General features: G+C 38.5%; 3 protein-coding genes and 2 pseudogenes across 3 annotated transcripts; 4 read left to right on the top strand and 1 right to left on the bottom strand.

Moving 5' to 3' along the window:
* The first annotated feature begins 17,044 nt into the window (after positions 1-17,044).
* On the top strand, positions 17,045-20,453 carry LOC122331672 (annotated as a pseudogene).
* A 2,659-nt stretch (positions 20,454-23,112) lies between these two features.
* Positions 23,113-40,776, top strand: LOC122331440 (annotated as a pseudogene).
* A 2,307-nt stretch (positions 40,777-43,083) lies between these two features.
* LOC122331438 (GTPase IMAP family member 2-like) lies at positions 43,084-44,819 on the top strand. The gene is made up of 4 exons (XM_043228901.1): positions 43,084-43,138; positions 43,717-43,814; positions 44,321-44,374; positions 44,446-44,819. Exons 2-4 carry the CDS (start codon positions 43,793-43,795, stop codon positions 44,817-44,819), a joined length of 450 nt encoding a protein of 149 aa, XP_043084836.1. The 5' UTR covers positions 43,084-43,138; positions 43,717-43,792.
* Positions 44,820-44,848: 29 nt separating this feature from the next.
* LOC122331437 (ankyrin repeat domain-containing protein 26-like) lies at positions 44,849-61,821 on the top strand. The gene is made up of 5 exons (XM_043228900.1): positions 44,849-45,006; positions 47,681-48,280; positions 56,738-58,167; positions 58,281-60,320; positions 61,789-61,821. Exons 1-5 carry the CDS (start codon positions 44,910-44,912, stop codon positions 61,819-61,821), a joined length of 4,200 nt encoding a protein of 1,399 aa, XP_043084835.1. The 5' UTR covers positions 44,849-44,909.
* LOC122331436 lies at positions 60,923-65,610 on the bottom strand. The gene is made up of 4 exons (XM_043228899.1): positions 65,526-65,610; positions 64,673-64,834; positions 63,747-63,855; positions 60,923-63,273 (listed from the first exon to the last, which is right to left on the bottom strand). The coding sequence occupies exons 1-4, from the start codon at positions 65,608-65,610 to the stop codon at positions 62,925-62,927; spliced, it is 705 nt and encodes a 234-aa protein (XP_043084834.1). The 3' UTR covers positions 60,923-62,924.
* Between the last annotated feature and the right edge of the window lie 6,479 nt (positions 65,611-72,089).

Genomic DNA, 72,089 nt, shown 5'->3' with positions numbered 1-72,089 from the left:
TCATAAATGAAGTAAAGACTAAAACTCATGCAGAACTGAATCAATGAATAGATCAGTACATTGAATCACAGCAATCTGTGTTCTTCAATCAATAAATACAAATCACTTCTTCTATAACATTCATAACTGAATACATTTCTGTCTGTGTCCTCTTTTACATGTAAAAAATGAATCTATCCTTTTAATAATAATCAGTGACGTACACTTTTCAATGAATGAGTCTAAATGCTTCATTAAATTTGAAACACTATTTCAACAATCCATTATCAAAGTTAAACTCAGTGAAGACAAATTATTGAAGACCATGGGTGAAGCGTGGTCTTCTTGGCAGTCTAAAGTGCTCTTTTGGGACCTAAAGCCTTGAACGGTTCACCCTGTTTCTTTCCTGCCTGATTGCTCCTGAGGTTAAGTGCTGCCCCTCTTGGAGTCCTGAGTGTGGGGTTTAGCCTTCTCCAGGTTCAACAGTGAAGAAGACAGGGATGTGGAGCATAAGAAGCTTCACCTGTCTCCATTGCTCCAAACCACTGCACTGATGTGAGGTTCATATATTCCAAGCTCCTCAGATATTGGAGAAGAAATCTCCATTGTTGCTCACCACCACCTGCAGTGAGGACAGAGGTTAGCTCTGAAATCAGGGTGCCTTATAAATGTCCCCTTTTATGTAGCTACACTACAAATGTGTGAATAACTAGGTCACTTCATCTTAAAAAAGAACCACACAGACCACAATAATAATTTTGCAAGCCATTTGATAGCTCAGCGTTTAAGCTTTCTCTAATCATCCTCTCAATTGTAGACCTTATTGCGTTCTTTTGTCATTCCTACCAGGTGTAAAAAGCCTCCATCAGTTGGTGATGGCATAAACCACAATACACTCTTTTAACACACGATTTAAAAAGAAAAATATGAGCAGCTTCAAATCTTTTTAGGTCAGCTTATGTCAAATTAATTACACATCAAAGTTGACTGTTAAGATTATGACATACTTGTAGAGCAATATGTGGATTAATGAAGAAGTGTGATGAGCCCACTCTCCTGATCAGGAGACCACTGTAGATCCCAGTCTCAAATCCCTCTCCTGATCTTGCTCTCTTTCAAATTCTGGAAGTGTATACTCCTGGTGATGATGCAATGACGTTTCTGGAGAGATTGTCGCACACACTAACTACACATTTAATTGAATGGTAGTTTTCACATATTATCTTCTTTGTAAATGCGGGGACACCTGACTTCCTGATTAGATATATTATACCACTTACTTAAGGAAAACCTGCTTACGAAACATAGAGAATTTGAATGAGTATCTTGTAGACGATTAAAACTGCCTAAGACCAGTTTCTAAAATCTGAATTTTTAGTACTAAAGCCTTTGTCTCTTTTTAGTAGACCACAGCTACTGAAAGAACTTGCTTACAGTTATTATAACTCTGCGGCCATGGAGTTTCTTATCACAATTTTCCTCAATATCCAGGGAATTTAAACTTCTGCGTGGGGAAAAAAAATATCATGCTACAGCATTTGGTTTAAGCCTATCCATTGTGTCCTCTAAGTCCTCTTTCATTTGCTCTGGTCATCATATCAATAATTTATTTTTTCAAGTTGTGTATTCTGAGCTGTCTAGCTCACAGAGTGCAACCATTTATGTCATTAGAACAACGGTGCCCCCATGGTCCAAAATATCTATAAAACTGAGTCAATTTTTTTAATAACATAAAACATTCATGGGGTTTTAAATGCGACATATTTTAGTAAGGCATATCATTTATATTATATTACGGAAGTACAAGTCTTAATACCCAATGTTACATTTAACAACAGAGAGAGCAATGCTATAGGTACAAATTTACAAAGTTATTGCAAGTTGACTCAAATTAAAACATCTAATGCAGCCACTTGCCTCACTTTTCTAGTTAGATCTAAGTATTACTTTTTACAGTGTATTTATAATTGCATAATTATGAGATTAATGTTATAAATACAAAACTCTTTGCCAGATCGGAACCTAAAACCCGTCAACTGGTGTTCATGAATAAGCGACTGAGTCATTCAAGTGATTCTTTCAAAATGACTGAATCCTTCAGGAGAGAATCAAATGACTGTTTTTTATGAATGGCTTAGATCTTTGTTTATTTTAGTAAAACAAACAAGAAAAAGCACAAATTATAATAATGGGGTAGAAAAGCTTATTTTCTAAAAAAATAAAACCATTTGTCTTTATTTTGCTTTAAACATCCCGGGTTAAGATCTAAAATAAGTAAGATATAAAACATACTTTTTCAAATAATTATGCTTCGCTTTTAATATATTTTAAGTTATAATTTCTTTCTTTCATTTGTAATTTTTTTATTGAAATACTTCACAATGTTTCTTTTTATACTGCTGTTTTTAATTAAATTAATTAATCCTTGTTAAGCACAACAACTTATTATTATGAATTATTATGTAGTGTCTATAAAGGTCTATACACACTTTTTAGTGACTGTGATTTAGTCCCCCTCTGATGGATGCGCCACCTTAACGGTGGAGGAGTTTGAGTGCCTGAATGACCCTAGGAGCTAGGTTGTCCGGGGCTATATGCTCCTGGTAGGGTCTCCCAAGGCAAACAGGTCCTGGGTGACAAGCCAGACAAGAGCGGTCCCACCTCACCCCTTATGGATAAAAACCGTAATGGAGTGCGCGACGTCGCCCGGTATGGCGCAGCCGGGGCCCGCCATGGAGCCAGGCCTGGGGCCGGGGCGGCATCACGGCGCCTGGTGGCGGGTCTTGCCCCAGGACCCGGCCGGGCTCAGCCCGAAACAGCGGCGTGGGGCCATCCTCCTTGGGCCCACCACCTGCAGAGGGACCGTGGGGGCCGGTGCCTTGTGGTTTGGGTGGCAGTTGAAGGCGGGACCTCGACAGCCCAACCCCTGGACTCAGAACCTAGTTCTAGGGACATGGAGCAACACCACCTCTCTGGGGGGAGGCCTGAGTTGTTGCGGGAGGTCGAGAGATACCGGCTAGAGATAGTCGGGCTCACCTCCACGCACTGCTTGGGCTCTGGAACCCATCTCCTCGAAAGGGGCTGGACTCTTCACTACTCTGGTGTTGCCCACAGTGAGAGGCGGCAGGCTGGTGTGGGCTTGCTCATAGCTCCCAGCTTAGCCGCCATGTGTTGGAGTTTAACCCGTGGACGGAGGGTCGCCTCCCTGCGACTCGGGTTGGGGGAGGACTCTCACTGTCATTTGTGCCTACGGCCGAATGGCAGTGTAAAGCACCCGGCCTTCTTGGAGTCCCTGGAAGGGGTGCTGGAAAGTGCTCCAACCGGGGACTCTATCGTCCCTGCTGGGGACTTCAACGCTCACGTTGGTGATGCTAGTGACACCTGGAGCGCGATTGGGAGAGAACGGCCCCCGATCTAAACCTGAGTGGTGTTCTGTTGTTGGAATTCTGTGCTAGTCACGGTCTGCCCATAACGAACACCATGTTCAAGCATAAGGGTGTCCACCAGTACACGTGGCATCAGGACACCCTGAGGCGGAGTCGATGATCGACTTTGTGGTTGTATCATCTGATCTCCGGCCGCATGTCTTGAACACTCAGGTGAAGAGAGAGAGGCGGAGCTGTCAACTGATCACCACCTGGTGGTGAGTTGGATTCGTTGGCGGGAGGAGGCCAGACAGACTTGGCAGACCTAAATGCACTGTGAGGGTCTGTTGGGAACGTTTGGCAGAGACCCTGTCAGGAAGATCTTCAACTCCGCCTCCGCAGAGCTTTTGACCGGATTCCGAGGAGGCTGGAGACATCGAGTCCGAGTGGACTATGTTCTCTACCTCTTTGGTCGACGCAGCCGTCCGGGCTGTGGCCGTAAAGTCTCCGGTGCATGTCGTGGCGGCAACCCCGAACCCGATGGTGGACATCGGAAGTAAGGGATGCCGTCAAGCTGAAGAAGGAGTCCTATCGGGCCTGGTTGGCTCATGGGACTCCTGAGGCAGCTGACAGGTACCGGTGGGCCAAGCGGACCGCTGCCGGGTGGTTGTGCAGGCAAAAACTTCGGGTCTGGGAGGAGTTCGGGAGGCCATGGAAAATGACTATCGGACGGCCTCAAAGAGGTTCTGGCAAACCGTCCGGCGCCTCAGAAAAGGAAGCAGTGCCCTGCCAACACCGTATACAGTGCTGGTGGGAACCTGCTAACCTCGACTGGGGATATTGTCGGGCGGTGGAAGAGAATACTTTGAGGACCTCCTCAATCCCGCCAACTCGTCTTCCACTGAGGGAGCAGAGGCCGGGGACCTGGGGGGGGACTCAACCATCACCCTGGCTGAGGTCACTGAGGTTGTTGAGAAGCTCCTCGGTGGCAAGGCACCAGGTGTGGACGAGATCCGCCGGAGTACCTCAGGTCTTTGGATGTTGTAGGGCTGTCTTGGCTGACACGCCTCTGCAGCATCGCGTGGACGCGAGGACAGTGCCTCTGGACTGGCAGACCGGGTGGTGGTTCCTCTTTTTAAGAAGGGGGACCGGAGGGTGTGCTACAACTATAGGGGGATCACACTTCTCAGCCTCCCTGGGAAAGTCTATGCCAGGGTACTGGAGAGGAGAATCCGTCCGATAGTTAAACATCAGCTTCAAGAGGAACAATGCGGGTTTCGTCCTGGGCGTGGAACACTGGACCAGCTCTATACTCTCTTCAGGATGCTGGAGGGTTCCTGGGAGTTTGCCCAACCAGTCCACACATGTGTTTTGTGGATTTGGAGAAGGCATTCGACCGGTTCCTCGAGGTGTACTGTGGGGGTGCTCTGGGAATATGGGGTAAGGGCCCTTTGCTAAGGGCTGTCCAATCCCTGTATGATCAGAGCAGGAGCTTGGTTCGCATTGCCAGCATTAAGTCAGACTTGTTCCCAGTGCATGTTGGACTCCGACAGGGCTGCCCTTTGTCACCGGTCCTGTTCATTATTTTTATGGACAGGATTTCTAGCGCAGCCGGGGGCGGAGGGGGTCTGGTTTGGTGACCACAGAATAGCTTCTCTGCTTTTTGCTGATGATGTTGTTCTGTTGGCTGCACATCTGGCCAAGACCTACAGTGTGCGCTGGGGCGGTTTGCTGCTGAGTGTGAAGCGGCTGGGATGAGAATCAGCACCTCCAAGTCTGAGGCCATGGTCCTCAGTCGGACAAGGGTGGCTTGCCCCTTCAGGTTGGTGGGGAGCTCCTGCCCCAGGTGGAGGAGTTTAAGTATCTTGGGGTCTTGTTCACGAGTGAGGAAGGATGGAACGAGAGATAGACAGACGGATCGGTGCAGCTTCTGCAGTTATGCGGTCGCTGTACTGGTCTGTCATGGTGAAGAAGGAGCTGAGCCGCAAGGCGAAGCTCTCGATTACCCGTCAATCTTCGTTCCTACTCTCACCTATGGTCATGAGCTTTGGGTCATGACCGAAAGGATGAGATCTCGGATACAAGCGGCGAAATGAGTTTCCTCGTAGGGTGGCTGGGCGCTCCCTTAGAGATAGGGTGAGGAGTTCAGTCACTCGAGAGGAGCTCGGAGTAGACCCGCTGCTCCTCCACATCGAGAGAGGCCAGCTGAGGTGGCTCGGGCATCTGTTCGGATGCCTCAGGACGCCTCCCAAGGGAGGTGTTCGGGCATGTCCCACCGGGAGGAGGCCCCGGGGAAGACCTAGGACACGCTGGAGAGACTATGTCTCTCGGCTGGCCTGGGAGCGCCTCGGTGTTCCCCCGGAAGAGCTGGAGGAAGTGTCTGGGGAGAGGGGAGTCTGGGCGTCCCTGCTTAGATTGTTGCCCCGCGACCCGGCCCGGATAAGCGGAAGAAGAAGAAGAAGAAGAAGAAGAAGATTTTATGCTTGTGCCAAAAATTTTATATATATATATATATGCCTAGATTCCTCATAGACAGTTTCTATGGACCATATTGTAGAGGTTGATTTGACGTCATTCACTATAGTAACCAATAAATATTCAAAAGATGCCACATCTGTGTGTCTATGTGCCAAAACACCTCTAAAACCAACCAAAACCAGTCTAACTGTAACATTGAGTATGAAGCATAACCTAATAAACACATAATAATAAATGTTTCATTAATGTCCAATCTGTCTTGTAAGTACACCTATAATTTATAATTGTTTATTAAAAGTGATTAGGGTGGTTTATTTTTCTATTATCTGTTAATGTTCAGGGACAGGAGGAGAGTTTGTATTTGTAAAGAGTCACTGTTTAATATGGTGCTTAACACTTAATAGTATTCACAGGTTCTCTGCTGAGTTTCGAGTTCTCAGGAGTCCGTCACTGTTGTGACATCATAATGGAGGCAGCACTAAACTGCTCTTCTGACTGATTGTCTTCTGTTGGTGTGTTAGGAGTGAAAGGATCGACAGCTACTTTCGTGACTTTCTGCAGAAATTGACTACAAATACTGAATTCACTTGCAGCGTTCAGTGTCCACAATGGTGCTGTTCAGCAGTGTTTTTAGAAGACTTTTTGAGTGTTTTGCTCCTCTCTTGCGCAGAAGGGAAACCCCTTTGAGAGCACAGCAGTGTGCAGCGCAAGAACGGGCGGCAATAGAGAAACTTCCTGAGGCTTCGTTGTCGAAGGCGGTCGAGAACGAGGCCTTCGACTTCACTGCTAAAAATAAGAAGCGCAGGAGGAGATGCCGCCAGGTAACTTACCTGAAAAAATGCTGTAAAATGATTTTTCTAGTAAATTTCACAATCAATTACAAAAAACAACAACACACTGAAATGGTATTGTCTTGTATATTGTACTCTGTATTCACATACTTTTTACAGCACGGAGAGAAAAAGAAGCAAAGAAAGGTAAAGAGAAAGATGAAGAAGGAGAAAGAGAGCAAGGCCGAAAAAGAAAGAGAGCTTAGCCTTGAAAAGATAACGGATGGAGGACATGTGCTGCAGAAAAAAGAGTCTGCCGCTGAGACAGCTCCACTTCTTGTGGAGGTCAAACCTCTGCAGATTCAGGTCAGGCCTCCAGAGAGATCTTCCTTCTTGAAGACACTAGAAGGAGATCTTCTGGTGCTCCCAATGATCTCTGAAAACCTTCCTCCACCTCCACCCATGTATCCTCAAATGCCAGGTCCTGCACCAGAGGAGGTGTCTCTGCCATGTTCTCCTCTTCTCGTGAGTTCTCCCAAACAGCTGGCGGTCGCTCCGAGCCCCACTCCGGCATCTGATGAAGATGTCGATCTGCGGTTTTCTTCAACTCAAGTGTGTCCTCCCAGCGCCGTGGACTCTCTCGCGCTCATCGACATTGAAGATGAGGAGAACGAGTATGTGGAGTACACAGGGAAGACCTATCAGGCCTGTGACTTCCCCAAGTCTGAAAGCCCCCGACTTCTGGAGGCTGAAATGAAACCGAGAACGAAGACTGCTTGGTTAGAGAGTGACAGCGAGGAGCTGGATCTAGCGTGGTCGTGTGAAGCGCTGGAGATCCTGGGGTGTGAGGAAGAGGACGATAACCCTGATCAAATGGGAGACGCCAAGGCCATGGAAGGGCCTCTGAATGATGCCTCTCAGAAAAAGAACAAGCTGTTCTGTGTAAGCTCTCCTGAAGGTCCTGAAAATAAGTCCCAGCATGATGTGAAGATCCAGGAAAAGCCAAAAGGCAAAATAAAAGTGGCACCTTTTCTGTTCACCTGGGCAGAATGGAAGGCCAAGAGAAAGGAAGAGAAGAAAATCAGGAAGGAGAAGGAGAGAAGAGAAAATGAGTTGCTCCTTGAACTCTACACAAACGATCCGAAGCTGGAGTACTTGTGGAGCAACATGCACAACCACCAACCGCTCCTCTGAATGAAGATCATTGTCCCTTCCCCAAACATCCTCTTCTCCTTTACCCTGATGCTCAATCCTGTGTACAAATAAAACTAATGATCAAACTAAAAGTTGAAAGATCTGTGCACGTTTCCTGACTTTTAAAACATAAAAACATGTTTAATGTTTAATAGGAAATCATGTTTGAAGTGATAAAAAAAATTACATTAAAAACGAGGGCAATATAAGCAATCAAAACCAACAAAAAGATCAATAGAATGCAAGAAACCATACCATATGCTATGATGTTTATTTTCTATGATGTATATTTTCCAGTGGCAGCGGCATGCCGTTAAAGTGTTCATAAAGTGTGTGCGTATGAAGGCATTTGAGAAGTCCTTCGGGTGGCGCTGTGATACAGGAGACATGTACCGCTCAATAAATCAGGATGAGGAAAGGATCAGCTTGGGGTTTGTCTCTTTTTTTCGAACATGAGAGGTTTTGAACTCGACCTGCTGTAAGTCTTTTCTGATTGTGCAAGTGGACTTTTTTAAGGGAAAATTGTGTCCTATGACTAAATTAATTTGCCAAAATGTTCAGATTTCAGGGGGAAAAATAAGATAAAGTGTAAATTAATAATATGAACATGATAATTTTATATGGATTTACAGCAGACGTTTATGAACATTAAGATTTAAGAAGTCTCTTCTGCTCACAAAACCTGCTTTTATTTGAATTAATTTGAAGTAATTTATTTGAAGTAGAGCAAACATTTCAATCTTATCAATTAAAAAGAACTCTTTTCTATTTGAATATATTCGATTCTTTATTGAATAAAACAATTAGAAAAACAACATTTATTAAGAAAGGTATTCATTTTGAATTAACCCTTCACTGATAATTCTATATTCTTGAATGTTGTAATGTTACAAAAGCTTTTTATATCGTTTTTTTTTTTTTTTAAACTGTACTACAATAGCTGTTTTAAATATTATTAATAATAAGAAGAAGAGTTTCATGAACAGCAAATCAAAATCATGTGACACTGAAGACTGGAGTAATGATGATGAAAACTGAGATTTGATCAGAGGAAAAAAATACACATTCAAATCATTTCAGCACTTAATATATAAGCAGTTATTTTAAATGGTAAAAATGTTGTAGAATATCACGGCCTCTACTTTGGATCAAATGAATGCAGGCTTCACTATTAATGACAGGGCTGTTTGACCTGATTCTATCAATCCAGGTTCATCTAGAGAGCTTGGCTTTGTCCTGTAGACCCGACACAGAAGATATTACATGAATAGGGAAAATTAAAGTATCAGAATTCAGGGAGGAAAAAAAACTAATAATGTGATTCCTAGAATGATTACATTTAGATTGAATGAATGTAATGAAATAAATGAAAAGTGCCAATCTTTTAAAACCTCAGTTCCTGGTTTGAAATTCAGTTCTTTGCGGTGTTGGTGTGTAAAAGGAGATGTCTCAGTCCTACCGCTCCGCTTGGAATGGTCTTCAGTTTATGAAAGATGAATTGAGTTAAGAACGGAAGAGTTGAAAGATGAAGATGAGATGAAGAGAAAACTACTCAAACTCAAATCATCATCATCATCATCATCATCCAGTGGATAGGTCAAGGTGGGAAAAAAAAAAGTTTACATCTCAAATTAATAACATCAACATCATGAGAACATTATTCCATTCCAGCTAAGTGAACTAAACTGTATTTTGTACATTTTGTATATAGTTTTATCCTACAAAAAATAACTCTCAATAACACTTTAAACTCTTTCCTTTCCACACATTGTGGCAACACTTAAATCAAAATAAATTTCAATTAAACAAAATGAATTACGTATGAATAATTAACAGGTTCCTGAAAGAAAACCTGATTGATCTGGAGCATCAGACACCTCGTGCTCACCTCACTTAGCAAAGCTAGCACCACAGAACTAGCTGCTCTCTTACCAACTTTACGTCGAAGTTACACACCTTTTAACTGCATTTCCTTCACTACAAATCACATTCTGACTGGCATTTTTTTCATAATACTGCAACGAAAAAGAGATTTAAAGGAAAAAAGATATATACATATATCTTTAACACAAACAAAATCGACTCTCTATCGTGAAAAGTAAAGAATCAAATGAGAAGTATTTCCTCAATCTCCGCAACTCTCGCTAAGTTCATGCAGCAAAAAACATATATTTATATGAACATTCTTCACAGAAATACACATTTTTATAAAAAAATAAATAAATAAGCCCCTCACATGCCGCGTATTCTCATTTTGTTTAATCTACTTCTTTCCGCGCATGCGTAACCCCGCCCTCTTAAAGGGGTGCTACCTAATTCTAGCAAAGTAGTCTTACCCAATGAAAAATGCTAAGGGTTACATGAGCAAAAGAGACTTTCTTTAGCTTAAAGAAGGTATTTTTAATTAAACTAGTTTGACTCGAGAATTTAACTGGGATTCAAAAGAAAAAAAGTTTGGAAAATTGTTTCAAAAGTTTCATTTATTACCAAAAAGCTACCATAATTTGAACCTAAAATAGTCATCCTCATATATAGCATGCATGTGCGTTTCTCATCCTTAAAAATCAGGTAAAGAGTTTCTGAAAGAGGCACATCTAAATGACTAATTAACTGATTAACAGCATTGTATTTTCTTTTTCCTTGTTTACAGACGCAGAAGTGTTTGTAGGCGGCTGCCCTGCATATGAATTGTGTCTTCATGTTACGGTATGAACTCAGACTCAGAAATGTAGGCCATGCTTTAGATGATTCATGCAAGATCTCTCGCTCTACCCACAGGATCTCTCCGATTCGGTAAAACAACATAAACATCTGCCCCAACAAACACATGCTGCTACATCCAGACAGTCATCATCCTCTGATACAATGCATAAATATAACCGATATTCACTGTTTGTTTTCATATCTGAGTTGAAAGTCTAAAGACGCATTCAATGCAAAAACTAAGTGTAAAAAATTATAAGTGTAAAAATGTGTGTGTGTTCCTGCAGTAAATGTCACCTTTATTTTTATACTGTTACTATTATACGCACCTCAGTATAAAACAGTATGCAATAATACCTTAAGTCTACATTTTAATTCAAATTATTAAATACATGGGACAATAAAGCCCTCTCTACGCCTCCAATAACACTGTATTCTAACTGCATTCAACGCGACAAAATACAAGTGAAATGACGAGTCAATCAAATATCGCAGCCAATCAAAAGCGTCTGTGGGCGGGCTCTCTCTGGAAGCGTGCAGCGATCATAGTTTTAACATATCTTTGCTTCAAATAGTTTTCAAGATCTGAGGTAAACTATGTTTTCAGTACATTATAAGGTGACTTTCAGATTCGCATTAGACACGTTTAACTTTGAATTATTGTCTACTGTCATAGTTTGTATGCTGTTTCTGAATTAGAAAATAAACTCAGATTAACACGGAAAATAAACATTTTATTGCGTGTCGCGGCATTGTGTTGCACGTCGTTAGGATGTAGTATTAACCCTACTTTTCATCTTTTCGATTATTTACATACATTTTAGACTTCCGTACATGATATGAGATTTAAAAATCATAAATACACACACACACACAAACACACACACATATGTGTGTGTGTGTGTAAATAGCCTCTGCCAGGTGGGCTGGCTGTTTGGCGGGCTGTTTGAACTTAGTGTAAACAGTAAGCTAAAATAAATGTGTTGCACTTTCCACAACAATGCTAAGCAGCACAACTGTTTTGATCATTTTTAATAATAAAAACTGTTTCTAGAACAGCAAACTTGAATAGTCACGTGACATCAGAGGAATAAATTCAGTTTGACATGTATTTAAACAGAAAACTCTTATTTACATTTCAAAAATAATATCCATCCATTCATCCATTCGCTACCGCTTATTCGGAGCCGGGTCGCGGGGGCAACAGTCTAAGCAGGGACGCCCAGACTTCCCTCTCCTCAGACACTTCCTCCAGCTCTTCCGGGGGAACACCGAGGCGCTCCCAGGCCAGCCGAGAGACATAGTCCCTCCAGTGTGTCCTAGGTCTTCCCCGGGGCCTCCTCCATTGGGAGGCGTCCGGGAGGCATCCGGAACAGATGCCCGAGCCACCTCAGCTGGCCTCTCTCGATGTGGAGGAGCAGCGGGTCTACTCAGAGCTCTTCCCGAGTGACTGAACTCCTCACCCTGTCTCTAAGGGAGCACCCAGCCACCCTACGGAGGGAACTAATTTCGGCCGCTTGTATCCGGGTTCTCATCCTTTCGGTCATGACCCAAAGCTTGTGACCATAGGTGAGAGTAGGAACGAAGGTCGACCGGTTTACCTTCTTCACCATGACAGACCAGTACAGTGAACGCATTACTGCAGAAGCTGCACCGATCCTTCTGTCGATCTCTCGTTCCATCCTCCCCTCACTCGTCCGATTGAGAACCATGGCCTCAGAGTTAGAGATGCTGATTCTCATCCCAGCAGCTTCACACTCAGTTGCAAACCTTCCCAACGTACACTGTAGGTCTTGGCCAGATGCAGCCAACAGGACAACATCATCCGCAAAAAGCAGAGACGATATCCTGTGGTCACCAAACCGGACCCCATCCAGCCCCGACTGCACCTAGAAATCCTGTCAATAAAAATAATGAACAGGACCGGTGACAAAGGGCAGCCCTGCCGAGTCAACATCCATTAAGTCGGACTTAATGCCGGCAATGTGAACCAAGCTCCTGCTCTGATCATAACTCTATTATTCTGATCAACTCTATCTTGAAAACCCTTATCATGTCAATAAAACCAGAGCTAAACCCAAACTCTTCTAGTCTGGAGACATCCAAAATATCCATAATTAATAATAATAATATCCAGAATTAGGTAAATATTATCAAAGAGACCTTTTGGTGACACAGTACGTTTGATCACAATGGATAACCTACCCAAATTCATCCCTTAGCGGTGGGGAAGAAACCTCATAAATGGTTCCTCATAGCGTTTTGCCTGTGAAACCTGTGTTGACCACATCGCCAAACAGGCCGGAAGGCAAGATGGGGCAACAAGGAGGAAAGTGCGATCTTTGTCCTTGATGCCTGTGAGCTTAAGCCACAAGTGCCACTCTGTGGAATCCATGGCAGCCATCGAACAACTAATAGCATGGGCCATCTGCTTGGTTGCATGGAGAGAGAGATCTCTGGCTTGGCATAGTTCTAAAAATGCCTCTTCGACGATGGACCCGCCAGTGCTCAAGTCCTTCAGCAGGTCAGCCTGGTATGCCTGCAGAACCACCATGGTGTGCAGGGCAGCACCAGCCTGACCCACTGCCTGAAATGCCTTACCCACCAGAGAGGATGTTAGTCTGCAGTCTGTAGGTCTGTAGGATTTTCCAGGCACAATGAAGTCCCGAGGGGAAGAGAGCCTGTGAGAGTCTCCTCAATCTGGGACAATATCATGTAGACTTGTGACTTCGAACCAACTATGGACAAATAGATCAATGTCAGTGGCACAAAGTGACAAATAAGGCTTACTCCATGAACAAGTCACCTTGTCATGGAGATTACTAAATAAGGGGGAGAGACTGTCACTGAGCCCTTTCCCCGGCCACCCGACAGATATCTGTCGTCCAACTTTGAGTGCTTGGGGGTCTCTTGCTCCTAAATAGGATAGTAGAGTGATAGTAATGCATAATGACAAGAATAAACACTTAATTTTATATTAAGTGCAGAGATGGTCTCTGTAATCAAATCGATGATAATGACTAGAAATTAAGTGTCCCCAACTAAGTAAGTGTGTATGCGCATAAAGTTGTGGTGATCTGTCCATGGGGCTCATCTAAGTGTTCTGGTCTCAGATGAACATCATATCTGGGTGCTGATCCACCATGTGATCTGGATACGAACTGAGAAACTGAGAGACAACAGTCTGCTGTAAATCTCATCACCCCGGTAAGCAGGGAACACTGAAAAAACAAACTTTGAGGTATAGTAAAATATACTTGATTTACTGTCATAATTTTTACATTACAATATTACAATTCATTGAGAATTAGAATTTCTAAGTAAAATTTTAAATAAATACACAATTAATTCATGTATAGAATGAACTGAGTGGGAACAGTAAATTTTATTATATATTTTCTCATATAATTTAACTGTTTTAAAGTCATTGCACACAAAGCTAAAAATACTGAGTAATTTTAATCTTATTTCTTAGCACCTTCACATCCGCGTGACTAACCGGAAAGAAGGAGAAGATCCGTGCGGTTGGGATTGTCACACGAGGATGCAAAGTTAGTGTGTAAGGCAAGTTATTGCCTTTTTGTAGTAATTTATGACAATGTATAGGTCCATGACAATTTTAAAAGTCCGATTGACTTTGTTGTATTACTCTAGTAGGCCCGCGTTTTCCACTGCAGTCCATGAAGCACTCTCATACAGAAGTCAGATTAAAACCAAAGAAATGTGTGCTAGTGAATTTGTTTAAAACTCTGATTCGAAATTTCCATTAGGAAAGGTTCAGACCTGCGTAAATTTGCCACCCTCCTCATTTAAGTGCGATCAGGTTACACGTACCCACGCTTTCAAAGCATTACATAACATAAATCGTGTGATACGAAAAAAATTATACCTTCTACAGTTTACGTTAATCTTTGTGGATTGCACAAACGTTTCTTCTGAGATAGATTACTAAACTGAGAATAAAAAGGACCAAAGATTTGGTTAAACAATGTTAAAAATATTGGTGATATCATTACAGATATTAATAGTACTGTGTAGAACAAATACTAAGAAATTTAGCAGCATAATTTTACTCATAATAAGCCATGTAAAGTTTAGAATCTACGTAACTGGAGATTTTTGTACTCTATCATCAAATATTGCAATAGGTAGATCAGTTTTTTTTCAGTCCAGAAAGTGTCTGAAAAGCTCTGACATTGACTTATGTGTTTAAATGAATGTATTTAATTGTTACCCTAGACGTTATGATTGTTAACAAGCATCATATCAGAATAAAACTCCTGCTTGTATTTCAGCTTCTGTTTAATAATTAGTTCTCACATTTTTTTCTATCTTTAATATAATGTATTTTTACTAACTCTGTTGTTTTACTATAACTAATTGTGTTTGTTCATTTGCAGGTTGACTGCACTTCGGAAATCTCCCAGATGCATGGTATTCAACCCTGGTGTGTCATCAAGGATAAACAATACACTTCTTATGTCTTGGCCATGCAAGTATTGCAAATTTGAGACATCAAAACGTTTTAAAGCATTACAGATTGAAACATTGAATGTTGAAACTGCACTATTCGAGAGGATTGTTACTTTTATTGAAATAGTAAAAAAAATGTTACATCCATGGATTATATCCATGATTGTTTAAAACTCACCCCATGTTTTTGTATTCCTCTTGGGGTTAAAACACTTTCTGATCTTGACAAATTTAGTTGTTTTCAGAACTCCAATCCCTAGGGAAATGGTTGTCGTGCAAAAAAGGTTTTGTTTTATGTAACTTTAAAACCAGACATTTGTGTGAGTCATTGTTTAATGTTGAACAAAATAAATGTTAATTGTCTAAGCCGTGTGTGGGTTTATTTAAATGAAGACAAAATTACTATATTTTTAGAAATATTTAATTAGATATATTTAATAAATTAATTGAAATATTAAATAAAACTTACCTTATATCAGTAAATAAAATCTACTTAATATTTGAAGGACAGCTGTGGGTTTATATTAAAAGAATATATAGACTTTATCTAAATGCTTAGAATAAATATAGTTCCTACATTAAAAAGTATTAAGTAATATTTACTTAATATTTTAACATATTTTATGTCATAGTAATACATAGATTTTACTTGATTCTGGTAAATGTGTTTTATTTAAAATTATAGCAGTAAATTTTACTTAAACGGTGTTAGTGCAAATTGTTACGAGGATTTTATTAAGTAAATTTTACATGTTATTTTTTTCAGTGAAGGGACCGGAGCGTAATACAGTGTCTGACATCGTACTTGCTAGTTCACACACCTTTTTTAATGTTATTTTTTGTTATTCATTAGTGCTGAAGTGAATAACACCTCCTTTAAATTTGCCAAGATGTCAGTTACTCTGGCTCCCGGTAAACATTTGACTATGTAGGCTGGTGTCTCTATTTATTAAGTACATTTTCCCTAATACAAAATCAAACTGATAATCGTATTGATAGCTCAGTTGCATTGAATAGCCTTCGCGCAAAAACCTCAGTCGATCTGAATGGGTTTTGACTGTAGTCAATTAATTCTATTAAATTATAAGTATAATTTGTGCACATGTTCAATGCAGACATGGTTATCTGAGCCCTTTTATAATAGCATCTGATTATGCGGTTTACAAATGTGCATGTTTATTTACAAGAGACGGTATAATTCCTCAATTTTACATTTATTTCTTTAGCTTTATTCAACGTCTATTCAAAGGATTTACAAAAGAACAATAGTAGCAATCATCCCACCAGAAGAGCAGCAATCTTCAGCTCATAAAGGTAACAATGTGACTAAGCTCAAACTGCTCCTTGAGTGTGACTTGACATGACCTTTCTGAGCTCATCAAGCTCACTGCTCCGAGTGTGACTTGTGACCTTTTCTGATCTCATCAGCCCTCTCTTGCACTTCTCCTCCTATCAACTTCCATTATATCAGGTATTAGGACTGTTCTGTTGTTGTTTTTCATGCCCCATGTGCTCTGTGTGTGCCCCGGTTGATTGTCTCATTGCGTTCAGGTGTATCTTTAAATAAGTAATTTCCTGCGTCTTATATAAGTTCTTGTTTGTGCTTTGTCAAATCGTCCAGTCTCGTCTATGTATGCGTGTGGTTCCTGTTTGCCTGTCTCCCTTCCATTGTGGATCATTAAAGACTGTTTAAAGAGTATATTCTCCTCGTGTGCGCGCCTTCACACAACCACACCATGACACAGAAACAGTTATATGACTGACAGACTGCAACGGTTTGAGTTAAAAATCTTTGTTTGTGGTCTACTGAAGAAACAAAGTCATTTACATCTTGGATGCCCTGGAAGTAAGCAGATAAACGTCAAATTTTCATTTTTTGGTGTGAACTATCCCTTTAAGCAGTTAATTTCTGCAAGTGATATAGACAGCAGGCGTCAATAAGGAAGTTTCTTTACCTGTTAATGAGTAACAGATCAGTTGTTAATGTTAAGCTCAGCTTATAAGTACATTATGACAACACTGAGTCTGTAGAAGGAGGATGCTGTAGAAGAGCAAGACAATCAAAGCAAGTATTTTTAAAAGATGGTGAAGTGTAAAACAAACTGCCTCGAAAAGCCTCTGTCTCTGGCCTTTGAAAAGCTCGCCGTTTGTTGGTAGAAATCCATGTGTGTTTGTGTTATTATCTTTACATGCAGCTACTGTCCTCGGAGCTGGTTTTATCTTCCTTCAGGAGAGGGAGGCAAATGATATTGAAGACCAGTTCACACCTGTCAATGGACCTGCTAAGCTGGAGAGGGCAATTGTGCTGGAGAATTTCCCACAGTCTGGAGAGTTTTCTCAGTTACGGCTTGCGACAGAAGGCACTTACGCTTCTTTGATAATCACAGGCTTGAACGGAACAAACATATTAACTGAAGAAGCTTTTAAAGACATTTTAGAGTTAGACAGACAAGTAAAAATATATTAACAGGAAACCATTTCGAAAACCTCTGTGCCAGAACAAATGGACTCTGTATGTCAAATGCAATTTTAGACACTATAAATTACAATGCTTCTGAAATTACTTCTTCAACCATAACATATCCGATGAACAATGGCATGTTTTTGGGCACAAGTGTCGGTGGTGTGAAGCTAAAACCGAATAGCTCAGTACTGGACAGTGCCAAAGCGGTCCGGCTTTTTTATTTCCTAGATGAGGAGATGACAAAGGAAAACTCAGACTGGCTTGATGGCTTTATAGAGTTCTTCTCAAACTACACAGACCAGACAACGGTAAGTCAGAAATAATTGTTTATTACATCTACTTGAATACAGATGCTTAACAACCACTGGGTGTGTAAAAGTACCTCATATGACGTATCCCAGAACTGTAACTTAACCACCAAAAGTCTTTGAGATAATGAACCCAACACATGTATGCTTGATTTCATGTCTAGTCATAATTTGCTGGAATTACTTCAGCAGTGTCCTTCAACACAACCCTCACAAAATAAGTATACTTAAAGTCCATTAAGTATACTTAAGTAAGGTTCAAGTATATTGTAACTATTCTTTATGTAGTATGTATACTTGTACATGTACTATTTCAGTATTAATTCAGTAGTAGTTTTTGTAAGTGTAAATTTTGAGTAAAAAAAACAGCACATTTATGTATACAGTAACTGAAATGTAAGTAAATAGTGTTTTCTGTTGAATTTCCCCAGGTCAGTGTCTCTTACTTTACATCAGTATCGAGACAGAATGAGTTCGAGACCAATTCAGACTCTGTGATCCCCCTGTTCTCCATTACGTATTTTCTGGCCATCACCATCTCCATTCTGTCTTGTATGAGGTATCACAAGGCATTACAAACAAAATGTCTGCCAAAGCCGAGCCAAATTAATCAAATAAGCTCATCTATCGTGTCTCTCTTTCGACAGGTTGGATTGTGTCAGGACAAAGGTGTGGGTGGCTGGTTTTGGTGTTGTCTCTGCTGGTATTGCCGTCTTGGCCAGCTTTGGACTGCTCCTTTTCTGCGGGATGCCGTTTGCCATGACCGTGGCCTCAGCCCCCTTTTTGATTCTCGGTAAACTTCATTCATTTAATCACCTAGCAGAGGTCTCTCGGCTGATGTTCACAGTTTCTGCTTTCCCCCAGGTGTTGGTGTTGATGACATGTTCATTATGATTTCCTGCTGGCAGAAGACCGAAGTTGATAAAAACGTTGAGTTCCGCTTAGCAGAAACGTATAAGGAGGCTGGCGTGTCCATCACGATCACCACGCTGACGGACGTGCTGGCTTTCTACATCGGACTGCTGACGCCCTTCCGCTCGGTGCAGTCCTTCTGCATGTACACCAGCACAGCTCTTCTCTTCTGCTACATCTTCAACATCACCTTCTTCGGCGCGTGTCTCGCACTGAATGGAAGGAGAGAGAAAGGCAACAGACACTGGCTGACCTGTATGAAACTCCCAGAAACCAGTGGTCATAGCAAAGGTTGTTGCGCTGGAGGCGCATATGATAAAATTACACGCAAGGAATATGCCATGCCAGTGGATTCCTTCTTTAAAAACTATTACAGCCCTTTTCTAACAAACGTGTGGGTTAAGATGCTGGTGTGTCTGATTTACGCTGGGTATTTGGCAGTCAGTATCTATGGATGCTTCCAAATGTAGGAAGGTCTAGATTTGAAAAACCTTGCAGCAGATGGTTCATATGTGGGTGATTACTATGACAAAGAAGATGAATTCTTCTCTGATTTTGGTCCTAATGTCATGTTAGTAATAAAGAACGAGCATTTTCAGTACTGGAGCCCAGCTGCTCGTGAAAGTCTCGACGTGTGTTTGGAAAATTTTCAAAATCTGACAATGGCAGGTTCAGGCATTCCGCCTATTTCTTGGCTTCATGCATACATGCTGTCTGGGACGAACGCCGGTTTTGATTTAGACGATGAAAACCAATTCAAAGAAAAATTAGGTCCATTTCTTATTCAGTCTGGTTTTAGCCAAGATGTTAATTTCACCAACAACCAAATTCACGCATCACGCGTGTTCGTTCAAACCGTGAACATCAGCACAGCCATCGATGAGAAAAACTTGCTGAATGCATTTAGAGAAACTGCGGAAAAATGCAGGGAGTTGCAAATACCTGTCGATCTGATTGTGTACCACCCCGCATTCATCTATTTCGACCAATATGCCGTCATCATCAGTAATACGGTCCAAAATGTGGTGGTTGCCACATGTGCCATGTTAGTCATTTCGCTCCTGCTGATCCCGAACCCTCTCTGCTCTCTCTGGGTGACGTTTGCCATCGCATCGGTCATTGTGGGCGTTGCTGGTTTCATGGCATTGTGGAATGTCAGTTTAGACTCTGTGTCTATGATTAATCTTGTTATCTGTATCGGGTTTTCTGTGGACTTTTCTGCTCACATATCCTATGCTTTTGTGTCGAGTGAAAAATCCTCAGCAAACGAGAAAGCCACGGATGCTATACATAAACTGGGCTATCCGATTGTTCAGGGTGCAGTGTCCACTATAGCAGGTGTGGTGGTGCTCGCAGCTGCTAAAAGCTACATCTTCAGGACCTTCTTCAAAATTATGTTCTTGGTCATTCTTTTTGGGGCCATCCATGGCATTGTGTTCTTACCTGTGTTCCTGACCTTCCTCGATACTTGTAAGAGTCGCGTAAAAAATAAACAAAATTTCCCAGAGAACAGTGACAGTGAGTGGAAAGTTAAAGCAGTCATGAGTCCCACCAGGCAACAGATGAACGTATGGCGTGTTGATCCAGACTGTTTCTGAAATTATCAATCACACAGTTATTATTAATTAAGAAGGTAATTTCTAAATACACTATTCTGCTCTGGTTTCCCTCACAATCTACATGTAAATTTGAGACTTAAGTGTGTGTGTGTGTGTGTGTTTTCAGCCTTTGGTGGACTGGCCATCCATCCGTTTTTCAGCCTATAGACACTAGGGCACTAGAACTAGGGGCAACCCCACATGGGACACACACTCTACAAATTGGATAAATTTACTTTTCTTTTTGGGCTTAGCTCTCTATGGCTCTGAATTGGAAGTCTGATATTTTCATATGTATACATTGTATATTACATGTTTTTGTGTTTATTCTACTTAAATCAAGATTTGTTTTTTTCATTACATTCATCAATATGATTTTCAACGCAGTTATTTAATGTGCGCATTTTTTTGCATTTTAACAGCTTTGTATTTATAATCCAGTTACATATGAGTACATTTGATAAAAGCACATTATTGTGTTTTTTATTCTTCTCTTTTTTTTGTTCTTATTACTCTCAGTGAGTGATGTATGACAGAATAAACAGCTCTGCTGCTCTGGATGACATTATGATAGACGTGAGCAAAGACTGTTTCCCAAAGGTGTCTTCAGGACTCAATTTCTTTAAAAAAAAATAAAAATACATGACATGAATGAATATGTCTAGGCAAAATCAAATGAATACACCAATAAATTTTTTTTCTAACAAACTCAGAGAAGTGTAATAATGGGAGTAATAATTGGCCAGATTTTAATAATAAAACATAGAATATTTAAAATATTTATCTCCCTGTTCATGTCTCCCAAAATGCATAAATCAAGCATTACTTGTTAGTTCTGGCAGGTCAGGTGACTCAAGCTTGCATCAGCTGATTGCATCACAACTATAGAAACACAACATCTTATCGCTGCATTCTTATATAATCGATCTTTCCAGTATTAATCAGCAGCTTTTCCACTTGCTCAGGATCAAATAAGTCGACAAATTCCATCTCAATGCATTCAATCATGAATGTTTTGTGACAGAGGTTTGAGTTCCTACCAGATTCAAGTTCATGAACTTAACATAGACTGTTTGCCCGATGTCCTGCATCAACAACATCTTTACACAAGATCTGCTTTCTTCGCTGGGAGAAGCAAGATATTAAGGAGCGGTAAGGCATCCACGTAACATCTTAACCCTTCGTTTCATATTCATTTCTGGATATTCATTTCTGGCATGCTGTTGCTTTAGGCTTATTGTGTTCCCAGCCAGCACTTTACATCGAGGTTTAAATATGGTTGAAATAAGGTCTGTTGTTGTTTCAACATTGAAACATCGATGATACGTCGTTTAATGCTGAACGGAAAATCAGCTTAAATGTTCAATTAAGATCATTATTGTTTATTTATTAATTGGCATTTTGCTATATTTTTATCATGACACCTAATCTAAAAAGTATTTAGCAAATATCGTAGTTGGGATCTTCAATACTTCATCCCTTTCTCCTCAAAACTCATCTGCTATATCGACAGCTTTATTGAGATGAATCCAATATTTCATAGCAGTCTCCCCTGGAACAGGTCATGTGCCGTAAAAATCAGCTAGAAGCACAGAAGAAGATATGATTACTCCATTTTCCATATCAAGGCGGACTTAAGGACAATTAAAAAAAAACTTAAACATTAATTGACTAAAACAGAAGTCTGAGCTGTTCCAACTGAAAGACATCATACATCAGTGCCTTTGTTTTGTCTCGAGATGCACACAAGTAATGTTTTTTTGAAAGTACGTTCATAAAAAGTGTTTAGATGTTCTAATTGAACTATGGCCTCAGTCAAAGCCCTGTCTGTGAAACCGAGCTTTTGTATCATTGCAGGTAAAACTTTATTATATAATGCATAAGCGATTGAATAAAACAAGTGAGAGTCATTAAAAAGAGTTTATGACTGACATCTATCTAACCTTGATCAAGAACATTATAGTATAATAAAATAGATGGTGGGAAGGCAGATGTCACATTTTTACAGTACATTAAGAGTTGAAGCATGCTGAGATATTACGATTGGGTTTATTCCTTCCTCATTCACTGAAACATTAACAGCATGTTCACATTCTTCCATAAACAGAACTGTCTGTGTTTTGATGCATGTACGAGAATAAAACTTTTCCAGTCTATCCAACTGTTTCCTTTAGCGCTCCTCATAGATCGTGTCCATTATGGTATAACATTCTGCAGATGATGGTAGTTAATTCTGTATCCACTGACTTCAAGTTTCAAGTTCTAAAACATTTTTTTGTTCCACTCATCACTTGCTGCTCCTATATTAAGATTTATCAATGATTTGCAAGCTTTATGTTCATATAATGTGTGATGTCATTAATGGGGAAAATAATTGTTTACTATTTACTTATTCTCTTAATCCTAAAATGTGTCAATAAGGGACAGTATGACCTTAGTCTGATATTAGTATACTATTAATGTATGTTCAACACTCTTACAGTGGTAATTGAATTCCAATTGAAATGCCAGCAATGCCATGTGTTATGAATTTTGCGTTTAAAAAATTCAATAAAATAGTGGATATTTAAAGTGTGCTATAGTGGAGCTACTATTTCATGTTTTCTTGAATGCAAAGTATATTATAGCTTTAGTGCTTAATGCATTTTAGTTGTGCAAAAGCAGTTCTTAATGCAACTAAAGTAGTTGTTCCAATTTATTAGACTTCAAGTTTACCAATTTATAGTGTGCCACAAACATAACTGGTTATAATCAAGTACATAATAAATTGTACCTAAGTATAGTATTTTTTCACTAGGGTAGTGATGCCATGTTGACACAGAAGAGAAGTGGTCCAAGAACTGAGCCCTGAGGCACCCCAATACCTAGATGTTGCGACTTGGACCCCTCATCCCTCCAAGGTACCTTGAAGGACCTATCTAAGAGGTAAGAGTCAAACCACTGGAGTGCGGTTCCAATACGGTTGACAGGAGGATCCGGTGGTTAGCTTTATCAAAAGCAGCGGACATATCCATCAAGATAAAGATTTGGAAATTGCTTTTGCCAATCTTAGGACTGAGAGCAAGGCAGTTGAATATCCACTTCTGAATCCAGACTGTCCTAGAATTCCAGACTTTTCATGTAAAGCCCAAGACACATTGCACAATTTTAGTAACTGATCTAAAAAACTTGGGTATGACATGGCCACAATTGTTTCATGATGCCAAACTTGCATCTGGGATGTCTGAAAATCATGCGACGAGTCTCAGGCTTTAGTTCTTTTCATCCATCCAAGCATATAATTCATTCATGTCTCATTTGTGTTGAAAACTGTGATATTTTGCAATTAAAAACTCTTGTTAAACATGATTTATATGAGATATTTTATGCAAAGCATTGTGTATGTACATGTATTAACATACCAACGCTTTAAAAAGACTTTATTTATTTACTGTATATATGTAACTACATCTGTATTTAATTTCTGCATTTACATTTATAAATAAACATCTTACTAGTCTTAGTTTCCATTTACTTCTTTATGGTGTAAAAAATTTTACAATACAAAATAACTTTTATTTGAACATTTTATGTCTTAACTGCAATCGTAAAAGGTTCAGTATGAAGTTTGATGTTTGCATGCGGGCGAGAGAGTGATTGCCAGTCAAATTGCTGGTGGAATATTTAAGGGTGTTTTTGCAACTAAGGGCAATATTGACTCTTCGATTGTTATGGATCTGCCAGGCTCTTCCACCAGCCAACCACCATCCAGCACCCCCGTCAGCCAACCACAGCGTTCCCAGTCACCTGAGTTCTAATCAGTCACGCGTGCACCTCATGATCACCTCGTCAACACCAGCACAAAAGCACATGCCACAGCTCCCTCAGTGTCCGGTCTCATTGCTACACAAAGTGGACCACCACTAAAGCTCTATTGAGTCAAAGCTTAATGAATACTTACCTTGAAACTTACCTCTTGTCTTCTCCTCCAGTTCCAGTGTGTCGCCTGTCTCTCCATGTATCAGAGCCAAGTTCCCGTCAAAACAGAGAATCAAGTCAAGCCTCAGCTATTATCAATCAAAACTGCCAACGGATTCATTAATTACCTGCCATCGATCTCTGTCCCTCATCTGTGTCAATAAACATCATTATCATTTCACTCACCTGTGTTTTCATCCATTTCAACTTTTTAACTTTTAGTAAAAAATCAACCCCTGTGAATTTTGTATAAAGTATAAATATGTTTAAAAATAAAACTTGCTTGTCTGTAAAACTTGGGGGGTAGTGTTAGAATTAAACGTGTTTATGCCACACTCGGCCCGTACACACGTGAAATGTTTTTACAGACCATTTCCTTTCCTATTGGTAGGTAGCCAAATGCATATAAATGAATGAAAAGAAACTCTTTATATATCTAAGAACAGAATGAGCATTCCTTAAACATACTTATATATATAAAAAAAAAAAAAAACAGGATCTTATTTCATAATTCATAATTCCCAGATTTTATAAAATAATTCACCCCTTGGCTGTGTTTACCAAAAGCATTGTAAGGTAAAGTTTGATCTTAATATTGCGGTCTGTTTCCCAAAAGCATTGTAACTTAAATAGCACTTGTAAATCATCGTAGATCTACGAGTGCTACGGAGTAATCGTAAATACCAGTAATAAGTGTATCGTAAGGAGAGAGTAATGAGGTACAACCATAAAATTTATTTAACTTCAATGTGACTTTCATTTTGTTTTTAAGTATATTTTGATTCTTTTTTATTCATTTATTCCATTTAGAAATAATAATAAATAAAGAAATAAAACAAAATGACATTACTGAGCACAAATAAATTATATAATAACAAAGTACACAGTTGTATATGAACACTTTAAGGATAGTGCAAATGTTGTACTACAAACCGGGTGGAGTTCGGACCCTCTTAAACTGATGTATCGCAATGAGTCCCTTAACCTCAACCGCATCAACAGGGTTTTTCTTTGTTAAGAAGAAGGATAGAGGTCTCCGTCCATGCATAGACTACTGCATTTTAAACGACATAACAGTGAAGTATAGATACCCTTTACTCCTTGTGCCAGCCATCCTCGAACAACTACGGAACACTAAGTACTTCATTCGATCTGCGTCTATAACTTGATCAGTGAAAAACAGCTTTCTCCCCCACTACTGGACACTACAAGTATTTAGTTGTCATTCAGGCTTTCCAATAGTCTTTCTGTGTTACAAGCATTCCTCAATGAAATCTTCCTGGACATTCTGAATCTACATCTCATTGTCTACATTTATGACACCCTCGTATACTCACCAGACTTCTCTTCCCACGTAAAACACATCAGAGCAGTCCTCCAATGCCTTATACAAAACCAATTATACGACAAATTGAAGAAGTATAAGTTTCATCAGACCCAAGTCTCCTTTCTGTGCTACATTATTTGTTTCAGGGGGTGACCGTGGATGATTAAAAGGTTCATGCTGTTGTCCACTGGCCTCAACCCCTAGACACTGAAGGAGATGCAGCCAATCGGGGATTTCCCAATTTCTACCGGTGATTTATTTGGTACAGCACCACGGCGGCTCCCTTCACTTCCCTTTCTAAACACTCAAAGTCAATGCCCAGGACATGCTGGACCCCACGCTGACCACCAACTTCCACCAGGACCACCCAGACTAGCCTGCTCCCCAACCACGGGGAAAACCTTGGCGTAGAATTGTTCCTTGCTTCAGGTGCCACTCACAGGAAGGGGGCTCTGTCATTAACCACGCCTCTGTGGCTCTCTCCAACAGCCACCATAGCGAACCCTCTCCCGAGTACTAACCATCCAGAACTACACCCATCATGCCTTCTGGCCCCTTGCCTGTATACCTTGACCTTGATCATAGCTACCTGCCTCGACCCTCGCTTGACTCTGTTCACGATTCTGTCTTTGTCTCTGATTTCCATGTCTCTGTTGTTGATCTCCTGCTTGTCTGACTATTCTCCTTAAACAGAATAATTTTGATGCTGCCTGGTGAAGGCATTTATAGTGAGTAATGCACTCTGTGGTCGTCTCTTTGCCTTTCTCTTTGCCTCACTCTCAACTGGAGAACTCATCGTAGTGCAGCCTTTATTTCCTCTGCAAGACTACTGAAGTCTGAATTTTATATACTATCCTAAAATTGCTCACAGAAACCATATTATTAAAGATTTTCAGGCTGTGATAATATTCACATATCACACACTGCCTGTGATCTATTCCACTAATTGCAGGGGCCCCTAAAGGCCCAACTTGAAGAAACTGAATCCTTTGATTTTAGAAATGTAATTAATTAGTTCTTCCCTAAATGTATTCTTTTATACCCCCCCTTTTCACAGACAAGGCCTAATCCAGACTAAAATGTATGTCTGAGCTGTTTCAACTGAAGGAAACTTGCACTGACTGATCTTAAAATATATCAGTACCTTTGTTCCATCTACCATCTTCCATCTTAGACCAGTCATGTTTTTAGAAAAAATACTTAAATGTCCTAATTGAACTATGGCCTAATCCTGGCCCTCTCTGTGTAACCATAGGGCTTATTTTTGAAAAGTACTAAGTAACAATTTACATGTGAAAAACTTGTGCTGTATAGTATTTCAATGAGACGTATGCTTTGAGTGGTTTAACAAACATCAAAACATTTCAATTTAAATGTTTTTTTATTCATTCAACTTTGTGGCTTGTTCCCCAAGATCTGCAAAAGACAATGCACAATGTGATGAGTATTAACTACATATGGAAATTAATTATATTAATAATATTTATTATATTAGAACATATCATCATTAAACAAAAATGTTACCTGACTCATCTGGCAAGATAACTGGCACTGAAATGGAGGGCCTTGCAAATCTCCTCCAGTGCAAGTCTCCTCTCTTCCAAACCAGCTTGGATTGGGAAATGGTAGGTGTCTGCCAATAGGAATGGAATCTGATTGGTCTTTCGAGCATGATGGACCTGGTTCAGGTTGACGCAACCCTACTCCTCCATGGAGGTTGTTGTTCAATGCAGTTGTTCCAAGGATTGACAGTGCCTGCCGGAAATTATGGTTTTGTAGCTTCACCTCCTCTAAAATATTAATTTCCTTTATCAAAAAATGTCTTTTGTTTAGTTTTTTTGTTTCAGCCATTTTGCTAGTGACTCCACCTTGTAATCATTAGCTGCATAATCTCACCCCTTGCCGCTGTGTGGAAATGCCAGCAAATGGCGCATAACACACATAGGGCTATCTGACGGAGAGACGCAAACGAGTTTAAAGCAGAGTCCTGCATGGGTCCTGTTTGGTAAACGTGCACCAACAGAACAACCGATCCATTATTTAACAGCAGCACTCATTTAATTCTGTACCAGACCAGAACCGTTTGACAGACCCCAAGTCGAAATTGGGGTCACACAGAGCACACAGAGAAAGCAAACAAACACAAAACAGTGCAGGGGTGTGACAATTGTAGAAAGATTGGAGATTAAACATGCTTAATAAAACCATTAAAATACATTATTACTATATCTGCACTCAGAGCCATGAACAAAAAGAAATGAATAGATTTTCAAACAGGCTAATAAAAATGTGCCTACTAATAACAACAATAGGCCAATAACAACAACAACAACTGCTCGTATATCAATCTCCATGTGGCACTGTAATAGAATTTAGCACAAGCTCATTTCTGTTTCTATTTTGTGTGCTAATAGCACACCAAATAAAACAGAAAATTTTCTGCGTATAAATAGAAACAAGTCAAACAAGAGGTACAGTCTTTTTTTGCCTTTAGGGGCGTGATAGTCAATTGGCACATTTATCAACGTGCAATTGTTCATATGATTAGATTGATCGGTTTCATGAATCACACGTGCACTCTGTCAGAGTTATACGGATCAGCGCTCGTTTCTCTCGTTAAGGCCAATTATGTATATCGTGGCAAGTGTCCCAAGCTAACACCAGCATTGCCTTGGAAACGGGACGAGGAAGACCTGCGCGCACTTATCACGGGCTGATCGGCCACAGCTGGAGATCGTCAACCCAAGGCCAGATAAGCCGTGTGAGGCATAGTTCAGACATAATCTCCAAAAAGCTAAGACTTAATATGTTCTCTCCCTTGCATTCCAGAAACCAGCATTGTGACCGCTCAGCCAAGGTCCCCCAAGGAGAGCACCTTCTTCCTATCCGTGTGTTCCTTCATCACCGTGACAATATATATTCTTTGTATTTTTTATTTACCATGGTGTCATACTCATGTATTTTATAGTAAATGAACAGCGACGCTAAGGTTCTGAAAGGGCTGTAATTGTTTGGGTGATCACTTTGCTTATATATTTGCTAATAAAATGCAGCAGTTATGATTTGGGTCCATGTGGTGATTACTTTATTCACCCCCCCGGGGCCATGTGAGGCTACCATATTCTTGTTAAAGTTAATTCTTGGACTAGTTTAACGAACTATTGCTTTTGTATCATTTGAATTTTACTGTCTACCTTATTGCTTGTACTGTGAACTTTTGACCATAAAATGCTAGATGTTTTTGTATTCAGAGGGTTTGATTTTTATTGGTTTACATATTGTAATTTTGTACAGCTTGATAAAAATGCCTTTCATTTTGAAATTATTGCTTTGTTACATTTCATTGTTTTTTTCAAATGCTTAGTCTTATGCTTAATTGACTTAATTATAACATTTCTAGCATTATATTTTTAATGTTTACTCAAACAACAATGTATTATCTTACTGTAGGGTATTAGAGAGAATCAGAAAACTTTAGATTCAATCAAATCACTGAAACTTAAGGTGTTGAATTCCACAAAGAGGCCCAGGATGGGACAACGTCATAAATTTGCCCATGATTCCATTTTGCCTGCCTGATGCAAGCAGATCTTTTTCCACAAGCCATCTTGCAGCATTAACACTTATTGATAATCCCAATTTAGGAAGGGGATTGTCAATTTTGGGAACAAGAAACCAATATCAATGGCCAAAAACATAGCACATCATGAGCATCACATGGGTACGATAATTAAGTGATTCGAGTTTTTTGATCCAATAACAAATACATGATTGAGAAGGAGGAAGTCAACTAGCCTTTGCAGTCAATTGTACATTCTGCTAACGTGGCCATTTGAGAGGTTTTGTTGAGTCTGGAATAAAGCTGAATTCAGTTATCTAAATACCAAACGTCCAATAAAGCATTAAATCAATTTTATCTATTTCAGTGTAAATGACTGCACTTAACATTAGTCAAAGGAATTTTCTGAAAAAAAATGTTTCATGATTTTACGTGAAGTGTTTTCTAGGCAATGATTACCAGTGTGTTCTAGTCAATCATTGGCTTTTTTTATATAATTCCTCCTCCTTTAGTTAAATAAATATAGAGTAGACTCTTATCAACATTTTCAAAAACACAAGGCAATCCTGAGTATCCAGGTAAGACAATATGCTTAATTTGAATTGCTTTTTTAATTTTTCTCCATTATTATACAGAGTTAAAATTACAATAAAACATTATTTTAAGACAAAATTGAAAAACATATAAAATTATAAATATAAACACTTTAAAAATATTCATTTCATTTACAGTGAAATCTAATTTAAATAGTCAAACACTTACCTTAGCTGCATTAAAACCAGATTTTCAGGATGTCTCTTTATATTATATATATATTTTTCTAAATGATTAATAATAATGGTCCATTCTATGTCAAATACATTACCTCAACTATAAAGTTTGCTGTCTATAGACTGTACAAATGTATCTGCACTCAACGATGTGAAACATGATGGATGATTATGCAGAAATCGCTGTTGTTGGCATTGGATGCCATTTTCCTGGAGGTAATTGTCAACAGTTTTCATTATTTTTATATGATTTCAGCCTAAATTATATTAACATGGTATGTTCTCAACGGTTTTAGGCGAGGACTTGAAAACTTTTGGAGAGTCCTCCTTCATGGAGAGAACTGTACTGTTCAGATACCAAATGACAGGTTTAATCTCTCTCATTGGTACGATCCAGATGAGAGTAAAGTAGGAAAGACAAACACAGCAAAGGCAGCACTCATCGAAGGGTAAGACTTTAATTCATTTACTTATTTTATCAAGGGACAAAGTGCAACAGTGACAGCAGCATATAGAAACAGAACAGAGGTATAGCATGAGGCAGGTTCTCGCTTGCCTCTCCCGAAGTCACTGAAGCAGGATTCCTCAAACCCAACCCTGCAGAGCTGAGCTCAAAATATGATCAGATTCACCTACCAGTGACTCTGAAAACTTGGATTAGCCTGCTCAGTTGTCTTAATGTGAATATTAATTTTAGTAAAACATCAAACATCATTGAGAGCTGAACAAATGTTTGTGGACATATGAAAGAAAGGCAAACTGGTTTGTAGAACGTGAAGACGGTAATGCTGTGTTTGGAGTTGTTTAATTAAAATTGCAGATGCAACCAATTTATTCAATGGAGTATGGGAAATGAAGTCCAACAGTAGTGTAGTGCAGGAGTTCATGTGGTGAGTTTCAGAGTGTTACTGATCTACTTATAGCCTTGGCCATCTTTGTGGAGAGCAATAATTCTAATTCTCAAATCCTCAGATAGTTCTTTGCCATGAAGTGCCATGTTGAACGTCCAGAATTGTACTCAAAGCCCTAAATTTTAACTGCTCTAATCTAAAATACACATTTGTATGGTGAACAGGACATGTGGGTTTACATAGTTAAACAAAGTATAGCTGTTATCAGTTTTGTTGCCAGCTCTTTTGACAATGTTAGCTGTATGTTGAGTTATTTTAAGACAGTAAATCTTTACTGTCATAGAAGTTGTTGCACCGACTAATCTAAATATATACAGGTTTCATTTGTATGGTAATGTCCCATGAGAAGATATGCTAAAATGGTTGCTGAAACGCGAGGGGTATACTCAACTGTATTTTAATATGGAAAAACGCAGATTTACAAAATGCTAGAAATTTGAGTTTGAATGACTGACAGGTTCCTGTCAAATAATACACTCAAATTCTTGACTGATGATGAGGATGTTACAGAACATCCATTAAGACTTAGGCAGCATTCTAGTATTTTTTTTTAGGTTTTTAAGATCAGGGCCATAAATGATTTTTCATAGGCTTTATGGACAGATAAGTTGTGAGTGAATCTTGAAGGAACAGCATCACATCCTCTTGAACCACTGTTTAAAGAATTTTTCTTCCAGAATCTAGCAGTAGGTTTGGGAAATTAAAAAGTCTATTTTTGTAAACAAAGATATATCACTTATATATAATTAAATAAACAAATCTATAGTTGTTATTAGTTTGGTATTGGTCAAATGTTCTGAGATAAAAATTATAATAGTTGAAATGTTGAATCGATGTGATTTGATATAGCCTTTTTTGCCAGTATAAAGGCTGATAATGGCTGAATAAAAACACAAGAATAATACTAAAAGAATAATAAGTATTATGTCTCATACCTGGTGGAGGTGGAAGCTTGCATATGTGTTTATTTCAACACATTTTAACATGATTAAATGCTTTAGTCACTTGATAGCAATGATTTAAACCTGTTTTTTTGAAGTTGGTCACTTTCGACAACTAATTGGGAATTAGGAATCTCACAAAGAGACCAATCCACTTTGAGTGTAAACTAAACGAGTCAATGCACATTGGCATGAGGTTGCATCCAGAGTATAAACAGGCAACAGGTGCAACGCAAACTCAGTTTTTTGCTTCAGAGCAGAGGAGGCTTTGCTTCGGTCCACCCCCTAGTCCGTCAATCCATGTCCCTGTATTCCACCTCATTGCCCCCTTTCTGGTACATCTTCAGTGCTGCTTGTCCCACTTGGGGGATTACACTGTTTAAAATGTCACTGCATAATGCAAATGCAATTTTCAAATTCATCCATCCCTGAAATCGTGATCCCTGAGAATATCAGTACAAGTTCTTGCCCTTCAAGCTGTCCCTGTCTTGTTGCGTCTTATAACAGTTTTGGAGAGCATCCCTGGTTCCCATGAGAAAACACAGTGTTTGTGATGACTGGCTCATATTTGGACAGTCATGGGATTAGTTGTACAAACACTTCTCCTCATTGGATTCCTCTGAGGAAGGACCTACTGACTGAAATTTTTTTTGAAGAATCTTTTAGTACACTTATTTGTCTGTGTCAATTCATTTAAGGCAATCTGGTTGTGAGGACAAGGAACTTGTCTTGTCTTGCCTTTTGAATTTTTTATTGTTTTAATCCCAAAAGCAATAATCCCATCGTTGCCCTTTTGTTCTGTATAGCTTGAATGAGTTTGACCACAAGTTCTTCGGCATCACTGATGCGGAATCGAGCAACATGGACCCTCAACACAAACTTCTGCTGCAGTGCAGCTACAGAGCACTAGAGGATGCTGGAATACCAATGGAAAAAGCCAGTGGAACAAGAACAGGAGTTTTTTTGGGTAACGTATTATCTAAATAAAAGAAAGTAACTTTTGATTTAAGTGAAAGAAACTGTTAATCACAGTAAAAAAAACAAAAACACACATGCGCTTATTGCATGGGAAGGACCTTCGGAGCAACCTGTGGTAAAGATGCATTGGTAAATAGCGACTCTGAACTCAAAATGAATTTGTGCTGTATTTTCTGGTGTCACAAATAGCACACAAGTTGATCAACTTAATGGTTGCCTTTCTAAACCCTGCAACTAATTTTACACTGAGCGAGGAACTTGTAATATGTATACCTGTATAACTATGTATAACTTGTAATATGAATATATTAAGTGTTTATGAATCGCAAAGCTAACATGTTTTGTGTTTTCAGGCCTAATGAACAGAGACTTTGAGCTGGCAAATGTGAGGTATAATCCAAAACACATAGACCACACCCATGGCACTGGTATCGCAATGAGCATTGCCGCCAACCGCATTTCATACATATTCAACTTCACTGGCCCTCGCTGTCCATCGACTGTGCTTGCTCCTCATCTCTCGTCGCTCTTCACTTAGCTTGTCAAGCTATTAAACAAGGTAGTATTGATAAATATGTTTTTTTCACACCTGATCTGGTTTAATTTCAAATGTGAATTTTAATCTGATACATATCCGATATCTGGACGTCCGATCTATATTTTAACGCACATATCCGATTCCCAGCAGAAATCCTAATGCGACCATAAAGACAGCGTTAACCCTTTAACCTTCACCCCAAAAAGGAGCTAATAAACATTCCCTCAAATTTATTAGTATCCTAGATAAATTTTATATAAAATAACAGTGTTATTTCTTCTGTGTGACTTCCTGAAGTTTGTAAACTGCTGTTGTCATTTGAAAACTGGAAATATCCAAACCCCTCATGGCAACAAAAAGACAGAGATGGGGCAATACAGCTATGAAAAAATCTCTCAACTCTTCCTTTTGATGTATTTATTATTTATCCAAGTAAGCTTAACCATGCGGTAGAGATATTAAAGTTAATACTGGTTAATTTCACGGAGGCAAGAACTTTATATATAAGAAATTGCACAAGATTCTGTAGCTGGTTTTAAGCACCTGCCCCATCATTGTATGAATAAAATGACCTGCTACTTGGATAGGATTAGGGATGTAAAATAAGGAATTTATATATGTGCAGCAACTACAACTAAAGCATAAATTCATAGAACTGTGGCAATAACTTCAAGATACATGGAAAAACCTGTGAGTAACCTTATAATTGTCTGCAGGTTTATCTTGGAAGAAATTCTATAAAAAAGCATTTTTCAGTACACTTATTTGTCATTGTCAGTATATTCAAGGTAATCTGCTTATTGCCTTAGGTCGATATAGTTAATCTTTTCTTGCTTTTTACTAAGTTTTACTAATTAATCAAACAAATTATTAGCCATTAAGCTGCCCGCTTAATCTTTATTCTAATCAACAGGTGACTGTGAAATGGCCTTGTGTGGTGGTGTGACCTGTATATTGGAACCAACCATTTTGTGGCTCTCTCAAGGCAAAAATGATCTCCTCTGATGGAATAAGTAAACCTTTCAGCAATAAAGCAGATGGATATGGTAGAGGTGAAGGATGTGGGCTCGTGTTGCTAAAGCCTTTGAAAAAAGTAAAGAAATATTTGTCTCATTCAAACACAGCACTAGGGCAGCAATGTGTACCTTATGATAATAAAAACCGTTGTATTGTCTGTATTTTGACAGGCTCTCGAAGACCATGATCATATTTGGGGTATCATCAGCAAAACTGCAGTAAATCAAGATGGCCACAGTGTTAGTCCAATTACCAAACCATCCATGGCACAGCAGGAGGACCTGCTTAGAAAAATCTACTCAACAGAGACTGACCTGACTAGTGTCCAGTACATTGAGGCGCATGGGACTGGAACTCCAGTTGGAGATCCAATAGAGGCAGGTAGCATCTCAAAAGTCATTGCCAAAGCACGACCTCAGTTGTCAGGGCCACTCATCATTGGTTCTGTTAAGAGCAATATTGGACACACAGAATCTGTTGCAGGGGTTGCAGGGCTCATAAAGGTTCTTTTGATGATGCAGCATGAAACCATTGTGCCATCATTGTTCTACTCTTTGGAAAACTCTAACATAGATGTCAAATCTCTAAATATGAAAATCCCCACTACAGCTGAAAAATGGGTCAGTGACTGCAGAGCAGGGAGGTCTGCAGGAATTAACAACTTTGGGTTTGGTGGAACAAATGCACATGTGCATGTCAGACAATATGTGCAGTCAAAAAAGCCAAAAGCTCAGCTGACAAGCAAATCCCATCAGTACTTTGTGGTCTCTGCAACCTCTGAAAAATCCATAAAAAATATAATTGAAGATACGGCAAAACAGATAAGTGCAGGAAAAATATCAGATCTACAGTCTTTACTGTACACATCTGCATGTAGAAGAAGTCATTTGAAACACAAATACAGAAAAGTATTTCAAACATCGTCGTTGGCAGATCTGCAAGAGAAACTTACTTCTGCCGTGGAGAAAAAGGTTGTACCATCAAAGACGACCTCCAAGCTAGTTTTTGTGTTTTGTGGCAATGGTGTTACATATCAGGGTATGTGCAAACAGCTGCTTAAACAAGAGCCAGTTTTTAAAGAAGAAATCATGAAGATTGAAAGGCTGTTGCAAAGCTACAGATGTTTGAATCTGACAGAGATGCTAAAAAGTGAAAGTACAGAGCTGTCTGATCCAAAGATTGCCCAGCCTCTTCTGTTTTCTATTCAGGTTGCTGTTGTCAAACTTCTGAAGCACTGGGGCATCAATCCTGATGCTGTTTTGGGTCACTCTATTGGAGAGGTTGCTGCAGCTCACTGTTCTGGTTTGTTGTCACTCGACGATGCAGTGAAAGTCATACACTATCGCAGTTTTTTGCAAGGCACTGTGACAGGAGGGAAGATGCTGGTAGTCAGTAATATGGCCGTTACTGAAATCTTGAAAATGCTTCCATCTTATTCAGGAAGGATTTGTCTGGCTGCTTTTAACAGTCCACAGTCATGCACACTCTCAGGAGATGCAGATGTCATTGATAGGTTCCATCAGAAACTGAGCAACTCAGCAAGTGGAAAAGATTTGTTCCTTCGCATTTTGGATGTACCTGCAGCATACCACAGTTACAAGATGGATCCCATTATATCTAAAGTGAAAGAGAGTATAGGTTCTTTACAAGCATGTGATTTGGAGACAGAATTGTTCTCAACAGTGACAGGTGTTAGTTTGTGTTCTTCAGATTTTATTACCGGTGAATATTGGGCAAGAAATATCAGAGAGCCAGTTCAATTTGAACAAGCTGTGAAATCTGTAGCTAAAAACAAAAAGAGTGTGGTATTTGTTGAAATTGGCCCAAGGAGATCTCTGCAGAGGTACATCACTGAGACGCTGGGGAAAGACTTTGCTGTGCTTTCCTCAGTACAACCTGATAAAGATCATGAGACAATGCTTGCAGTTGTTTGCAAACTGTTTGAGCTTGGGGTCAAAGTGGACTGGGAAATGTTCTACAAAGGTTTTGAGTCTGAACCAATTCCCTACCCTCGCTACCAATTTGATGATGTGAAGAGAGATGTATTCGATTCTCGTTTGCAGTTGATTGGTCCAACTGGCAACCATCCAGTAGTTACACAAATGAGTGAAGACAGTTCAGTGTTCACCTGTGATTTATCCTCTGAATCAGTGGCCTTCTTGCAAGACCACAAGCACAGTGGGGTTGCCATAATTCCTGGGGCATTTTACACAGAGTTGGGTTTAGCAAGTTTCATGGCATATGCAAAACCTAAGGTTCCACTAAGTTCTCTGCAGCTTAGCATAACATTCCAGAGTCCATACATTTTTACCCGGAATGCGCCAGATATAAAAGTACATCTGGATCCAGACCATTTGGAAGATAATACATGTAACTTCAAAATACAGTCTATTTCAGCACTTTATGCATTCGGCACAATAGAAGCAAACCGGAAAGAATGCCTGAAGAGCAGCTCATTTCACTAGACTCTATTTACAAAAGATGCATGTTCCACATGACTACTGAAGAACTCTACAAGCAGCTAAGTCAAACAGGATTTGAGTATGGGTCTGTCTTCATAAATAAGGCAGATGTTTATTGTGGGAAGCATTTAGAGAAGCTATATCTGTTTTGAAGGTCCCAAAGGAATTACTGCCTCAATTACATGACTATCATCTTCACCCTGTGGTCTTGGATTACGTTATGCAACTTGTTCCTGTAACTATAGGGCATGACCTATCAGCAAGACCCCAATTTCCTGCAAAAATTGGAAGTCTGACTGTATTTGAACCATTGGAAGAGGAGATGATTGTATATCTGAGAGCAATGCATGTGGCAGAAGATGGTTTTGACATATGTGGCTGCTTAGCGAGCAAACAGGGTAGAGTGCTGGTTGAACTTATTCATGTGACGATCAGAATGCTAGGAAGTCGTTCCCAAGTAGTCAATGAGTATTTCTTCCATAACAGCTTTAGTATGACATCTGAAGTGGTCACATATGATACACCAATTAAGGCACTGATTTTTTCTGACCAGGTAGGAATTTCTAAAGCTTTGCAACAGTACTTGGACTCAACATCTAGATATGTGCCTTCTTCATACATTAACACACTGCTAGAAGGTGGAGTTGAGCTTATTTTGTCAAAACTGAACATTTCAAGTGTGAAGAAAAGCTTCCAGGAAATTTTGTTTATGTGGGGTGATACAGACCTATCAACCCTTGAATCTGAGAAGGTCTTGAATAGCATGGCAGTTTGTTGTGAGATTTTCAGAAAGATTGTTGAATATCTCAGAGCACTTAATTTCCGAGGTGATATCAGAGTAATAACTTATAGGACCTCCGAGAGCATAGTGGACTACATAAATCCTGGGTTTGTTCTGTTAGGCATGACAAGAGCATGTGCAGCTGAGTTGCCAGAACTTTCATTTCAGCTGATCGACATTGGCTCTGGCACTTTTGAAGACATCAAAGCTTTGGTTCAGGTTCTCAGATCGTACCCCTGTGACAAATATCCAGAGCTATTGGTGAAGGAAGGCAAAATTCTTAAACCTGAAATCACCCACACACCTATGCCAACCATCTCTTCAAGAAGTGTCCACATGTTGCCTGATGAAGAAGTTTTTACCTTGCAAACATCTGACCCATATGTAATGACAAATCTGTCAGTGACTCAAATGGATAATTCTATTGAACTCAATCAAGGGAAAATATTGAGCTTCGCCTCAGTAAAATCTGTGTTCATTCATCAGATTACTTTCCAGTCAGTATTTCTGACCTGACTTATGGTCAGACATTGTATTGGAACAAGCACACTACTGAAAACCATAAGCTCTTAGCCCTTGACTTCAGCGGCACTGTTACAGCTGTCGGTAAAGATGTCAGTAGATTTAAAGTCGGTGATCATGTTGTGTCTTGCTACCCTGTGGCTGCCACCTCTAAAGTAGTTCTCCCAGCAGCCGTTTGCTGCAAAGCAAAAAAGCTTTTATTCCTGAATGGCACCCCTTGCATCTCCTATATGGTACTGGCTTGGCAGATCTTGCACAAGGCTTTACCCAAGGCTAAACCGCAAAAGAAACTGGGTATTTTCTCAACTGTTCCTGACTCAGCTTTAATGAATGTGTTAATTTCCATTGCAAATAGATTAGGCTGGAACGTCAAAGTGAGCATGCAGGCTGATCAGCTGTCTTGTGACTTTAGTGAAGCTGTGGGAGCTGTTCTTCTACCTCCTTATACGCTAAAAATAATTGAAATGGCCAGCAGCATTAGAGGCATTAATGACATTGTTCTTGTCTTTGAAAATCAGACAGAATTTCCATTTAATGCTACGAAATTCAGAGGTACAAATGAGGAGGTCCGCTTCCATACCCTCCCCATGTCCCAAATAATTCAAAAAGGATTACTGAAAATGCAAATGCCACACATCTACCGTTGGCTAAAATCCATGCATTTGGACAAAAAGGCTTTGTCTTTGGACACAACAGCTGTTGTAAAATCTCAAGACATTGATCTTATTTCTGTAAAAGAATCTGAATCATACTTCACATGCCAGATCCTACCCATTATCGTCCTGAATAGTGATGCCAAGAACCAGCTGTCTGACATACCCGTGATGCTTAAACCATGTCTGTTCCAGAAAAATTCAGTCTATATTGTTACAGGTGGTTTAACAGGGTTGGGATTTGAGACAGTAAAGTTCATCGCTCAGAAAGGAGGAGGGAAAATTGTCATTTTGTCTAGGAGTAATCCAAACCCTCAGACGCAACAAGAAATATGTCAGGTCAGTAGCCGCTGGGGTTCTACCATTAAGTCTCTGCCATGTGATGTTTCTGTTTCTGAGCAAGTGCACCAGACGATTGCTAATATTGAAAAGCATTTTCCATCCAGTCCCATCAAAGGGGTGTTTCACAGTGCAGTCGTTCTGCATGATGGGCTAATTGAACATCTTGACAAATCTCTTTATGAGAAAGTTATGAGGCCAAAAGTAAATGGAGTGATTAACCTTCACCGTGCTACCATTCAATGCAATCTGGATTATTTTGTGTGCTATTCCTCCATCTCTGCCTTCATTGGCAATGCCTCACAAACGAATTATGCTGCAGCTAATACATTCATGGACACTTTCTGTCAGTACCGGAGGAACACTGGGCTTTCTGGACAGTCAATTAATTGGGGAGCTTTGAATCTTGGTCTTCTGTTCAACAAAGTCCATTTCCAACGATTTCTGGAGGCAAAGGGAATCATGCTTTTGGAGATTCCAGAAATCCATGAAAGTCTTGAGCAGTGCCTCTTGATCAACAAACCTCAACAGGTCATTTGCAAATTCAATTTGAAAAATAACTGGAATAACATATTCAGTCAGAACAAATCACTAAGAATGCGGTTGTTCAAAATCGGAGAGGAAGCAATGATTAAAACTGGAGCGAACATGTCTAGACCCGAGCAACCCATGACATCATCCTCACCACGTGATTATGTGAAGTTCTTGATTGGTGAAACAACTGGTGTTGAGGTGGATGAGCTGAATGATGATGTTCACCTTTTTGATTTAGGCATAGACTCAATGTTAGCCATGACTCTGCAGAATCTTATTTTCTGTGAAAGAGGTGTGAATGTCCCTCTAGTGACTCTGCTGGATCCAAACAACACACTGTCAACGCTCATCAAAATGCTGGAGGAAAACTGTGAAGATGAATATCAGAGTGAAGATGAGAGCAACTCCACATACCTGTAATAGCAATTTTTATTTCTCCAAAGCAGACTTTATCAGACAATCATGACATTTTGATGTAAAATGGGTGTGCAGTACCATAGTACTTAATTAAACAATGCAATGAACTTAAGTTCAAGTTCATTCCACTACGGATAAACTATCTTGATTCTAGCATCATCTGTGTTAAAACCACATATAACTGCAATAACCAACTGAGGTTTTTCAGGTATTGTGTATAATTGTTTTTATTTAGGTTTTGTCACACTAGGTTTAAACACATACTAAACATACATTCCACATTTGTTTTCCTTGTCTATTTTAATGCACTTTAAACCAAAGTTGTATGATTGAAAATTTTTATTTCATAAGTGTGTAAGTTCATAATTGGTATATGTAGTTCATAATTGGTAACAGCAAAGAATGAACAAAGTCCTCAAAAGTCCTTGTAAATATGAAATAATTCACAATAATATCAGGAATTATTTAAAAGATGAATTATGAATGATGTTTAAAATAATGTCTACAATGACAACTGTAAACAGTTAAGATATGTTCATGAATTATTCATCGCTTGTACTTAAGGTGTAGACTAAGACTTTCTGTAGTAAATGCTAGTACTGTACCATGATGATCTTTTTCCAAGCAAATGTGGAATCAATAGAGTAAAAAAATATATATTATAATTTATCAATAAACCTACAAAGAGAGTAAAGAATGATTTGCTGTTATGACTGGGAATCAGATGTGACTGTAATCAGTGGTGTAGTCGTGCCTTGAGAAGTGGGCATACCTGTGTATATCCACCACTACACCACTGACTGTAATGATATCTTTGGGCACATAGCCAACAACCATTTTATCCAAAGCAAATCTGAGAAATAAAAATTACTTGCATTTTATTTTCACTTTGTATTTTATTGTACTCACATTGCCTACACCATTACCTCGCCCCAATCATCAGCACAGGACTTTGGTAAGTGTTTAGTTGTTATCCAAAACAGTAGCTGTAACTAGGCAACTTAATAAACATGACATTGGCCAATGAAGTTTAAGCACCTATTAGACAAGGTTAATGGAGACCGATTGGGACAAAATTTGGTAGACCTGTTTGACTCGTGGCCCCAAAGGTCTGTGAAAAATTTGAAATAAATCTGCCACTGGGGTGGTATTACAGTTTTTGAGGGCATGAACAATTGCCCTCAAATTGAAAGACGTCCCTGTTCGTTTGGAGTTCCTGGATAATTATCAAAACATTGAAATTGAAATCATTTGGGAAGTTTTTTTAAAAGTCTTTTAAAGGGGCCTCATGGGACTGATGTGTTGACAAAATGTGTTGGGGGAAATAATAGGAAAATATTTATAATATGGTGGTGCAAAGATGAATTTCCGACCCTCCATCTACTCATAGACAGAAGTTATCTTTAAGGATTAAGATTGTAATCTTAGCGTTTGTGTTTTTGATTTTGCATTATTTCGTTAAGTTTAAAGCTTTCTATAGATGTATTTATCATGTAATTTTTAATGAGTTTGCATTTAGGGTTAGGGGAATAGATTTGAATTGGTCACATGATTATGATGGGGACATGGATAAGCTAGAGGAAGAAGATCAGGAGAGCTCTGGTAATGAGCAGGAAATGTGATTCTATCATGCTCAAGACATTTCACTTTGGATTAAAATATGGTTTTAAATAACTTATTCTTATTAATCTTCAATATAATTTGAAGATAATACATGCACACCTGAAGGAAAGATCACCATGAATCCTAAGCAAGATGAGCAATTAACATTTCAAATGGCTGTATATCAAAGTATGATTATATTTTTGCAGAGCAATCTGGTACAACAAGTATTTATGCTATGTTAATGAAATATATGTTCGGAAACTCTTTGTGAAAAGGTGGTATAAAGCAATTTTAAAATGTCCCCTTAGTAAAATACGATAATCCAGCCTGCCTCTTAAATATGTCGTAAATATTTGCACGGTGAACATGTTTAGATATGACTGTATTTCTCCCCACTTTATTATTAAACATCTTAAACTACATTACCCATATGTCTCTGCCATTTGAACGTGAAACACATGGTGCTGGTATTTGTAGTTCAATAAACTTATGCTACGGGTTAGGGTTACGATTTCGGTAAAGAGTTAATTATCACGATATAGCAACACTGAATTGTTAACTGACATAAAAAATATCAGCAAAACAAAAGCAAACAAAGCTACGTTATTGTGGTAAAATCATGGTTACCATACCTACAAATACTACACTAGTTACATGGTACAGAGGTATGGTATCAGTTGTAGTTACTGTGCATTTACTACACATTTACTGTGGTAAAAAAATATGGTAAATGGTCTTAGCTGGTTTAAGCTGGTCAGCAAGCTGGTTTAAAAGCGGTTTTATCCACATTTTCAGCCTGCTAGGCTGGTCTTAGCTGGGTAAAGACCAGCTAAAATCAGCTTGACCAGCCTAGGCTGGTTATAGCAATTTTTTCATTGGGTTTAATGGGTTTAGTCATCTACTTATTTAAAACCGCAGCAGGCGTACACAGTGAGTTATATGTTAGCTTAGTCTAATGTCAAGGCTAGCAGCTGCGCTAACTGAGCAGCCAGCTCTTTTCCACTAGCAACTAGTTTGAACGCACACGCTTCCATGACTCCATCTAACTTGATCCAGAACACTAAAATAATTAAAATGATACCCGTTAACCCCTTCTTCTTTTTTCCTTTATATGCTACCCTTAGGCGCAATACTATGAAAACATAACACAACATTTCATTGTTACGCAGAATACCAACGTTTATCGTTGATTTGATTACAGAGAGCCCATCTCTGCATTTAATAACCAATTATTCAATCTCGTCATAGGGATATATTATCATTCTATTCTCCTATTCCATACTGTTCAGTGCTTTGATACAATCTGTATTGTTAAAAGCGCTAAGTGGTTTTCCTTTTCAGCCTTTGTATACTTCAAAGCACTCGGGATCAACATCGATTGTTTAAATTTGTGCTCTATAAATAAATCTTAAATCACATCATGTCTCAAGACTGAACTTTCACCTGCACTTGTTGTCAGACCAGACAGACCAACAGGTTAGTTTGCTTTAAAAAAAGTGATCGACTCCACCTACAAACTTCTTCCTGCTCTCATTCCTGCAGCATGAAAAGAAATGTCTTCATGATGAAATCTCAAAATGCAGGTATGATTATAAATACTCTCTTATAAGTCGAAGAATTAAATTAATTTGAGTTCTGTTATGCATGTGAACTGTATCAGCAACCAGTAACATACCACAGAGAGGTTTTTTTATGTGTTCAATGATTACATGCAGAAATATTGTCTCATATGAAGTGTTTTTGTTAATTTTTTTGTAAACATGCTGGTGCAGAAACATGATACAGAACTGCTGCATAAATTCTGAATGCAGAGAGAGAATATAGAAAGTGTAATGTTATTCAACATTTTTTTTAAATTATTTTAATAAAATAATTGAGATAAATCATTCTAATGTATTTCAGAGCGTGGCTTTATTTATATAAGACTTGACGGTGTTATCACTGCTGTGATTCACAGGTTTAATTCCCACTTAAACGCGCAGTGTTGCAGGAAGAGCCTCACGATCTAGTTAAACCAGTTCGACCTACTGTACTGTAGTTAAACAGAAAATCAACAAACAAGCCACAAAAGCTAGAAACTGTAAAAGAGCTTTAAACATTCTGGATAATTGAAGATAGACTGTGTTACTGTTTGAAAATCACTGACTGAAATCTCTTACAGGATGATTGAGAGATAAAGGAAGAGAAATGTGAGGAGTCAGAAAAGGTGAAGACTAAAAGAAGAACAGAGTATCAGCATGTCAACCACCTCCACCACGGGTAAAAATCAGCCAAATAATAGTTTAAAATGACTATTCAAAAACATTTTCAAACCGAAAATAAAAGTAAATAAGTTAATAAAACAAGTGAGGGGTACCCACATGCTCATGATCAGGAAGTTTATTTATATTTCTGTGAAAGAGAAAGCCATGGCTGGATAATGTCATGTTCATAATAACCCTCAGAATTGCTAATATAAACGGGGGTTTATACTTCAGAGATTTTTTTTTTTACTGTAGGGGCGCCAATAATTTTGTCCAATGTATTTGAGAAAGACATTTATTTCATAATAATATTTTCACCCATTTTAAAATTTTAAAATACAATGAAAGGTTCGATTGTTTGTGAAAGTTCAAACGGATTAACAATGCAGATTTATTTTCGAAGCCTTCTTTGAGCATGTTCACCGAGGGTGCCGATATTTTTGACCATGACTATTTGTTCAAAGATTTATTATGTCTGAGTCACACATACGAACAGAAAATTAAGACTTTTGTATTATACAGTGGATGTTGCCCTCAATCCTCACAGGAGATGGAGCATAGAACAACCTCCTTATAGTAAGTCTGTACATACATTTTTCCATTCTAACATGTTGCAGACACTAAATTTCTGATTTGACTCTTTGCAGTGAGGATTGTTCTCCTGGGTTCGAGCGTGTCAGAAAACAGTGTTGTGGGAAACTTCATATTAGGACGAGCAGCGTTTGACAATGAAGCTCTTCCAGATGTTGTAGAGAGAATTGGAGGAAGACTGAAAAACAGACACATAACTGTCATCAACAGTCCTCAGCTGCTCCAGACAAACATCTCAAACGATCAAATCACACAGAGAGCGAGAGAGTGTGTGAATCTGTCTGATCCGGGACCTCATGTGATTGTTTTGCTCCTCAAACATGAGCAGTATTCAGCAGAAGATCAGGAGTGTGTGGAGAAGGTACTGCACTCTTTCTCTGAGCGGGTTTATCAACACACCATGGTGCTCAGCACTCAAGATCCCGCTTGAAACCAACATCATCATACAAAAACCATTCAGAAATGCTTCAACAGACACTTCAGTCTTCAGAAAAACAATTCTGTTGATGATCTACTGCAGATGTTTGATGATATTGTGCAAATTAATTATGGACGGCACCTGGATTCTCCTGAAGCTTTACAGTATTTCACAGTGGAGCAACAGGCCAGAGAAAGATGTGAGTGTGATGATATTTGCTGTGGCTAGTAATAAATGAATGCTTTTATAAATTGAATTATTATTTTTAAAATACTAGAAAAGACAGTTGCTATTTAAATTATAGTAGTTCTTGTGGAAGCGTCGCACTGCCATTGCATTGTTATTATGTAAGACTGTTGTTTTGAGTTTCCTCTATTTAGTTTGGCCACAGAAGTCTACCGTGACACATACTACGCAGTTTTTTTCTCTTTGAAAGTGTCTGACAAAAAAAACAATATATGAACGGCTAATGCGATGGCCCTATTATGCCATTTTAAGGCTCCTAATATTGTTTTGAGAGTCTCCTACAATAGGTTAATATGCAAGCAAAGTGAAATAACTCTAGTTTTCTCAAAATACGCATTCAATATGACCTAGTTTTTCAGCAATTCTCAAATGATTTGTTTAAAGCAGTTCTAAGATTCAGTCCCTCTAAACCCCTCCCTTCTGTGAGCCTACTCTGCTCTGACTGGTCAGATGGCCCAATCTGTTGTGATTGGTCTACTGTGTACGGCGTGTCGGAAACTATAGGTTAATTGCCATAGTTCTGTATTTTGAAAGCTTGATTAGAAATATAAGCATCTATTACTTATCATACTTACAGCTTGTGATTCAGTGGAGGTGCTTCTCCAAATAAACTGGGTACTAAAGCATCTTTCAATAGGGTGACCATAAGAGTCATTTTCCCAGGATGCGTCCTTGCCAGGATTTCTGTATTGCTTTGATTTAAAGTACCTCGAGAGAGTTTTGAAAACACAAGAAACCGATGTCATACACCGATTTCTCTCCACACAAAGCCAAAACCTAGATAAACAGGAAACATCATATTCTACAAAACTGGTCGCCAAGCCTATGATTAAATTCATATTGGAAATAATCAATGAAATCAGAGTACATGCCCAGTCTCAGATTGACTGCTTCTGTGGAAACCGGGACTTCCACGGCAGCTGCAGTGTTGCATTTTTCACATTCCGAACTATATGAGTGACACGTCTTGGGTATTTACAGTCTTTGGAGTCGCTACTTCACACTGCTAAGATTTTAAACTTGCTTAATCAATGATACATTTACTATAAGACCGTAGTCTTTAGCATAATGATGATAACCGAACAGCTGCAACAGTATGTTACCCCTAACACATGGAAGTTGGTTCAACAGCATTGTAAAGTGACGGCGTGTAGTGATGAATTAAAAGCTTAGCAACAGCATGTTGCCGATATAAGCACTGCCACCAGCATCGTTATTTACTGCAACAACAAAGCTAGCTAACGTACGCTACATAAAAGCCATTTCTTTCACCAGCCTTAGCGCCTTTGCCAAGTTGTCTAATTTAGATCACGGTTTGACATCTAAGAAGCCCTCAAAAAATGACGTTAAATGGGTACCCTGTGAATAAAAAACTAACGCGAAACAACCCCGACCAAGCGGCAAAATTTGACGAGTTGTGGTGAGAACGTGTTTCAATCTGGCACTGAAGTCATTCATGATTTTGTTTGTTTTTTGCATAATTACAATATGTCAGCTCACACATCATTAAAACCACAGTTAGGATATTAGTGCACGATAACTATTGCACAGTCCTTGCTCCATGAGAAGCTGTCCAGTGCGTCGCAGTGTCATATAATGTTGCATATCGTTTGCAATATTGCATATTGCTTGATAAGTCATGTAAGATAATTGATTTATTAATTTATTCAGCTGTTTTATTTTATTTAGGGATCGAATCTTCAAATTGACTTAATTAAAAATTCGTAGAATACACTTTATTGACCACTCAGTCCATTTGGTCAACACGATTGAGTGTATCTTAACAATTCTGTTTTATTTTCATTACGAAAATAATACCAAATGTTATTTGTTTCTTTCGCGCAAGATGCGTCTTTAGGCTTTGGAATTTTAGTTGAGTTACAAGGATTCACACAGCAATGGTGAGTTTCTGGCTGGCTTTTTCGGCAATTCAAACAGTTCAGATGAGTTGGAGTTTCAGCAGTTCTGCGTTTCTAACATTTCAAGCCGTTTTAGAGATTCTAGCAGTTTCAGCCATTGAGAATAATCTGGAACGTAAATCTTCTGCAGTTATTTGTCTGATCACCGTTATCCTACAGCCATGACAGGTGATAATGCAGAGCCGTATAGCTAATATCAGAAAAATGCAGGTAGCACAATACAAGGCAGTGGTCAGTAAAATCAGATGGTGCAGATGATTTAGCTGCAGAAAATATTCATGGAACTTCCTTAAATGGAACACATTTCTCCTGTTTTCTATCAATAGCATTGACTCCCAGTTAAACACCGAACTGAATTAAAAATCCTGCTTCTTATGTATACAGCTCTTAATAATTTAAGACCATTTATAATTGTGATTTTCTTCAAACACACACTTCTGTACATACTCTTAAAACCTCTTGTTAATCTAGGTATGCTTCGCCACATTTGTGGAATGCCCTTTCAGTCTTCCCAATAATTTCTTAAAACCGATTTCAAGCAGGCATATCTGTGATTGCATGTGTTGATCAATAAGTGTTTTATTATATTTTGTAGTTTGCCTGGTTTACTGTTGTTACATTGATGTCAGACAGATTTGTAAGGTCACCTTGAGTGGCATAAAAGGCACCTATAAATAAAAATTTATAATTGAATCTTCTTCTTTTAAGTTTCAGACAGTTTGAAGCTGAATCTGCTTGTGTGTGGGAGCAATGCAACATTGAAATCCTCCATATCAGACCAAATCATGCAGCAGTCCGACAGAAGATCAGACGTGGAGCTCTATGGACATCTGATTAGTCTGGTGGAGCTTCCAGTTCTGATTCGGGTCTCAGAGGAGGAAGTGATGCGTCACACTCTCCGATGTGTGTCTCTCTGTCATCCTGGAGTTCATGTTTTTCTCCTCATTATTTCTGATGCTCCATTGACCGATGAAGACAAAGCAGAAATGGAGGAGATCCAGAGGATCTTCAGATCAAGAATCAACAAACACACCATTATCCTCATAATACAGAGTTCAGAGCATCAGACAGCAGAACTCAATGAAGAAACACGGTCTGTCATTCAGAGTTTTGGAGGACGATATTACTTTTTTGGTCCCAAAACCCAAGTGTCCACATTGATGGAAAGCATTGAGCAGATGCTGGAAGAAAACAGAGGAGAGTTGTTCACCACAGAGATGTTTCTGGAGGCCCAGATGAAAAAAATTATGAAATTTGAAGAGATGAAGAGGAAAATTGATTCACTAGAGGCACATTTACTCTCACAAGGTAATGATTCAGTGAATCAATTTGGATCTTAAACTTTCAGTTTAGGGTCATATTCATATCTTTAAATGTCACAAATTCACACAAGCTTTTCCATTTTTGCATAAAGGTCCATCCTGTTTAGTAAATCTTTTCTGAATGAGCGCTGGTGCGCCGGGCGCATGTGTCAGAGGGACAGAACAACACAGTAGAGAGGAGAACATAAAACATAAATTGTGATGAAATATCTGTTAACATGTTTTGCATGTATTTTATGAGGAACTCTAAAGGTATACAGCATGCAATTCTGACTATACATATTAAACTTTCATAAGATATCAAATCAATCAATCAATCACTTATTTATATAGCACTTTTAACAACACAGATTGTATCAAAGCACTTAACTGTTTAAAATAGGAGAGTACAATGATAGGCATGTATAGTGATGAGACTGAACAATTTGTTATTAAACGCAGAGAGTAATCAAGCCAATTATGGTCGACAATAAAAGGTCAACGAGGACGGGGAAGAGGTCCTGATGGTTGAGCCATATTGGCCAACTCTGACCTGCTTCTTGGAACTCACACTCCTCATGATAGTCCCTCCTGGTGCATGCCTCTGAGAAAAGACCTCCTTTCTTAGGGTCCAGCACCCTTGTAGCTTCTGGACGAGATACTGACGAGATACAATAGACTTCTGATCTGTTTCCAGTGGTGGTTAAAATGATCACCGAACACCTTTGCGAGACTTTATAGTCTCCTCATTGTGCCTCCAGTACCCTTGGCAGTCAGACTTGGTGGAGCAGTCTGACACCAGGCCCAGTATCTGTTTTAGTTTGTCAGGGTGTCCGGTCAGATCATGTACTGGGTAGGGCTGGGCGATATGGCAAAAAAAATTATCACGATAATTTTTTCCTTATCAGTCGATATCGATAATTATCACGATAAATGTCAAATCTTTATATCTAGCGATTTTAAAGGCAGGTTTTTTTCTCCTGAATAAAAGAAAAACCAGACAATTAATTATTATTTATAGTTTATTGTCAGAACATGACAAATAATTTTCAAACAATGATCAATTGAGGTAGATACAGATTTGAATATTACTAGTTACATCAACATCAATAGAATAATATTATTAATATTAATAGAATATATAAAACGTTTTTATAAAAAAATAAGAACTGTAAAATTATACAACATTTGTAACATGGCTCTGACTGTAAATGTAGAGTTAAAGTGATTAAGTATATTTATCTTCCAACAAAAAATGAGAATAGACAAATCTTTTCAGCATGCCAATCCCTTTGTGCAGCTGATTTAACACATTTTGTAAAATGTTTGAGCTGTCTGACAATATAAATAAAAAAAATAATAAACAAAAGAACAATCTTAACCATTTTTCAGCATTTACTGCTCAAGTTTTCAACAGCCAAAGACATTTCCCTACAAGTTACGTGCAAGAAAGACAAGTCTGTCTACAGTCTCAGGTTTTAAAGCTGCTCTATGACAGGTCACAATGTTTCCTCCAGTACTAAAAAGCCTCTCGGAAGGGGAGCTGGTAGCAGGGATACACAAGTAACGCCTTGCTAGTTGGCTTACTTTTGGAAATTTTTTGTCATACATCTTCCACCAATCCAGGGGTTCTGTTTCACTGTCTGCATCTGGAGCCATGAGGTAGTGCTCCAGCTCCATCTCCACTACCTGCATGTCAGTGAGTCCTGTGTTGCTGGGGGATGGCCTCTTAAAAAAACTGCCAAGTGACTTCCTCTGCTTCTTGGCAGGAACAGCTGCAGCAGCTCCCCCCTCTGCCTCCATTTCTTCTGTTCTGTATGAAGCCTGTGAAGTGGATGGACCTTGGTCTCCTTCCATATTCAGAATCTCAGAAACTGCTCTTTGTTTGATTCCCTCAATTTTCTCTGGCCTGATATATTGAGTCTTGAAGCGCGGATCAACCAAGGATGCCATATCAAGCAGTTCATCTGTTATCTCCTCATCATACTTCTCACTGAGATAGTCTATGACTACTGTCTTTATGTCCTTTGTGAGCTGTGTGTCATCATCAGAATGTTTCAGGACCTCTGTTTTGAAGAGGTGCAGCACAGGCTTAAGGTAGGACACACTCACATAAGATTCACCAGACAGTGAATCTGTGAACTCAAGAAGTGGTTTCAAGCCCTCATTTATTGACTCCAAAACGTCAATGTCCTGCCAGGTAGGCACCAAGTGTCTGGTTTTCTTGTCAGCAGTGAGTACCTGACTGATAGCCTTGTGCTGTTCAATCACCCTGGCCACCATCTTTTGACGTGAGCCCCACCTGGTAGGTGATTCTGTCACCATCTTGTGTCTGGGCAGTTTAAGTTCTTCCTGAGCAGTCACAAGGTCTCTTTTCTTTTTCAAGAGAAAGAGAAGGCAGCCACTACTTTTACACAGCCCGACAGCCTGTTCCACCCTCTTGTCCTTCCCTCGCTTTCTCTGAGGAAGGAATGGAAATAGATACTTACTTTGTCTTTTTCAACACAATATTTTTTCAAATGTATCCACAATATGTAAAGAAAAATATATATAATATACTGTAGCAACAATTGAGCAGCACAAGGCCATCAGCACTATATAAATTAGCTTTTTATATCAGCATCATTACTACTACTACTCCACATTAAATATTTAGGCTAAATTATGCATTTCAGTTTTAAATATGGCTTCTTTCTTGTAATCATTAACATTTAAGAACACATCAATAATACAACTGGGGCTGCAACTAACAATTATTCTAATAATCGATTAGTCAGTCGATTATTTTTTGGTTAATCGATCAATTGGATAAAAACAAAAAAACAATTAAAGCATTAATTTTTATTCAAACAGAACTAAAATCTTTAGAAAGTGCACTCCAAAAAAGAATTTAAAGCATCTCAAACAGAAGTTTTAAGCATCTCTTAATTTTCTCATGCCATTTTTTCTTGTCTAGTAATCTTGATTTAAGATTTTTTTTAATATATTTGGACTGGAAACGAGACAAAATTACTAAGTAAAAAGCTTTTTGCAGTGTAGGAGTGAATTTTTTAGGCGACCGTAATTTTAGAACGTTCACCTTTAATGTTTCCATGGCTACGCGTCATGTTTGTCACGTGACACACGCAGCCACAATAACGCTGTATGACAGATGTATCCCTTTTATTTTATTTTTCCGTTTTAATTCAAAATTTTAACACACAACGCAAGATTCAGCACGTAAATTCATAAGTTAACGTTACTCCCAAAAAGTTACTACTTTTAGTAATCAATTTTAATCGATTTAATCGATTCGTTGTTGCAGCCCTAAATACAATATTGATTTAAAATTCATCATCATTATTATTATTTCTATAACTTTTTGTTATTAGATGGAATACGGAGACTAATGCTTACCAATAGCCAAGTGTAGTCGATGTCCAAAACACTGAAGTCGTGTCCATTTATTGAGCGATGCAGCTTTTACCATGTTTGCACCACTATCAGTTGTGATACATACTTGTCTGGTTTCACTCAGCCCCAGGAGGTGAGTGCTTCAGTCATTCCTTGGGCAATAACTTCACCTGTATGATCTTCAGGACAATAAGCTGTTTGAAGGCATTTGCTCTGAAGATTCCAGTCTTCGTCTATAAAATGAACTGTAAGGCTCAGATAAGGCTCCGATGTGCGACTGGACCATATATCCGAAGTAGTAGCGAAGAATTGTACATTTTGCAGATGCCGCTCTACCGTCTCCCTACACTCAGTATATAGCCGTGGAAGCGCTGTCTGCGAGAAATGTTTTTCGGCCCGGTAGTTCGTATCTGGGGTCAAGAACGTGGATAAGATTCTTAAATCCTTCATTTTCGACAAGACTAATGGGAAGCATGTCTTTGCAATGCAATATGCAACTGCTTTTGTGATGTCTCCATGTCTTTTGTTTTTTCTCATAAGGCACGGCTTTCGAAAATGACGACATGAGACTCTGCTGGGTAGTTGCGCTGATGCTTGTAGATGGTCCACGACGTTTACCAACACTTGTTTGGGTCTGTAATTTCTTTGCATCTCCGTATTCTGAAGGGTGACGTTGTTTTAAATGATGAAAGAGGTTTGTGGTGTTGCCTGTTTTTGATGGCACGAGTCGTCTGCACAGTTTGCAGTGCACGTCGCTCTGTTTTGTGTCGGATTGCAAAAAACCAAAATAGCTCCAGACTACTGAAGTTGAGTGACCTTTCTTGTCAACTAAGTCTGTGACCTGCGAGCTAGTCGTGGACGGTGCATTTTCTTCACTGTCGCTCATTTTTCTTACTCCTCCAACACGTGCAACTGACACTGTATGGCTGTATAGTACTAACACTGCGTGTGGCATCCAGAAGCGCAGGCTGCAAAATGCGTGCGCAGCGTTACGTATAGTGCGTAAACATTATCGAGCGCTTATCGAACTGTCATTATCGTGTTATCGAGAAAATTTATATCGTGAAAATTATCGTTATCGAATTATCGCCCAGCCCTAGTACTGGGCTAGGTGGTCGCTTCCTGTGTACGTAATCCCATGTGTTTATTTTGTGGATGTGGCATCCATAACATCCTTGCCAAATTGTAACAACAAACAGGAAATACTTGGAAGCAATCGTTCATTGAAGGTTGAATCCCTTCTCTTATGAGATGCGGTGAAGAATCACACAACAAGGATTACTCATTGTAAATGAATCCACCCTCCAGGGCATTTATCTGAGGGAGCAATGTACTTACCTCTGGCCCCTGCGGGTACCAAGGTCAGCGAATTTACACTGGAAAGGTTATGACATTTCCATAGCATTTATCTAATACATGGCTGCTTGTCAACATTTTCAGTGCCTTAAGGTTGTGATTAGGTTCAGGTTGTAGTGTTTTTCACCTCTTAATGTCATCAAGACATAACTTGTAGTGACCGACAGATAGGGAACGTCTTTGTTACAAACAAAATGTACTATAGAATTGCAGATTTTTTCAATCTTAACAATAAACAATAATTGTATTGCAGTAAAAATAATATATAAATAAAAAAACCTATATAAATAAAAATAATATTTGAATAATGCAAACTAAATTTAATGATGATAAAATGGAACGGATAGTATGTAATGAGGAAGAGGAGGCTGTGTTCGAATCCATATGCTGCGTTTATTAAGAACAAACGAAGGACAGAAACCAGAGGGCAGGCAGAGAATTAGGAACGTTAAACAGTCCAATCAGGCAATCGAGTCAAAGGGGGCAAATCCGAGAAACAGCTAAAGATAACAGGCAGATTAAATCAATGGAATGCTTGGTAAGGCAGGTAAACAGGCAATACTTCACGATGAGTGAAACATGTGCTCTGGCTTTATGCTGGGCAAACAGGAAGTGAGCGCAGAGGGAGTGAAACAGAGTCAGGTGAGGGCTCCCTCTGCTGGTGTGGCATTACATTGTTAATTTGTTAGCAGAAACTGTCCATTAGAGAGTAAACGTTGCAAGATGTGTTCTGATTGAGCGATTGACGTGTGTCCAAATGTGCCTTTTGTCAAAGTTTTCCTATCACATACAGTGTAATAACACAGTGTTATTAGATGTGCTAAGTTGTAGGTTTTTGTCTCAATAAATTGGTATTAGTCTAATAAACTTTAGCTGATAATTTACACTTAATATTATTGCATATTGTTTTATGATACTGCAGTACTAAAGTATAAATATCAGTCATCTAATTACTATTTACACACCTATTGCTAAAGAAAATGCTGCTATTGTAAACAGAATTTATTATTTGCATATTTAGTGTAACTAGAATATTGGCCTATCACTTTTTCCAATTAGTGTAACTGCAAAAATTTAATTGTTCAGTTAAAAACAGCTCATTGCTAATTCAGTTCTGTCAAATATGTCAAGTTGATCAATTATGAGTTCAACTGGGTAATATTGCATTGTTCACTACTATGAGTCTTATTAACAAGACTTCGTAAAAATAATGGTGAGCACATTTGTTCGTAAGGTAACAGCCTCAACAGCTGTTCTGAAATAATGTTTGTCATGTGACAATTTAGCATAATACTCTGAAACATTTGTTGCTTATTGTATTGTTTCGCACGCTATTCATGCTAACTGGTTGCACAGCTTTGACTCTCAAACAAAATGGTGGCGAAAAAGTACTGTGATGTCACCTATAGATATGATTTTTAGATAGCCTATTTGTATAAAAACTGTAGTCTAAATACATTTATTATAAAAAAAAAATGCTATAGGTTAATGCTAATTAAGCTTCTTATTCCTTTAATACATGTCTACATTAATATAGTAAATTTTATATAAATACCACACATTACTGCCACAATACCATGGTACAGGTAGTGGTACTACAATAAATGCATGGTAAACAATCGTGATTTGCAGATTGAAAAATTCTGACTGTATCATTGCACACAGTGTTATTCTGCTTCTTGTCAGTTTTGTTTCATCTGGATTTAATCTAGTTTTACATCAGTTGGCTGATACTGTCACAACCCCCTTTTAGTTAGTCTAGTGGTGAACAGAATTGCAACAAAGAATTAAAAGAAAATTGTGGGGGAGGGCCAGTTCACAGAAATGCTCAGTGGCAGTCTCATGACTTCCAGCCCTGAAGTGATACAGAACAGAAGCTGAAACAGAAGCTCTTCTGGGTCGGATCAACGACAGAACCAGTAGTATTCCTGTATTCCAGCAAAACTCCTGGGTGTCTCACCCAAAAGAGCAATTTCTGTTTCTGAAGATGAATGCTGTCTTCATTGTCTGGGGGTTCAGCATGCTGAAGATATATTTGGGGTGGGATCTTGGTCATGTTGCTAGGCCATGCCCACTGCTGCGATCCCACCTCTCTATCCTTCTGGATGGACAGGCAGCTTCTGTTGTCACCCAACCTGGTTTCTCTGCGGCTAGCAGAGGATCACTTGCTGACACATTGTGGAATCTGAGGGCTACGGTGAGTGCCGCTCCTCCGGTTCCAATCCTGTAGAACACTCATACCTCCTGCAGTGCTTGTCCCATCCAGTTGCCGTTCATTGCAGGGGGGGCCATCTCACAGCGGTCCTCTCGTTTTTTAGTGCACCAAGAAAGGACCAGATGTTGGCTGCAGCATCGGGGAATGGGCTATTGTCAGCCGAGGAGGATGACGAGGAGAATCCGCAGCCTTTGGGAGCTGCGTCTTCAGCCAAGTCAGATCCAGAGCCGCTAGCCTGGGCTGTTGTGAGTATCGTGCTGGAGGTGTCCACAGCTCCCAAATATGAGCCCTCACAGCTTGATGATTGGTCTGGGGTGCTGCCTGTGATAGTAAAGTGCGGCCAGCTCCGGTGCCTTTTTTCTCAGAAGTGCATGAGAAGTTGACAAAGTCGTGGATGGCTCCTTTTTTATCCAGAAGCCACTCATCTTCCTCCTCCGTTTTCACCACCCTCTATGGTAGGGCGGCAAGGGGATGGATCTTTCCCATGTGGAGAGAGCAGTTGTAGTGCACTTGTGTTCATTCAGAGGCAAGACAGTGGTTCCACTGAAATGTTTTCTGAGGCTCCTGGAGCATATGGCTTCTGCAGCTGTAGTCACACCTGTTGGTTTGCTTCATATGAGACCACTTTAGCACTGATACACTTCTGAGTACTGATACTTGGCTTGTCATTGCACTTTCATCCCATGGACAGCCATGCATTTCTAAGGGCCGGGGTGCCCTTAGAATAAGTGTCACAGCATGTGGTCGTAACAACAGATGCCACCATGACAGGCTTGGGTGCTACATGCCACGGGCAAGCATGTAGCACCTTCATCTGCTTTGGCACATCAATTACCTAGAGTTACTGACAGTGCACCTAGCTCTACAGCACTTGAGGCCGCTGCAGGAAGATAGGCACATATTGACCAATATGTGCCTATACACAATATGTGCATATCGGCACATATTGGTTCACAATCAGATGGTGCCAATCCGAGCACTATGCATATATGTGGAACATACCCGGAGCTTCAGAAGCTTTGAGCAGATTTTTGTCTGCCACAGAGGTCAGCAGAAAGGGAATGCTGTCTCCAAGCAGAGGTTGGCCCACTGGATAGTGATGCCATCACCTTGGCTTCCCAGGCCCAAGGTGAACCATGCCCCCTAGGGGTGAGAGTTCACTCCACCCAAAGTGTTGCCACCTCCTATAAGTTGACACATAATACCTCTCTGGCAGACGCTTCCTGTGTGTTGGGTAACAGGTAATTGGTGGGAAGAACTGGCCAATGTCACACTTGCTGCCATTCCCTCTCACATCTCCTGAGGATGTGAGCACTGTTTTTCTCCTCTAGTAAAGTTCTTTGGGTGGTGAACCCTTGTGGGGCTTCCTCCGACGCCCTTTGGCAGTCAGACTAATTGTTTAATTGTTAAAAAACCTGCCTCCTGTGCCCCCACTGTAAATTCTGGTGCCTTTAAAACAATAATAAAACATTTTAAACAGATGCATTGCCTCTTTTACAGGTTCATTAGAGGGTGAAGATGAATTGAGAATTGTTCTGTTGGGAAAAACCGGAGTTGGGAAGAGTGCAACTGGAAACACAATCTTGGGAAGAGACGTATTTAAATCAGAGCAGTCTTTTGAATCAGTGACCGGTGAAAGTCAGAGAGAAACATCCGAAATCAACAGTCGACATGTAACTGTCATTGACACTCCAGGACTGTTTGATACTAAACTTTCTGCTGAGGAGATTCAGAGAGAAATCAGCAACTGCATCTCAATGATCCTGCCTGGACCACATGTGTTTCTCTTACTGATTCCACTGGGACGATTCACTACTCATGAGGAAACATCAGTGAAGATCATCCAAGAAACATTTGGAGAGAAATCATTAATGTACACTATGGTGCTCTTTACCAGAGGAGATGATCTGAAGAACAAATCTATTGAACAGTGTTTGGGAAAACCTGGATCTCCTTTGATGAAGCTGATTAAAGCTTGTGGAAACAGATACCATGTGTTTAATAATAACCAGACTGCAGATCGAACACAGGTGTCTGATCTACTGGAGAAGATAGACAACATGGTGAAAGAAAATGGAGGGAGTTACTACTCATGTAAGATGTTCAGAAAAATGGAAAGAGAAAAACAAGAGCAACAGATGAAGAGCATTACGGAGAGAGTCAGAGAAAGAGAAGAACTGTTGGATAAACTAGAAGCTGAGAAAGAGAGAATGAAGATGATGATGGAGGAAGAACTAAAGAATCAGGAAGAAGAGAGAAAGAGAAGAGAAGAAGAGCTCAAAAAAGAAATAAGAGAACAAGAGAAACATCAGAAAGAGACACGAGAAGAGATGAGGCTAGAACGAGAGACATTTAGACATGAAATACAGGAAATGAGACAAGAAAAAGATCAAATAAAAACAGAAAACCAAAATCTTAAAACTGAATATAATACAGAAATAGATAGACTGAAGAACATAATAGAGAATGAGAGGAAGAAAAAAGAAGAGGAATATAATGAAAGAGAATTACGATATAAAACACAGATAAAAGAGAAAGAAAGAGAGATGAAAGAGGAGATTAAGAGAGAAAGAGAGGAATGGGAGAAACAGAAACTAGAGGAAACAATGAGAACAGAAGTTGAAAATGAGAAAAGAAGAGAAAAAGAAAAACAGATTTCTGATCAGCAGATTCAGGGGCTGACGAGTGAAATGGAGGGATTAATCCGAGAGAAAGAGGTAAACGAAAGACAGATACAAGAGCAACTAGAGGAATTAGAAAAGAGACTGAAAGAAGATGGACAAAAGACTCTTGAGGTGAAACTAAAACTCGTTGAAGGGCAAAATGAAGAAGAACTAAAGAGAAGACAAGCAGAGTGGAGGGAAGAATATGAAAGAGAGAAAGAAGAGATGATCAAAAAGACCTGCTCTGAAGATAATCATTTATTCAAGGTGAGTGTTCAAAACTTTTGGCCTTTTTAAGTATTTTTTCTGTTAGCAGTCACACATTTACTAGCAACTTTTCTCAAGTTTTTGCTTAATGAAATATTGATTTCAACTCAAAGCCCTACAGGAAATTAGAGAGCGAATACAGCAAGTGGACCTGGAGTCTTCGTAGAGCCATGATGGAAACTGAGAACAAGCTACACAACCAAATAGAAAATGAAGCTATTAATGAGGTTAAGGAATCTGATCTTCACAGAGAAATAAAGGAGACAAGTGACAAAGTAAAAAAAATAATGTCAGAGTTCTTTGAGAAAGACACAGAAAAAGATTTAGTGATTCAGTGGAAAACATCATTTAAAATCAAAATAGAAGAATTTCAGAAAAACATTGTGAGACAAACTAAGAGGAAATTAAACGAGGTTCTTCAGCAGCGAGACCTGAAGAGAAAGACTGATGCTCAGAGGAAATTTGAAAATACTCTCTATGAAAATATCAAAGAACTTGCCTTAAAATTCAAAGACAAAGCAAACGATGAAGAAACACTGAAGAAAGGTTTTGATTTGTTTTGGAAACAAAGTGTGGAGAAAATCATAACAGAAACTCCTCTAATCAGAGATATTGACATAATGAGAGATGTGAGAGAGATCCTCAGTGACATGTATCTGGGATGTTTATCGGCAGACCATAAAAATGATAGTGGGTACAATAATATTTTCTCAGTGCCAAGTTATTCTGATTATGTTTATTTCAGAAAGTCCACAAATAGTGGTATCAGAGAGGCTGTAAAGGATGCATACAGGGCAGTTAAAGAAGCATTAGGATCTGCTGAAACTTTGTCTCCAGAAGAAGAAACCCAAATAAGATTATTAGTCACAGATGTTACTCAGCAGACAGACAAAATGATTGAGTTACTTAACATTTCAAAGATGGGTTACAACTTAAACTGCATTCAAAAACACATAAGTCGTATCAAGGCAAGAGTAAGAGAACATCAGGAGGAACCAGTGAAATATGTGTTCAAGAATGAATTCTTCATTGATTTGGTTTATTCCATCTATAAGAGAGCAAACAAGAAGATCACTGACCAACACAGACTGTTTAGGGAAGCCAATGATCCTGTAATATATGTTGAGAAGAAGAGAGACGAGTACTACAGTATTTTCCAGAAATACTGTCATGGAGCCACATCAGCCATTATTTTTGGTGATATCATATGTCACAAACTCAAAGAGCCCATTAAGCAGAGTGTCTACAAGAAGACTGCCAAAGATCTGGTAGATGAAATAAGATCAAACTGTGAATCACTAAATGGAAACAGATCAAATTTAGAGAAACACATCCTAAAGACACTGGCCAAACATGAACAATTTATTTTGTACATGGACTACATTAAATTTCCCAGAGATCACTTCAAGAGTTTCATCAGAGATGAAGTCAATCAGTACATCACTGATAAGTTCAGTGTCAGCGTTTTACCAAAGATGAAGAACAACATTGAACTCCTGCAGCAGAAAATCATGAATGCAGCTCATGAATCTACTGAACATGTTCAACTGAACAGAGGAGATGTTGGTTTGTGGTTAAAGAGTTTTACACAGAAGATCTCAGACGAGATAATCTTCTCTGAAAAAGATCTCAATGGAGTCAAACAGGATGATGTTGACAATTTCAAACTGTTGGAAGATGTAATAAGACAAGAACTTCTTGGTATAATGACTAACATCAGCAATGGATTCAACACAAAGACATTTCCAGTAAATCTTGACCTGAAGTTCAGACCAGATGAACTTCTGGTTGATCACCTCTGTCAGTGCTGTTGGGTTCAGTGTCCAATCTGTAAAGCCACCTGCACCAACACCACAGAGAACCATGATGGGGACCACAGTGTGGCTTTTCACAGAGTGACTGGAATTAATGGCACCTTTTACCATTTAACACAAAATCTCTGTGTTGATATTTGCGCAAACATAGTAGCAAATAATCTGAATTTTAATACACCAGATGGAGGAATTGTTTGGAAGAAAATTAAAATAGCAGGGCCTCAAAATGCCACCTGGAGCATTACCCCTGACCTCTCTGAACTACTCTACTGGAAGTGGTTTGTTTGCAGATTCCAGCAAGATCTGGAGAAATACCATAATAAAATTTTTGAGGAAGGGGTAAGATACCAGAGGAATGGAAAACGTTCACAAATCAGGATGCTATTAAAAGTTTGGACATGTATTAGATCAGCGGTATTCAACTCCAGCCCTCGGGGTCCACCGCTCTGCACATTTTATTTTTCTCTTAACTGACAAACTCAGTTCAGTTCATGGATCTCTCTCATAATGAGCTGATGATCTGACTTAGGTGCATTAGATAAGATACTCATACAAAATGTGCAGAGCGGTGAAAATGTATTAGATAACACACAAGAGCCAATAGCATTTCACAACCATCAATGATGTAAGGCTTTTTAAATTTGACAGCATTTTTTTTTTTTTTTTTTTTCACAGACACACATTTTATGTGTGGAGATGGTGATTGAGTTTATTCCTGTCACAAATGAAGAAATAAATTATGACATTAGTTGTATCTGCCTGTTGACAAATGGTATGTTTGGGGCAGGGGTTCAGTTAGATGTTCATACTGTTTACATTGAAAAATCGCACCGCAACATATACGCAATAATGTCAATATTATTACCCAATATATAATGTAATCCTGACGATAATATTCGAGTCAGCATATTGAAGCTAAGGGGTACATACTGTACGTACAAGGCATAAAATTAATCTAAAGGGTCCTTGAGAGTCAAAAAGCGACGTTAAGTGGTCCCAACAATGCTTCAGTATATGACGAGATGGGTGTGAGAATGTGTTGCTCACGAAAACTTCAAAAAGAAAACTTGTGTCTTGGTTATTGGTGCAACCCTCATGCCCTAAAGAAGGAAACGCAAATCTTACGTCCCTCTTGCAACAATTTTGATCTGCCCTGAATGCTGGGTTGTGTCTTGACTCCTCAGAGTGGTTGCATCCCACCATCTTATATACAGGAGGGTGGCTTGGCATTCAATTCAATTCACTTGCGAATTTTCATTGGTCTCTTCTTAAACTAAGAGGTTATCGGGTTCCCCATGACATCAGTTGGCGTAATGAGGGCTTCACAAGAAACCGAGACATACTTTTACATTTGTTACATTGTAACAACACAGAGTGGGTGGAAAACAATTTAGGCTACCATTTAAATATGTCGAAGGATAGTGTTTAACTGAACACGATCGTATTGTCTTTGAGCTACTGGCATATGGACATTACTTTATTGCCAGAAGATGGTCTTCCCAGTGAGGTCAAGCTACCTCTGGCTGTTTAAAGAATGTTTGTAACCCTAAAGCACAAATCCAGTCAGTCATAAGCAGCACAGGTATATTTGTAGCAATATCCAACAATATATTGTATGCGTCAAAATTATCTATTTTTCTTTTAGGCCAAAAATCATTAGCATATTAAGTAAAGGTCATGTTCAATGAAGATATTTTGTACATTTCCTTCAATTAAATTGATTTATTTTTTATTAGTAATGCACATGGCTAAGAACATTTGAACAACTTTAAAGACAATTTTGATGTATTATTTTTGGCACCCTCAGATACCAGTGCCCTCATTTATCAACAGTACATAGAAAAGGTTGTTATATTTTACACAAATAGTTTGCTTAGTTTTGAGAATTTTATAATTTTGTCTCTTATTAAAATAAGGTAACACTTTCTATGAAGCCTGTATTTATAATGCATTATAAGGGCATTCTTAATGCATTATAATACATGTATAATGTCTTATAAACAACATTATAATATGTTATATCATCTTATAAATAATCATAACAACAGTTACAATACATTATAATACTTACCTATTTGTGCTTATAACTTTTATGAGAACAATGCATTATAACACCAGATGAAGCCTGCATTTATAAGACATCATAAGGGTATTCTTAATGCATTATTATGCATGCATAATGCCTTATAAACAACATTATAACGTGTCGTATCATCTGATAAATAATCATAAAAACAGTTACAATGCATCATAATACTTACCTATTTGTGCCTATAAATATTTAGTGTAACGAAGAGTGTGATGACTTATAACACACAATGAACATATTATGAGTGGTCTTTAACTGCTTAAAGTAAAGTGATGAAAACAAAGTCTTCTTTTAAACATCTAAAAAGCTTTATAACGTGGTATTAATATTTATAAGTGGTCCTTGTCTGCTTTAAGTAAAGTGAGAAATGTTAGGTATTCTTTTAAACATCCATAAGATATCATGAATGGGTTATGACACATTTGCTTTGAACTTAATTTTTTATTAGCTGTGAACATTTATATTGCAGTACATGTAACATAAAATGTGCACAAAAATCAACAAAACAATACTGTATTGTTTAAAATGTCAAGGCTTTCCAGTAAGCTAACTCTACGTAGGTCACACTGAAGTTCGCATTAACCTAATAGGAAACACTCAAATAGAAGCAAAGTAACAGCTCACCTAAAGGCTAAACAACAGAACTGTAAACTATTTTTCTAACTCTCTGATTTGTCTTATGAGAATATGCAAAGTCACAAAATGCTTAGCTAAGCAAAAGACATGAGTGAAGCCAAACAAATGAACAGGCCACTCTAATGACATAACCCAGGCAGCCCTGTTTACATCTCCTAAAGGAAGTTTCAAAACCTGTCCATTTCTACACAACAGGACAGTTTAAGTTTACAAATAAATCAAGCAATAGGCAACAGATCTCCATCTGCTTTCATTTGAGTAATTTTTTCTTTAATTTCAGTGGTCAGTGCAGAATGACATTTACCAATAAATCTGCTCAGTGTCTCTGTTTTGTCGTTCCACTGGCCCATGGTCTTCAAAACATCAGGTGCAGCCAGATGCAGCTCTGCAATAATTGCAGTTCTTGCAATTGTGTTTCTGTCCACTCCAATAGCATCAAATGCAGCTTTCATGGATTTCACCTTCTTGAAGGCTTCTAGAGTGTCAAGGTATCTGCGAATGATGCCTCTGGTGTTCCTCACTGAATAAAGAGAAATATTATTATATATTGTTACGCTACCAGTTACTTGTCAAAGGCAATTTCCTATAATTCAAATTCTCTGCAATATTGGTTAATCTTTATCACAAAACCTAATCTTTTTAGGTATAAGTTTAATCTTCAACAGCTCTTTCGCTGCATTTTATTTATTACTTAATTATATGGTACTGTATCTGCATTCTGAGCAGTTTTGAGGTATTGTGTTTTTGCAGACCTTTGTACATAGAACCTTATATATATATATATATATATAAAGTCCCAAAATGTGCACACAAACACACACACAAAAACCATCATATAATGTAAATAAGTTGTCACAGAATAAGTATATGTGAATAATGGAATTTTGACGAAAATGTCAGATAGAACCTTATAATTGCAAATTATTGGTTAATTAATGGTCATTTATCCACAATGTAACTTACTGCGTGCACAGGTTGTGTCCAATAGCATCAGCTAGAGGTAGTGCTATTTTTTTGTGCTTGTGTTTTCTCTTCTTCACCTTGACCTCTTCAAGGAGGAGTCTGAAAGGCTTGAAGACTCATCAGAATCAATGACCTCCTCTGAACTAGAAATGGCAATCCGTGGAGATTTCTTTGATGCTTTTAGGCCTGTGTAAAATAAGTTACGTGTTACATTATATTTGCATCCATGCATGTATATTTTCCTGCTTAGCCAGCTACTATTCAAATTTTAAGTCATTTCAACTCAAATCATTTGGTCTCATTCACTAATAATTGAGAACTTCTTATGAAAAATCTCACAAAATGTCACAACATGTGTGTACACAAATTAATTTGTTCTTAACATTCGTCTTATCTTTTTGAATTTGGAGTAATTCAAAAATAAGCAGCTATGTGCAAAAGGTTAGTAATTTGCATAAAGCACACCCAAACCATCTCCATGTTTTCCTAACGGCTCTCTGTATGACAAAATGTAGCCTATATGATGAAATTTATAATGTATATGATGATATGTAAAAAGCCTTAATTTGTTTTATTTGACAATTTTATTATATAATTTTATATGTGGATTGAATACTACAATTAATACTATAAAAGTATTAAAAAATAAAGAATACTTTAATACTTTAATGTTGTGTTAAGTAGCAGTAAACAGCTTCTTAAGATGATTGTAAGGCTGTACGGAGTAAATGTTTTTTCGTACATGTGGTTTCAGTTGTTCCTATATTTTATCGTAAAATTACAATAAGTTTTGGTGTGAAAGTTTTGGTGAATCGTGGCGTATTCTTAAAATTGTACATACAAACATTTTACACATAAATCTGTGTGTACATATGCTTAGTGAATGAGACTCAATGTTTTGTGTTCATGTATTTATTAAACAAACAGTCTTGTCATACAATGAAGCAGAGACGATAGGGCAGTTCATGGTAAATGTTTATTAATCAATATTAAAAAGAATAAGTACCTGGTTTCTTCTGGTTTTTCTTTATCAGTTCCCTGATAAAGCTATCTTTCTTTACCAACTCTTCTTGGAGGAACTGTTTATCAGTTTTCAGAATCGCAATGGTTTCATCTCTCAGGTCCCCTTTTTCTTTTTCATGTGTGTAAGTTGGAGCAGGTGTGTCTGAAAATTGACAAAAATGTTACACACCATACAGCTGTTAGTTCTGGCCCTTTAATTAGATTGGCCAAACATTAATTCCAGAATGCAGATATTACATCAATGAAATGATTCAGTTTAATACATTTGCCTGGGTTTATACATCATCTCTGGTTTATACATCCCTGCCTCTGCTGAATTCTTTTTATCCCCGGTGGGGATAAAAAAATCCCACGAACCAGATCTGAACCAAATGGTTTGCGATACACGGTCCGATTGGAACGTTTTTATTAAACTGTGATCACGTTAAATACATATTCCGTCGTATTAAAAACATTTCATACGTTTTCAAAAGCATCCCCCCTCTGGTTTTTCACAAATCGCACCTGTATATATATATATATATATATATATATATATATATATATATATATATATATATATATATATACATATATATATATATATATATATATATATATATATATATACACATACATACATATATATATATACATACATATATATATATACATACATATATATATATACATACATACATATATATATATATATATATATATATATATATATATATATATATATATATATATATTTATTTATTATTATTTGACCTTTAACTGCATTCAACGTGCTACTGTTTGTACAGTCAGAGTTTAAGGATGGAATACTTCATTACAGGTAATCTGCTCACCGTTTTTCGTTGATGTTGAATCATCACCGGTGATATTGTCAGGGGAATTAACGTTAGTATCTTTCCGCACCCGCTTTCGGCTCATATCTGTCGTAAAATCAATTATAAATGTTAAAAAAAACAACAACAACAACAAAAAAGTATGTATATCCATGCCTAAATCTATATGGATAAAAACCTTTTAGCTATTTTACAAACATTATTTGGATTACCCCACTTTATATGGGCCTAGTGAGCGATTTCTACAAATACTAGCATTTAACATTTACTTGTATTATGGTGCTTATCTATTGTGTTTAAAGAAACTCACTTAATCAGTCACGATGTTCGATGATTGTCCAGATTTGTCTCGTAGAGCATGACGGGTAATGCCGCTGCGTGCGTAGACTGTGACGTGCCTGCGTCATTCTTCCCGGGTTTTGGAGTGTTCAATTTCGAATCGACTCTGATTCTTTCATGTTTTCAAGGAGCCGATTCAGGTTTAATTTTCTCAATTCTTAAGAAACAACGAGATGCAAGTTAATAGTGTAACTACTGGAAGTATCAATTATTGAAAGTATGCATGAAAACACATCATTGTCATGCATGCCAATGGAATGAATTGCCATCATCTTTTGGAGTGGTCTTGTGATTCCGAACGGAAAGCCGATTCTTTTGAACGGATTTGGAGTGAGCCTGCACCCATGAGTTTCTGGTTGAATTAAAATGTCCAGATTAGTGCAGGAACTTTTGTGTTTAATTCGAAAACCTAAAACCCTTTCGCACAAACGAAAGATTGTGTTGTGGATGCAGAAGAAGGGTCTTTTGCACCGGAGAATGCGATGCAAATGCAAAGAAAAAATGAAACTTGAAAAACAGCCACGTCGAGATGGATATCATTGGTAAGTTACATGTTTTTCAAATTGCTAAAATATGTATGCAGACTAGTACTTTTTGGGATTTGTTAGTATGATTCTGATTTTCACCAGGGTTTGCAGACGATGCCGAGGAGTTACGACAGTTCGTAAGAATACAATTTTCTACCAGTCCCGCAGATCATTGCAGAACCATGTAGAATTCATCTACAGGTATGTAACTTTCTGCAGTGTGAATTTGCTTTTAAATTGTAACATATTTCGATATCACGTTAGCATGTGCAGGGTTACGATGCATTAGCCAACATGTTAATACTGGAAATGAATAGAAATATTTGGTAATTTAGTTGTTATAGCATAAATGACAAATATTGGGGTAAGATGGCCCTTATTGGGGTATGTTAGCCCCCTACTTGGGACAAGAAACCCCCTGGATAAACTTTACGGAATGTCTAAATGACTTTTGATTTGATTTTTAATTATTATTAATATTTATGTATTTTAAAGGTGTCTTTTAATGTTAAAAAAACAGTCATCGGAAAGGTAAAATTATTATGCACTATGCTAGGTTTCTTTTCATTTATTTTTAACAGATAGTAGTACAAATTACTTTTTCCACCTAGAGGTAAACATACTATACATACTACAGTATATGTAATTAAAATGTCTAAAATCTAAAATCTGTAGTACATACATACTCAGAATATATCTGATTTAGTTGACAGATAAACAAGAGGAATAAAAAACGGTGTGACAAGTGACATAAGTAGCCTATATATGCTGAGTTTCAGTTAAAGGGGTCATATGATGCAGTTTCAAATTTTTCTTTTCCAATCAGAGGACACCTCGCATTTTTAGAAAGATGAGCTTCGTAAAAATCTACCCGTTTCTGAAAGGTGGGGCTTAGAAAAGTAGCAATAATGTACAGTATGAGGAAAATAATTTATTTAATTTATTTATAAACCACATAAGCACATTAGATTACACCAAATACACAAAATAATGTTCTATTTAGCAATGTCATATGAAACCTTAAATTTTTGTGACATACTTAATTTGTTCACAGAAAGGACACTCAAATGTCTAAATTTCTCTGTCAAAAAATAACCACCAAATATGGAATCTTGAGATTCAGACCTTTCTGACAATATGTATTTTGTCAACATTCTGAAGAAATTTTGATTCTAAAAGACTGTAATACTTTTTGCTGGGGGGTGTTCAGGGCCCCCTTTCCCTTGTTGGGCCTTTAGAATCGTCCTAACCTTCCCCCTCCGTTACTGTGCTCCTTGGGTACAAATATATGCATCGTTACACTCCTTACACTCCCTATATATATATATATTTACCTTTTTTCATTTATTTTCCTCAGTTGTGTAGTTTTCACATTGAAAACTTACATCAGCAAAACATAATTTTAACATTTCTTTTGGTTTTCCCTCAGGTTTTCCCAAGGTCTAAGAATGAGACAGATAGACCTGATGGAGGATGGTGTGGCTTCAAGCAGCAGAACTTTATCTCGAATGACTGCAGTAGTGAGAAAGGTACTGTATAAAGGAATAATGAAATTATGATTACAATAAATTTTTTGGCTTGGCTTTCGCAGAAAATTGACTTCCTTGCAATTTGTCTTGAATTATGATGGTAACAATTAAAATTAAATGCTAGTTTGCCACAAATACCTAGGTTTGTGAAGGCTTTAAATAGAAAGTATGGTCTATCCCAAAACCTAGTGAGCTGCACTGCTTCCACCTACCAACATGCTTTATGACACCGTGTCTACACCAGACGCCATCGTTGTCTCATAGCATCACACTGCACCGCAACAGATAAAATAGATAAACAGTCCAGTGTAGACAATATTACAGATTATAATGGGTCCTATTGTCTTTTGAAGTGTTGCTTTGCATGTTATTAAAGGTCCAGAGGACCTCTTTTTTTAAATTAAAGGTTTAAATCATAAAGGAATAACACTTAAGAAAAATATAGTATACCAGATAAAAATATCACTTTATTTACTCATTTATTTACTTATATACTGAACTGAAAATAGCAAAACTAATATGGAAATATGCTTTTGCAAACATAACTTGTATCTCAGTAACTACCCTTATTTGATTCTCTACATACTGTGTGCATGTTGCTAGATGTCAGTTTATGTCCAGCTCAAAATCACTGACTATAAAGTTATATAAAGTTTTGTTCACAGTGCATTCTGGGATTTCCTACCTGAAACAGACATGTAATTTTTTTTTTTTTTACTAAGGTCTGCATACGGGCAGTAAAGAAACTTGGGCACCTAGGACAAATGAAAGTTGAGGTCATCACTGCTTTGTCCTCATAGATGAGAGCAAATTTTCACATAAGAGAAAGGTGCTGCAAATTCATCAGCAATCAATAAGTCTGTTGTAGTGGCAATTTGCAAGAATATTTAGAGGATTTAGGTTGCAGCAATTTTACAGTTGTACATTTGGACAATGTGTTAAACAATTAGTGTGATCTAACTCAATGAAGATTAGATGTATGTGTGATAAAACTGTGTAGTACTGATTTCTACCATTTGTTTTACAGTACAACCGTGGCAGATTTGGTTCTGCTTGGCGACGCAACAAAAAATGGGTTTTAGGCATACTAGAAGTTGAGCAGACAAGAAGAAAACCCATTCTCAAAGTGGTAAGAAGACGGTCAAAAAATGAACTCTTGCCAAATATTTTGAAGCATGTCCGGAGAGGCTCCAGTATAATTACTGATGAATGGCGAGCTTATCGCAGGGCTTTGACACAGGCAGGCTATGACCATCACACAGTGTGCCACAAGAGGAATTTTGTTGATCCAGTAACAAGAGCACATACACAACATTTGGAGCGTGCCTGGAAGACGTACAAAATGGATATATGGCGCCACCGTGGCAACAGGACAACTAAACTTTTGAAAGAGCACCTCAAGGTCATTGAATGGGAATACTGGCTTGCCAGGAACCATCCCTCACACATTCTTGGCCGCCTTATACATGACATTAGAAAATACAACTTACATGAATGTAGTTAACCAGCCTGTAAAGAAACAGAACTTTGTGCACCGCCAACTGTTTATAACTCTTTATATTGGTTAATTAAATGTATGTGGTAAAACCTTGTAATTTTACAGTTTTAATGAATAAAACATGATTTGCATTGGAAATATATTGTTTCTTTGTACTTTTCCACATTACTTTGATGTTACACATGAACATGATGTTTGATGTTCTTATAATGACTTCATGATATCTTATGGATGTTTATAAGAATACCCAACATTTCTCACTTTACTTAAAGCAGACAAGGACCTCTTATAAATGATAATACCATGTTTATAAAAGTACCTAACTTTTGTCACTTTACTTAAAGCAGACAAGGACTACTTATAAATATTAATACCACGTTTATAAAAGTACCTAACATTTCTCACTTTACTTAAAGCAGACAAGGACCACTTATAAATATTAATACCACGTTATAAAGCTTTTTAGATGTTTAAAAGAAGACTTTGTTTTCATCCCTTTACTTTAAGCAGTTAAAGACCACTCATAATATGTTCATTGTGTGTTATAAGTCATCACACTCTTCGTTACACTAAATATTTATAGGCACAAATAGGTAAGTATTATGATGCATTGTAACTGTTTTTATGATTATTTATCAGATGATACGACACGTTATAATGTTGTTTATAAGGCATTATGCATGCATAATAATGCATTAAGAATACCCTTATGATGTCTTATAAATGCAGGCTTCATCTGGTGTTATAATGCATTGTTCTCATAAAAGTTATAAGCACAAATAGGTAAGTATTATAATGTATTGTAACTGTTGTTATGATTATTTATAAGATGATATAACATATTATAATGTTGTTTATAAGACATTATACATGTATTATAATGCATTAAGAATGCCCTTATAATGCATTATAAATACAGGCTTCATAGAAAGTGTTACCAAATAATTTTTAAATGTGCTTATTTACACATTTAAACCTATATTTTTAAAAGGAAACAAACTTGCTCCACAAACTATATGCCAATTAATATAAGCGATAACTACAAGAGGTGCAACTACTCAGAATCATCTGTTTTGGAGCAGAGTTTCCCCCATTTTTCCAGTAGAGCTGAAAAAAGTGGTTCAAACAAAAGCAATGCGAACACTGATGGTGTCACGAACAGCACCTCTGTGTGGCTCTCTCCGACCGCTACCGGAGGGAGCTCTCACTGGAGTACTGATCACCACGGACTCAGTTTCCCAAAACCCTGATTAGCCCTGCCAGGTGTCTCTCATCTACACGCACCATATAAAGAACTTCCTTACGGACATTCGTTGCGAAGTCTTGTTTGTTTCGACTACAATTCCGAGCGTTATTCCTGTGTTTGATTACCTGTTGCTGACCTAGACCTTGTTTGTTTCTGTGATTGTTCTCTGCCTGCCTACCGACCTTTTGCCTGTTACCGTTTACGTCTTTTGGATATCCTTTGTATCATACTGATTGCTCCTGTCTGACCCTTTAAATTATTAAAATAGAGTATTTACAATAATTATTCACCATAATGCATGATGCGATGACAATTTCAAGTCCACAGCTTCTCCTAATGAATTGTTAATTTGCTTAACTATAATTTGAGCTAGAGAACAACAACAATAAACTTTGGGTAATCAAAAAATGGTTTTATTCATTAGCCTTTTCCTTTAGGAAATGGTCAGACTTTAAATAGCAACACAGAACAATAAACGATAGAAATAGCAAATCGAAAAAGAAAAAATGTATCCAAATGTTGGAGAATTGAGTAACTTTAATATAAAACGTAAATATGATACTTGATCACTGTTGTCACGCATCTTACAGGTTCTACCACTACCCAATCACAGCGATCTCCCTCACCAGAGTTCTAACTAGCAGCATTCTCCAGATGCATTCCAAGCTTTCGCCACACTGAAACAAGTATTTACAAATGCACCTCTCATTTTAAACCCTGTTCCCGAGCTCCTATTTATCGTTTATGGTAACGCATCTAACACCAGGGTAGGAGCCATCTTATCCCAGCAGCAGGGGAAGCTAGCTCGACTCCATCCACGTGCCTACTTTTCCAGGAAGCTCAGCCTGGCGGAGATAAAATATGACATTGGCAACAGAGAGCTTCTAGCTATCAAACTGGCTCTAGAGGAGTGGAGGCATTGGCTGGAGGGCACTGCACATCCCTTTGTAATATGGACGGATCATAAGAATCTGCAATACCTTAGAGATGCTAAGAGACTGAATCCCAGACAAGCTCGAAGGGGCTCAATGGGCTTTACCCATTTCAACTTCACCATCTCCTATCGTCCAGGACATAAGGATGTCAAGACTAATGCTTTGTCTCACATTTATTCTAAAATTGAAAGTCCAGAAAACATCCTTCCTGATGAACTCCATTCAGTGCGTCTCCTTTCCAGTCGCTTCCGTGCCAGCTCCCGAGAATCCGCCAGGCTGCCCCCAAGGCCGAAAAATTGTACCCTGATCACAGCGTACGCCTTGGGCAATGGTCATCCAGGGGCCAATAACAAACTCTCGCTGCTACAAGACCACTTCTGGTGGCCAGAGATGGCAAGGGATGTGAGACGGTAGGTGAGTGGATGTAAGGATTGCACCATGTCTAAGAGCCTGCCACACTTATAAGCTGGTAAGCTGTGTCCCCTGCCAA

The sequence above is a fragment of the Puntigrus tetrazona genome, unplaced genomic scaffold (genome assembly GCF_018831695.1).
Source record: "Puntigrus tetrazona isolate hp1 unplaced genomic scaffold, ASM1883169v1 S000000001, whole genome shotgun sequence".
NCBI lineage: Eukaryota > Metazoa > Chordata > Actinopteri > Cypriniformes > Cyprinidae > Puntigrus > Puntigrus tetrazona.
Note: the sequence above shows the minus strand (reverse complement) of the source record. Positions and strands in the feature narration are given on the sequence as shown.

Excerpts from the sequence above, each read along its gene's own strand:
- LOC122331438 (XM_043228901.1), top strand. The coding sequence starts at position 43,793 with ATGTCAACCACCTCCACCACGG. Across the intron at positions 43,815-44,320 it reads GTCAACCACCTCCACCACGG|TGGATGTTGCCCTCAATCCT; the intron begins GTAAAAATCAGC and ends TGTATTATACAG. Across the intron at positions 44,375-44,445 it reads CATAGAACAACCTCCTTATA|TGAGGATTGTTCTCCTGGGT; the intron begins GTAAGTCTGTAC and ends GACTCTTTGCAG.
- LOC122331437 (XM_043228900.1), top strand. The coding sequence starts at position 44,910 with ATGTTTGATGATATTGTGCAAATTAATTATGGACGGCACCTGGATTCT. Across the intron at positions 45,007-47,680 it reads GCAACAGGCCAGAGAAAGAT|TTTCAGACAGTTTGAAGCTG; the intron begins GTGAGTGTGATG and ends TCTTCTTTTAAG. Across the intron at positions 58,168-58,280 it reads AAGATAATCATTTATTCAAG|CCCTACAGGAAATTAGAGAG; the intron begins GTGAGTGTTCAA and ends TTCAACTCAAAG.
- LOC122331436 (XM_043228899.1), bottom strand. The coding sequence starts at position 65,610 with ATGAGCCGAAAGCGGGTGCGGAAAGATACTAACGTTAATTCCCCTGAC. Across the intron at positions 64,835-65,525 it reads TTCAACATCAACGAAAAACG|ACACACCTGCTCCAACTTAC; the intron begins GTGAGCAGATTA and ends GTCAATTTTCAG. Across the intron at positions 63,274-63,746 it reads TCCTCCTTGAAGAGGTCAAG|AGTAACTGGTAGCGTAACAA; the intron begins GTGAAGAAGAGA and ends TTGCCTTTGACA.